General features: G+C 40.2%; 1 protein-coding gene across 11 annotated transcripts; it reads left to right on the top strand.

The window, feature by feature from the left end:
• Positions 1–15759: 15759 nt before the first annotated feature.
• PER2 (period circadian regulator 2) lies at positions 15760–55039 on the top strand. 11 transcript variants are annotated; one of them, XM_044432847.1, is made up of 25 exons: positions 15763–15778; positions 18595–18878; positions 24175–24259; positions 27159–27326; positions 30472–30897; positions 32432–32586; positions 35638–35759; positions 36267–36468; positions 37954–38005; positions 38436–38569; positions 39307–39385; positions 40209–40315; positions 41726–41879; positions 43304–43409; positions 43974–44108; positions 44288–44396; positions 45064–45232; positions 45337–45461; positions 46455–46655; positions 46870–47118; positions 48045–48907; positions 50634–50820; positions 50919–51108; positions 52006–52156; positions 52454–55039. In XM_044432847.1, the coding sequence occupies exons 5-25, from the start codon at positions 30689–30691 to the stop codon at positions 52598–52600; spliced, it is 3846 nt and encodes a 1281-aa protein (XP_044288782.1). In that variant the 5' UTR covers positions 15763–15778; positions 18595–18878; positions 24175–24259; positions 27159–27326; positions 30472–30688; the 3' UTR covers positions 52601–55039. The 11 variants fall into 11 exon arrangements, with proteins under 11 accessions (XP_044288784.1, XP_044288782.1, XP_044288779.1 ...); XM_044432844.1 differs by lacking the exon at positions 15763–15778 and adding an exon at positions 15871–16048; XM_044432842.1 differs by lacking the exon at positions 15763–15778 and adding an exon at positions 15871–16056.
• The last annotated feature ends 17050 nt before the right edge of the window (positions 55040–72089 follow it).

Genomic DNA, 72089 nt, shown 5'->3' with positions numbered 1-72089 from the left:
TAGTTAGGTTCCTTTTCCTCCTTCAGGTCTATGGTTTTGCAAGAGGAGGGCATTATGTTCATTCTGACCCAGTTTGGCACAGAACTCTTCACTCTGGTTGAATTGCTTTTTTGATTCTTTTTTGAGCAAAATATATTCTCCCTTTCTTTTAAGGTGAGCTGGTGTCACAGTTTAAATAATACATCAGCTATCATATTGTGGGTTGAATCTAGATTTAGTCATAGTTAGAATAAACCAGGCTTCTCCAGCCTGATACAATCCTGATGGTTTGCACCACAGCTCCCAGCATTCCTGACCACTAGCCATGCTGGTTTGAGCTGATGGGAAATGAAGCATAGAACATCTCAGAAGGGTACCAAGTTGCAGACAGTCGTATACTGTAAGTATGATGAAGTTTGGATACAACCCAATGTGCAGAATTCCAAAAGAAACCCTGAACTATCCAACAGTGATGCTGTCAGTGTTCGATGCAGTGTGATTTGCTTAGGGCAATGCCAGAACCTGGCAGCAGCTTCTCTTTTCTCCAGCTGACTATTCCTGAAACCGTTTCTGCCATGAATTTCACTCCCACAATTCATTACAGCACATCAGTGCAGCTGATCTCAGGGGCTTTATTTTTCCCTTTGTGAACCGGAAGACCACTACATTAAACACCTATGTGCATGAACAAAAGGAACTCAAGTTGCTCACAGCTGGCAGCAGTTTCCCATTGAGATTACATTTACAAGGCTACATCTGTGAATGAAAAGAGAGAACTGTGGCAGTCCAATTACATGGGGTTTTGTGAGTGTCAACACCTGGTTATGAGGTTGTGAGTCACTTATGCAGTAACCTCATTCTGTCATGAATTTTAACATGCACCATTTCTTCAGGTGATATTGAGCGAAAACCCAGTAGGACTTGCTGGGCAGAGGACCCATTATTAATAGCTATACTTGCATTAATATGTGCTGGTATAGTTTAGGAGAAGTTGTAGTCTCACAGGTGGACTAGGGATCAAACTGTACATTATGTTTAACATTTGGCACACAGCTATGTTCATGAAACTGCAAGGACACAACTGGGACCCTTGGATGGGGGTAGGATCTTTTAATTCTTTACACCCCCACTGTAGTTGTGATCTGACCCCCCCACACACACACACACCTACAATTTACATAAAGCCTCCATTGAAACAAATATCAGCTTTTAGCTCTATACAAATAATAGGTAAAGGAACAGGCTAAAATCCCCCTATCCACCACCTGAAGATCTTGGTTGGATCTTCTGCACTTAGTGTTGAGCAGAAAATATACTTTGATCTTAGGACTGAGAAGATCCAGGTTCAAATTCCCACTCAGCCATGGAACTCACTGGATGACCTAGGACCAGTCACGATCTCCAGCCTAACCAAACTCATGGGATTCTTGTAAAGATAAAGTGGATGAGGGGAGCCATGTGGACTGTCTTGACTCCATGGAGGAAAGGCAGAATATAAAGGACACTTCCTGTCTGATGTTTCCCCTGCATATTTTCTTGTATGATCAATCCTTGATACAAGGTGTGCAATGGAAGAATGAATTTACAGCATTGCTTGTCACAGACTGCTGGGTTTCTTTAGCTGATAATTTTGTTAATACTGATTGGAAAAGAAACTATACTTTCTTCCTCTTAATCTTGGATTGTCTTGTTGGCCTAATGGAATGGCATAGCTCTCTGTTGAAATGAACCTGGTATTAACATTTCAAAACAAAAAGTAAGAAAACTAGTGTTCCAAGCAATTATGACAGATATTCTTACTAAGTGTGAATGGTCTGCTTAGAACAGGGATACATATCATCATCCAGTTCTTCAGGCTTCCTCATCTGCCTCTCAGGACTTTCCAAGATGGTTACTCCCCTCCCCACAGCCCCATCTGTATTTCCGCTGACCATCAATCAATGGGGAGTTTCTGGCTTTTGAGTGGACTTTCTCCTTCCCCATTTAAAAGGTTGAAATGCCATTTCTAAGTTTTAGTTATTAGCTATTAGTTATTAATACGAACTCTCAGCTAAAATGATGTTCCGAATTTTGGCACCAGCTTTTTGATCTTTGGCACTGTCCACCATTAAAATATGGCTCCTGAGAAAAGGAATGTGGCTCTTGGGTTGAAAGGGATTTAACAGCCTTGGAAGATGTAGCTTCTACTGGACTCTTCTTGCACTGGAAATCTTGAATACTACAGTCAATTGCATGCCAATAATCCACCCTAAAACTCTTCTTATGTCAGTACAATGGAAGAGGCAAAGCTTCTATTGCAAATCTTAGCTTTTGTTCTGCTAGTCAAATGTTACTCAAAGGGTTTCTGTAGAAGTTAGTGAGTTGGCAAACTTCAAGAGTGGCAGAGGTAAACAGATAATGCTGAAAGTACTCTATTTTTCTAATTCTCACTGAACAAAATGTGGGCAGCACAGTTAAGAAGCCTGAAACATTTTCAGTAGTGACTACATTTTATTGAAATAAAACATAGCCTTGGTTTAATCAGATTGAAGGTATCCATGTTACACAGGCCACATTTATATAGCATAAAAATTATTTTCTAAAATGGGTATTTTAAAATATGTGGTTATGTCTAATACAGCAGAATGATTACTTTAAACACAACTAATTCCTCAAAAGCATGGTTATTATATTCAAGAGTTGGTGGACTAGGCAGGTTTTTCTGATTCTATAACCAGAGAAAATAACTGAGCATATTAATTTCCAGTCACCAGTTTTAAAATTGAAGACTGTCTCAAGCTCTTTTCACATTAGAAAATGGGAAGGTAGTATATTTAAGACTACAACCCTGAAAGTAAGTGGAATTGAACTCAGTGGAGCTTACCTCTGAGCAGACATGCATAAGATTATACTGTAAAAGCAGAAAAACGTTAATATTTGAACATGATTTATGCAGATCAGTGTGACAGCAAGGCATACATGGGTAAATAAAAAGTTACTTAGGGCACAATTCTCTACATGTTTAGACAGAAAAAGTCCCAGCCATATCACCTGTTGCAGGCTGGTAGTTGTAGGATTTTATTTCTAAGCATGCACAGAATTGCACCCTTAAGCTCAAATTCTGAGCATGTGCATCTGGGGATACACTCATGAAATATGCTAGGATTTACTACCGAGTAAATGTGTGTGGCATCTACTTTGCAAGCCTGTTTTCTAGAACTCTGAACTTAGGCATAAATTTAGGTGGTTTCTATAATCATGTAGGGCTTGATTTTTGTTCTAAGAATTGACACTCCCTTTCATCTTCAAAGATAGGTTCAAAATGACAATGAATATATAAAATTCCACAGGAGTTTTATAAGCACAGAGAAGATTAGAAGGATCAGTCTTGTAGCACATCAGTTGATTATATACATCTTTTTTTCCTTCCAAGGTCCTATAGTAATTTAACAGAGTCCAGATTCCAGGAGTAATCAATAATGAATGTGAAATTTCCATTCTCAAACAAGTTGAAATTATAATTAAAATAAACTGATTTGCAGCCTGCTCCCCATTCTTTCCATTTGCCACAATACTGGTTTCCCTTCTATACACTAAACTGGTACATATTCTCAGAGCATAATGGTCAACCTAAATCACAATAAAGCAAGTACCTCAGTTCTATATATACTCAGAAGCATTCAATGGGATTTATGTCCAAGTAAGTGCATACGAGAATGTAGCTAAAAGTAAATAATTTGAAATTCCACTGAGTTAAAAGGGTGAGATTTAACTATTTTATTTAGCTCCACCACTGCAGTCAATGAAACTTAAGAATACAAATATTTGACCAGATTGTGATTTTTAATATGACCGATTTTAATTATCTGTTTAATGCTGTATATTTGAAACAATACTTGTGTTGCAAGTAACTTTCTCATTTTGTACATTTTATTATGAGGACAAAAAGGTTGTAACTTCTATGCCTCTACAATATACTCTAGCCATCATGTCTTAATATAGCCACTGAGAGAAACTGTCAAAGATGGGCAATTTTGTTCCATAAGATCAGAAAAAAATGCACTTCTAAGTAGTGAAAATCTGCATGCAAAGAATTTTATCTGATGTCTTTTGATGTGCAAACTAGTGGCACTGTTTACAAAATTTGATATCATTATACTTTTGTGAAAAGTGAAATTTTGAAGCTGTGTGCATTTTCCAAGGCTATTGTATACATTTGTAACATGGATGTTTGTGCCAATAAAATTTTCTTTAAGGTGATAAGTGCATTTCTTTAGACCAGAGTTTGATGTCATGTAATGCCAACTAAAGATTTCCAAATCCATATGCAGCCCAAGATAAGCATTTGGCATTAATATATGGAAAGAAATGGAAAGCAATGTTCCAGCTAGTCCAGTCAAGGCCAGAGGCGCATATGATTTCAGAATGAACTCATTCACAGTGCATTGCAGAAGTACTATCCACAGACACTGCTCCGACTTTTTCACATTTTGTCGCATTAATGCCTAGAGTGGAAATGACTTTCATTGGCATTATTACCAATGAAAGATACTGAGCTCTGTGCAGATGCAAAATATTGTTATTTTGACACAAAACTAAAATAAACAAAAACAAACTGGCGCTTCTTGGTTGCAAAAATATTTATCCCCAGGAGTCAATACTTGGAAGCAGCACCTTTGGCAACACTTACAGTGAGTCTTCCTGGGCATGTCTCTATCAATTTTCCACATCTAGATCCTGCAGGATTTGCCCAGTCTTCCTTGCAAAACTGCTCAGTTCTCTCAGGTAGGATGGGGGTCTGTTGGTGAACAGAAACATTTACGTCTTGCCACAGATTCTCAGTTGGATGGAGGTCAGTGCTCTGAATGGACTATGCTAAGACATTCAGATTCCTGTTTCGAAACCGCTCCAGTGTTACTCTGACTGTATGTTTAGAGTCACTGCTCCACTGGACAGTGAACCTTTGTCCCAGTCCCACGCAGACTGAAATCAGTTCTCCTCCAGAATTGCCCTCAGTCAAGTCTGCATTCAACTCTGAGCAGTTTCCCAATCCATGACAAGGAAAGGCATGCCCACAGCATGAGGATGCCACCTCCATGCTTCACTGTAGGGTTAGGGTTGGCGTTTCTCATGGGGCTTTGCATCCAGTCCCTGCATCATCCTTGTTGCCCTCCTCTGTACCTTTTCCCGTTTTCTACATATTTTTAAAACTTAGGTGCCAGGAACTGGAACCAGTACTCCAAGTGAGGTGTGACTAGTGCTGAGTATAGTGGTACTTCAACCTTACCCATTTCATATGGCAAATGCCAGACTTTCTCTTTTCATAGGGGCAGGGTGATCAGAAGGCCTTAAATCTTCCACTGCTGGATTTTCAAATGTTGGCAAGTATATGAAATCCTACCTTGAGTTATGTTTTCTGGTGATGCAAACTAGCACAGCATTACAGATTTGTTCCTTGCTCACTAACCATTGCTTCAGTTTCTATAAGACATTAAGAAACATAGGTCAACCCAAGAACTGTAACTCATCCATCACAAATGACAGGCTCATCCCGCGACCATATCTGACCTAGAACAAAGAGGAAATGTCAGTTTAATCTAATGGGATTTGGAAAAGGAGACTTCCACTTCCATTCTCTTCAGTGTTTAGAATGATCTTATCCTAACAAGTGTGGTATTAACCTAGAAGGGGGAGAAGTGAAGCAGTGTGGGTGGGTCAGAGAGAGGGGGAGAGAGAGAGGGAGAGAGGGAGAGAGGGGGAGAGGGGGAGAGGGGGAGAGGGGGAGAGACTTTTCAGAAGTAAAATCCAATATTTTTCATCCAAGATTTTGAAAACTGCATCTTGGAGCATGCAGAACCTCTTTGGCATGTTTTTCCAATCTTACCATTTTTTTCCTAGTTTGCTTGCATAGTTCTTCAGGAATTTCACTCTGAAAACCATGCATTGATGTTGGCCACCTTAGTAAGCATTCCTTAAAAGACAAACTAGCAATTTTATTGCAAATCTTTCTTTACTTTCCACCAAAATGACATGCCAGGATACTAATAATGACAAAACAGATATTCGAATAAAATAAAAACAAATTAAACACACAACAAAAACACACTAGAGGCAATGAGCAGCACCCAATTCATTTTTTTTGTTTAATGCTTTCACAATAGACCATCTGACATGTCAGATGCCTGTCTGAATAAAACTGTTTCGAGACATGTCTGACTTGTTTGTCTTCTAAGAACTCAGAGTTCACAACAAACAACTGACGGATGACAGATCTGTAGGATGTTTATCACAACAGCGGTCAGTGGGCATGCAAGAGTCACCAGCACGCTTGCTTCTGGCACATATTCCATACAGGCTTGCATGTCGTGAAAGGCCACTGGGATTTCTTATCCTTGTTGGCCTGCCATGTCATCTGGACTCGGTTGTGACATTTAAGCTTGGTACCTTCAGTTTTTAAAACCCACAGAGAGCATCAATGGTCTGTTCTAAGGTTTCCATGCTTCCTCATGGCTTCTCCAATTGCCTAAACCCAGGATCTCCATTGTGGAATGAAAACCCCAGAGCCTTATGGGTAAAAGAGCCATTGAAGTAGTCTCTCAGTCATCCATTCTTAACTGTCCTCACCACTTGCAACATCACTTGCTTTATTCCTACTGGTTCATCACTGTGCCTATCTCCTTGCTCACCTCCAGAAACAAGGAGAAAGCTGATAAACGTGCAGAAGTAGAAAGGAGGAATCATGGCAGAAGTGCTCATTTTATTTTAATTAAAAAACTCTTTGTGGGCTAGAATGGCTAGAAAGCATTGCAGAGATGAAGGTATACTTGGGAAGATTAAGAGGGAGAACCCATTGGGGAAAGGTTGCGGAGCTCTATAAAGGGAAAAGGCATAAGGAAGTTGATTTCACTCATATGGGCTGCTGGGATGTATGGCAAGAACAGGAGTACTGAGCAGGGAGCAGATTCCACATTGCTGTGCGAAGCACAATCATCAGCCTAGTAAGTTCAGACAAAAATCTACATGCCATGGAAACCACATAGGGTTGTTCATCATGATGTATGAATGCAGCCACGGTGAATAAAGTGAAGCTTGTTCCAACTGGGTCATATTCTGCACTGCATCTCTAAAATGTTGACATCATGGTTGTACAAGTTGTATGGGAGCTAGTTGTCAGGCACCTGCAAATTTGAATTCAGCTTTGTGAGAGTTGTATTTTTTTTTTAAGAATGTGAATTATTAGCAGTGCAGTCCTATACATGCCAATCCATGTCAACTGAGCTGAATGGGACACTTTCAGATAAGTATGTATATAGCAGCCTTTGACAGAGTTCAATTGTAGTAAATTTACATAATACATTCAAGGATTGGCCTTAAATACTAAATAGTCAGTGAACCAATGCTGTGCTCTCCTGAGTCTGCAAACAAGCTTCAATAAGCACAGTGTCACTGGTGGTGGTGGGGAATCTTGTGTAAGTTAGCAGAGGTCAGCATTTGCCCCTTTGTCAAAGAAAAGGTTGACACAATTGATGACATTCCACTTTTTAAGGAAGAAGTTGGTTATACGAATCAAATGAAGCATAATTGTATGCACATTTAGGCAACAAAAAATGTCGTACATCTCCCAGCATTGCCCAGTAAGCCTGGCAGAAAGAGACCCACATGCATAGGATTGTGCCTCTAAGTTACTTTACAATGTAAGGTTTTCTTTTTACATTTGCTTTGGAAATGTTTTGGGGCTCTATTGAAGAAAACATTGACCACACCCTTTCTTATTTGCAGGATATACTATACAGAATATGGACATTTTTCAAATTATTATATTGCCCTACAGTGTAATGTCTCTTTAAAAAAAAGTATAAGCACCTTATCCTAGAATACCTTATAGCACAGCCAGTGATCCTGAAAGCAGATGCAGTTGGTGGCAGCCTCTGCTGTCATGCATGGCACTCCAGCCTACCTTCTCCCCTATTCTATAATGCACATGCCAGCACAAGAGTGGAAATGAGTCATCATCCTGCCATTGTTCTTCAGATACAAGTGTGGTCAATATAGATATCAAAGACATGTGAAGTGAAAATATGCCAGCCTTTGATCAAGCATGCATTTATTTCCGAAGATTCACCCTCAAAAAGGGATGCTCGTCATACATTGCCATTTATATTCAACTAAGCAGAGCACAGAGGTAGATACAAAAGCCTGCACAACTGGATTCATCCTGCAGTTATAATTTCATAGAGATGTAGGAGGAATGGTATATACAAACAAAATATGCTTTTTGCAGGCAAAGACCTTACTGAACTTGAATGAAGCCACCAACAGATACTAGGACTCTAAACAACAAAAGGTGGCTAACAAAACACAGCTGGGAGCACGGAAGAATCATTGTGAATTTCTACTAGATAAGGGAAGCATGCTGAGGCCTGATTTCCTCTTTTATTTAAAGGTCATTCATAAGTGGCTTTCACAGAAATGAAAAGAGAACTTCATTGCCTATCAAATTCATCTTGGGGGTTTTTTAAAGAAAAGATCAAGAAAAACGATCATCACTAATTACACACAAGCTGCTTTCCAAAAGGTTGCATTTCCTTCTTATCCCTAAAACTGTCAACTACACGTTGTTGAATGGTTGTTAGTGGTACCCAGAAGCCTTACAGCTACATCACTATTTAGTGGCATAATAATTAATCCTGAAGTTGACACAAGTGTTGAAACCAGACACTATCATTGCCAAGGTTATTCCTCCCGACCATTTCCTCTCTATTTATTTGTTATATTTATATTCCTCCTTTTCCTACAACCCTGGGAGCTACATTAGGCTGAGTGTCAGTGATTGGCCCAAAGTAACCCAGTGAGCTCATGGCCACATAGGAAGGTAAACCCAGATCTTTCAAGTCCAACATTCTAACTGCTGCAACACACCTATTTCTGTCACTTATGCCCTCTATCACCTCTAGAATACTTGGAAGCCTTCTCAACACAGCAGATGAAGGAGGGTATAGATAGTATGACTGCAGTCAAATATGCAGGATAAGCCATACTTGACCATTCTCTGCTTTCAGCTGGGATGTGGTGACTCTATACAATGACTCCTCAGATTTTTATATTTGGAATATCAGCATGCAGTTACTACTGTTTGCATCAGCTTGCAGAGTAGCTTATAAACAGTTTCAATAAGCTGTATAAATAATAAACAGCTTCATAAACAATATGATTGCTTTTCTCTAGCTTACTGTCCAGAAGAGAAAAATCCCAAAATTAACTGAGAGTGACAGTATGTTAAATTTTAGTGCTACAATCTCCTTCCTTGTCATGGGTGCAGAAAAGAATAAACCAATTTTAGGGGGAACTGTGCCCTAAAAAAGCAACACAGTTCTAGGGACAATTTATTTAGATAATGTTGTTGTTTTTATGTGCCACCAAGTCTCTTGACTTATGGTGACCCTATGAATGAAAAGCCTCTATGATAGCCCTGCTCAAATCTTCTAAATTCAAGGCTGTGACCATCTCATATTTGGTCTTCCTTTTCTTCTTCTGCCTTTTACTTTCCATAGCATGATGGACTTCTCATGATGGGGTCTTCTCATGATGTGTCCAAAGTATGCCTCTTCCTCTTTGGAATCCAGTTTGAATGTCTGGCATTTCTCACTCCATACAGGATTTTTTTGTTTGTTTTGTTACAACACCTTGAGCATCACTTGGCTTGCATAGGAAATTAGTGCTATGGTGGTGTAGTTGCCATAATCCTTCACATCTGATTTCCTGATTATTGGAATGTACACTAAATGCCTCCAGTATGTTGGCCTTTTTTGGATTAGGATCAATTCAGTCTCCACAGCTTGAAGTAGTTCTGTTGGTACCCTATCTACTCAAGATCCCTTATTCCTTCCAAGTATTTTCAGAGCAGCTTTCACTTTGCTAATATTGCATGTTCTTTGTTTCTCACCTGTCCTTAGCAATTGTGAGCTTTAATTTCCTTCTAGTCCTTTTTCTTTTGCTACAGGAATTGGGTTTTTTGCTTGTGTTTTGGGATTCTTCTGTAATAATGTCTCTGCTTTCAATCCACAGTTCTTCCAGCTCATGGTAAATTGAGCAATACAAATTCTTCATGAGATCTTTAAATCCCTCAGAAATATTACTGAAGTTATCTTTTGGCGCTATGTGTTCGTTATTAGAGCTACTTCATTTCTTCTGAGTTTGTCTTTGGGTTTGTCTGACTGAAAATGCTCCATTCCAGCCCACTATAGTTCACTTGCACCAAGTGCCATGATGTTTAACCATTTCATTTCTCGTGTTAGTTTCCAGTTTGCCTTACTTCAATACTTATGTCCCAACTGTTTGTGATGTGCAGCATCAGACTTTCCTTTCCCCTCTGTGCATGCCAACTTCTAGCTTTCCTTTTGGCTTTGATCTAGTTGTGCCCTTAGTGACATTATTTGTACTTGTCCTTCGCTCTACTTCTAACCTGGGAGTGACATCTTCTGGCACCATCTCTTGTTCCATTTTGGATTATTTCATCAGAGGGTTTTCAAGGTAAAAAGATTTAGAGGTTGTTTACCATTGCCCTCTTCTACACAGTACAAACCAGAGTTAGTTTGAACACCACTGCTGTTGACTATAAAAGATCTATGATGCTTCCCAGTAGCTGCCCTTCAGATGTTTCTCTGCCAGCCTCTCCTTGAGAGATATCGTTTCTCTTCTGCTGATGCTACCTCCATAGAGTGACTGCATCTTAACCCGGTGTCTCTGCTTTGACCATTCTGTCTTGGGTGACCCTGTTAGAAGGCCAGCCTAGTGGCACTCTGGTCTTCTGGCAGCAATGCACTCAGCTTCTCTGACACTCTCAAGTGCCCTCACCATGCTAAGGTGTGCATCAAAGAGGGGAAGAACATATTCCGAAGTAATACATATCATTATATCGATTCTAGAAAATACATTATTTGCTATTTTATTTGCCTCTTTCAAAAGGATTAGAAATTATGTAATGAGGTCAAGTACTACTTCCCATCTGATTAAGAATGATTAATCCTTCCACTGTTGAAGTCAAAGAAGATTGTGAAGAAAGCAAAGACAGGTAGTTTTGAAAACAAGGAACATCCTCCAACCTAAAGAAACACATCTGGATTGCTTTACAATTTGTGTTTTACTCAGTCCAAATTTAACACCAATTCTTTGTCAGTTCACAATATGGAATAATGATTGGCTCTTTCCCTGCTCCACATGTTCCTATAAAATGGAGGTCTGGCATTGTCAGTGGGTGAAGGGAAAAAACAGACTAGGTTAACAATCTTCCTTTGGCCTTGTCCACACATTTCCACCACAAGTTTCCTTGATAAGTGGCTTTCACGTTACTATAGTTGACTCAGACTCCCAAAAATTAGCTGTTGCCATACAAATAACCTCCTGGCATGACTATCTGGCCCAGAAATAGTCCAGGTTGGGTGATGTAGCAGCATCGTTTCTAGGAGGGTGTGGAAATAGGATTGCTTGCTTTGGCTATGTGATTACATTGACTAATTAAAAGGATATTCTATAAACACTAATTCAGTCATTCCAGCAAAAAAATCTGAAATTAACCAAGGAGCATGTAGAACAGTGGTTTTCAAGCATTCTTCAGGGAAGGCTTGCTGCATGAACATTGCTTAAAATCTTGGTGTGCTGCAGACAATTTTCAAGACTTGCTGGGTTGTAGTCAACCATACTGTAGAAAAAGGAGACATGGGAAGTAGGGCCACTCCATTGCTTCAGGTGAGTCATCAGTAATTTTTGGTTCCTCTCCACTTTTGAACTGTTTCTATTCTAGCTGCTCATGAAAAGAAGACCAGCAGTGCCCAGCTCCATTATGGAAGGTCATCATAAAAATATTTTTAAACCCAAAATTTTCCTTTTTCCTCCCCTTTCCTTTTTGTGTGATGTTTTTTCAGATTAAAAACATGAGGGATTAAAAGATTAAAAGTCTGAGGGATGTCTGTTATCTGTAAGACATTCCAATAAGAGAGGGATATAGATGTTTTAAGTAAATAAAAATTCATGTGATGAACTGTTATGACCTCTTGAACGTCACCATAGTTCCTGGGAATTGTGGTTATCGTAAAACATACTCAGTTGTAAAAGTAGACTGAAGGCAAGAATTTTCTTTGAAAGTCATCTAATATTACTGATCCTATCAGTGAGGAATTCCCAGGGTACCTGGAATACCATTTGAAGCTGAGGCACAATACAGTAGAATAGAAACTATCATTTATAGTTGGTATCACAGTGGATGTTCTATCATCCAGAGAGATTTTCATATCATTACCTTGAAAAAAATGACAGAGAAGGTGAGAGGCAGCTGCCCCATTTTAATGCATTATTTAAACTAATTAGGCTTACCTACATATTCAACAAATCAATGTAATGTCATATGCCATTGATGCCTCTCTACATAGTTAAGCAGAGATAATGCAACACTTTCTGGTACTCGTCTGAGGTCACAACTAGAAGAGACAACGGGAGAGCTGTAATTAGATCTCCCACTGTGGTGTTTTTCTTTAAAAGTGTGAAGTGGTTGTGTGCAGTGGTGGGATTAGTAGATCAGGGCCATAGCATGGGGAGAAAGCACTTTCTCCCACCTTGTTTCCCCACGCAGAATTGCCACCCTCAGAGGGGAAGACTATTTGCCCTGTGGGTGAAAACTAGGGAGTCCACCAACCACAGGACTGAGTTTAGAGCTGATTCAGAACACAGGCCTGTTCAGATGCCTCCCACTTCAGCTTGTATGCAGATCTTATTCAGAAACCAGTCTTTATGCCTTCAACTGACTACCACTGCAACAAAACAAACAGTCACAACTTTTTCCTGGATGAAACTTACAGATGTAGTATCCATTTATGAAGGGATTTTGCCTGCCACATTTCCGCCAAATAAGCACAGAAAGTTATGTGCAAGCACAGTCTTTATAGTTTTGGATTTTTGAAAAAGGATAAGCTTATTCCCCCACATTCTATTTGTGCAATTGCTCTGTAAATAGCACAGAACAGGTGGCCCTATTAAAGAATCCTGCAGCATTTCTTAAGAATGGGAACAATACTTGTTGCATAAGCGGAGTGTGTGCATTTTTGGAGCACACTTAAGTCATTTGCTTCCTCTTATTCCTCCCCATGGGGATGGCAATATGTATGAAATGAAGTGTAGATCATAATGCTGTTTCTTGACCAAGCAATCTGCAAAATTTCAGAAGGAAGTGTCTAGAGTTATGACAAATGAATTTTGTTTGTTTCCTATTCAATTGGCATAAAGGTCACAGGAAGTGTAATAGGACAGGAGTGGAGCATACAGGACTTGACCAGCTAGCATTTTCAAACAAGTACCCAATCCTACACTCTTCTAAGTTCCACAAACTCCATAAAAACTCTTTTTAACATTCCTGTCTTAAGAGTAAGAACTTGCAACAGCTCTGAACACGGGGACAGTTATGCGATCTGTGAGATAGGTTAGGCTGAGTGACTTTGAGCCAGTCAGCCTAACATACCTTACAGAATTATAGTTACAAGAACAGAAGGGAGAGGAGAACCTTGTAGTTCCTTGCAAGAGGAAGGTGGGATATGTCATACTACATAATATTACTTCAAGTGCTCCTCTTCCAGAGGAGTAGGATTGGAAAGCCCTGGTAAAACTATTCTACCAGTCACAGAACTATACTGACACTACCCCTCCCTCATGTTTTCTACATATAGAGAGCTTGGGAAGTATTTCTTATATGAAGAGATACTTTGACTGGGATCACATACATTATAAGCCATGGTGGGTTAATGTGTCATCCAAAGTCAACACTCTTTCTCAGAGGTGGCTTATATACCACCCCAGTTGCCCATGCCTTGTTCTAGGACTCAAATCCCACCCCTGCCATGGATTAATGTGTTGTCGAACCTGGACAACACACTAAGCCATGGTCAAACTGGGAAAAAAACAAAAAAACAAAAACAAGAAACCCTTGATGGAACCAAAAGAAAAAAGAAACCCTAAACAAACAAGAACCATAGCTACTCTTGCTAAGCGGTTCCAGCTGATGACAGCTACAAAAGCACAGCTATCATCAGTTTTCCCTGAATGTATCAGAGTGCCGGAAAGCTAAGCAGTGAAGTGGGTGAAAATTTTGGTCAAATTTTTGGAAAATTTTGGTGGGTGAAATTTTTTTGAACTTTTGATCAAGGTCATCCTGCTCTCCTCAATGCTTCTACAGTGTCACTTAGATAGTCCAGGAGCACTAAGGTGAAAGGAGGGGGAAGGAGAGACCCAGGAAGTTAATGTCTCCTTCAAACCTGTCCTCTCTGTGATTGCTAATAAATCTTCAAGTATGTTCAGATTTGGTCCGCTGCCAAGGAACTTCATTTTCACTTGAACATCTGCTGAATCTGTCTGAATGAGCCCAATTCAAGTAAATCCAAAACACACTCCAGATAAAAATTGCACATTCTTTTTCAAGCTGAATCCTCCTGAATTTTGTGTTTATTATTAGTCTTTGGTGGCAATGGTAATACCCATAAACATTAACAAACTTTAATGTTAATTTGATGCAGGAGAATACTCTACAGAACTAATCCACTATGCATGTTTGCTCAAAATTAGTCGATCCAAGTCAGTATGCCCAGGATTGCATCCTAATTCACTTCTATGCAGGCCTGGCAACAATAGGCCCTCATGTGCAGTTGTTAGACCCCAGAGTGTGCCAGCAGAGCCCATCACTTGCTCCCCTTTAATCCCCCCCCCCCCCCAAAGCACTCTGAGCAGTACTAGGCAACTAAAAGAAACTGGTGCTTCCAAAGACTGCAATTGCCCTACCTCATTCATGTACTTTTACCCGGCTTTCACACTACTTTTTTCATAGCAGGGAAAACATAATGAAGAAATGAAATAGATGCCAAGTGTTTTTCAAATGGGCACTTGAAAAGGTCTTGAAAGTAGGCACCCTCTACCGGGAAGCACCCTACAGGCTGCACCCAGTAGGAGTCCTGCTTTCAGGAGCCCAGTTGCAATGAATGGCACGTTAAATTAACACAGGGTATAACCAACGTTTCCTACAACGCTACAGAACGTTACTGCTGCCTGTTATAGTGAGTTAAAATCATCTCTCTTCCGGGTCCATTTTTACTTCGCACGATGCTCCTCAACAAATCTAAATCTGGGACATTGGGGCAGATAACAGGATGTTGCTCCGGCTACGGTTACTGTCACCAAATAAGCCCACCGAAACTGGGAGCCCATCGGGGGCAGTCTGGCAAGCCCTTCCCAGGGCCAGAGCTGACCTTGCCTGCAAATCAGCCTATCACCCTATTATTTTCAAGTGTGACAACAGAGCTCCGAGACCGTCTTCTTCCCCTCGCGAGGTCGAACGGAGGGAGCCAGCCCTTTCCCCATCAAGCCAGCTAGCCAGCCAGCCGCTCCGGGTCACCTCCCAGCCCCAGGCATGATGACGCCAGCAGACAGGCACGCTGGTCGGCACACTCCTCGAGTACGCGAGGAAGCCGAACTTTCCTCCGTGAAGCGACCGGAGGAGAGGGGGCGGCCGGGGGGGACGGACAGCGGGGGCCTCCAGCTAGCGAGCAGCAGAAACGTGGAGCGGCGGCGCTCACCCCTCGCCGGCCTCCCCCGCAATTTCGCCAGCCTGCTAGCGAGGGAAACATGGAGTTACACGTGAAGCTTATACAACGTGAATGACGTCCGCTGCGGCCAATAGGAGTCTCCTGAGGGACGCCCGCGCCCACTCTCGGTGCGGACGAAGTTCCCCTTGAGCCAATCGCAGTCCGACGGAGCGGGCTCTGCAGGCACGGTCACGTTTTGGACGGTATGAAGCCGAGCTGGCCCGGCTTTGGGGGGAACTTGGCGGGGGCGCTCCCGAGCGGTGCCTGGTGAGGGGGGCGTGAGGAGCGAGGGGGAATATCGGCCGCCACGGCTGGCATTCCGTTTCCTGCCTTTGTATCGAGGGCGCTTTGGAGGCAGGCAGGCAGGCAGCGTCAGGCATTGTATAACATGCGACTTCCGTCGCCCGGGCCAGTCGGTCGCTGCTTGGCTTGCAGTCAGTGTCAGTAGAAGTTGGAGCGGGGCCTTGACCGCAGTAAGTAGGTGAGGAAGGAGTTTCCTCTTCTCTTTTCCTTTTTAATCCAAGGGGGCGAGGTAGGCTGTGGGCTACGGGGAGGAAAAGGATAGTGGAGCACGGACTGCAGGACTGGAGCGCGTCGGAGAGACTCCGGTGACTTTGTGCAGGAAGGGTGGTGAGATGCCTACTCCGAGTGGGTGAGTGGTCGGAGGGTTTAAAAGGCGCATCCTCTGCGTTATCTCTGTATTAACCCTTTTAGTCGCGCTTTGGAAGTACCGTAATCCAGCCACTTGGATAAGGGTCCCCAAATGCATGTGATTGTGGCCTTCGTGCCTTCCAGTGCGAACTGCCCAGAGAGCTTCGGCTCTTGGGCTGCTATGGAATTGTAAGTGATAAGATTCAGATGAACTCCAGTCTCGGATGTCGAGGTGGGGTGAAGTAAAGTGTGCCGTGCAAATGCGTGGTTTTGTGGCCAGTGGTGAAGACGGAGGGGGGCTGCCGGAGTGTGGAAGTCTGGAGGAGTCTGGAGGAGTCTGAACTGCGCGCGCGCCTGTTTCGTGTTCTTGCGTATTTTATATAACATACAGCGGGCGGGGGAGTGTTGGGAATTATAGCCGAACGCATCTGGTGGGCGGCAGGTTGGGGAAAGCCGATATAGAGCCCCCTTCCATTATTCCTGCCTCCGTTCTATTAGATTTTACAGTTTTATTGTTGAAAATAAGTGAAACATAACTGTTCGAAGAAGAGTAAGGTAGAAATCGATATGTAAGTAGACTAAACAAATAATGCATGCTGAGAACAACGGTGTACATAAATAGGGCTGCACTCCTGTAGGTACCTATTTATTCATTACATTAATGTCTTACCTTTTGCTCTAAGGGGACCAAGATGACATGCATGATCCTTTTCTTCCTCCTCCTCATTTTATATTCACAGTGATCCTCTGAGGTGGTTTGGACTGAGAGAGTCAGTGATGGTCCCAAAGTAGTGAGTTACAGGGCCAAGGAGACTTGATATAGGGTCCCAATCCAGAATTCTAACCGTTATATAATACTAGTTGTCTTACCTGGGAGTAAGACTGATTGAACTCAGTGGGGTGTATTCCTTAGTAGACATGTGCAGGTTTGTGCTTTAAGAGACCAATGCAACCAAAGTAAATTAAATCTATTCCAGCATTGGGTCACTGGGCTAATTTCCATGTAGTCTTTAAACAACAGCAGTGGCTGCACTTGACATTAGCGCTATCGATGGTTGTGCTCCAAGCTGTGCCATCAAGAGCACTCTGGTAGGTTGTGCTGGGTTTGCCAGGTGGCTTGCCCTAATCATTTGAGCCTGGCATTAGGTGGTTGGATAGAATAATTGTTTACCCTTAATGCTGTACTTGCATTTTCAGTGAGCTGAGTTCTTAAATCTAGCTTCTGAAAGCTTTCTTTGTTATCTGGTTGTTTGTATTTTGCTAATTTTGTATTGCCCTTCCCTGAAGTGCATTGTTATTCTAATATCCAGAATGATCTGATGATGTAATTGAGATTAGTTGTGTGTTTAGTAGCAAGTGCATAGGCTTATGATTATGCCACTATTATACAAGGGTTTGCTGATGTTTAGTGGTCACCATTGCAGATTACAAAATCTAGCCTAATTTAATATGTGAACTATTTTGTAAATATTCTCAGAGCATCATATAGTAAGGTGTGCTCATATTGCATGTACAGCGTCTATAATTCAATAGGTAATGTTTAGAAGGAATGCCAAATTGTATCTGCTGCCTTTATAAACTCATTATATTTTGTTCTCAAACAAGTTGAATATTATGTGTTTTAAAGATTTTTATGGTCTATTGGAACAATTGTTTTCAAGAAATACTACACCTGGTAATTTTCATTTATTATGGATTGTGATATCTTGGCCATCTGCCACTTGATCCTGTATATGTTTACTCAGAAGTAAAGTGCTGATGCTGTTTTCCCAAGTAAATGTGTGTAGGGTTGCAATCTTAACTGAGAGTGTGCTATTTAGACTGACAAAAGTCCTACAAATCCCAGCATGGAGGAAATGTTAGGACTTGTTTCTGCCCAAACATATGTCACTGATTTACGTCATACAAATTACTTATTTATGATAGTTAATAGGTGGAGTTGGAATTAGTAGTTAAAACTAGTCGGGTCAGTCTTAGAGGTGATGTTCAAACTCATTTTCCTTTAAGCGTTTATGCTTTTTATGTGTCTGTGACACAGACATTTATGTAACTGTGCTTGTGGCCTGGAATTACAAGTAGAACCTTGCTGCTCTTTATGAAAAGCAGGAATGGAATTTGAAAAAAATCTTTAGTAGAAATGGAAAGCATGAAACTAGACAATTCTGATAAGCTATGGAACAAAATATTCAGGTATCCTAGCTGCCATTTTTGGGTCAGTTGAATGGTTTCTGGTAAAGAACATAATGTTTTCAAGAAATTACCAAAACATGACTATATTTGTTGGCAATTCAACTCTTCCATGCTCCTGCTACTCTCTGCATTTTGAATTTTATATCCTAGACTTAACCCTCATACCTATTCTCAAAAGGAAGAAGACAGTGTAAACTACAGTTCAGTGTGAGCTCTTTCCTTGGAAACTGAGATACCAGAATAAAATTTGGCAAAGCACATTCAGGACATCCTTCTGTAACTGAAGGAAGAACATCCTTTTGTGAACCACCCAGAGAGCTTCAGCTACAGACAATATGGAAATGTAATCATTAATCATCATCATCATCATCATCAACATCCATCTGAAAGGACCAAACATAACATACAGTACAATACGCCCCTTGAAGATATAATATGAAAATTCCAATTCACATCATTTCAGTAAGTCTACAATAATAGCAAGGATTCAGACTCTTCATTAGTTGATAAAATTCCACGTAGAGCTTAAATCATAGGTTGTTGGAGGCAGTTAAAATCATAAGCATCTTACCTGATTTGGAATAAGTCTGCATATGCAATGGCAACAAAATACAATGTAGTTTTCTTTGTTTGAAGAAGCCCTGTGTTGAAGTGAGGTAGAAAGAAAAGCAGAAACCCTCTTGGGGTTTGTTTGATTGTAGAGACCTTTTTTGTTATGGCAGGGAGGGCAGGAGTGTGCTTTATTCATTTTCCTGTTTGTCCCACACTTTTTTCGTTCCCCTACCCCACCCTAGGCATTCACATCTATTAACCTTAAATTTGGGCCTCTTATTTGCCTATTTTCATATTTGTTTCTACTCCTCACCCTTTTCTTTCTTTCTTTCTTTCTGTCTGTCTGTCTGTCTGTCTGTCTTTCTTTCTGTCTTCCTTCCTTCCTTCCTTCCTTCCTTCCTTCCTTCCTTCCTTTCTTAGTAGTCAACATCACCATCTTTTTCACTTTCATACAGTAGCCATTCAGATTTTTCATCCTATTTTTGTAGTACTTGCATGCATGGAAGTGTTTACATAGGCTGTGCCAGATCAAACTCCATCAATTCCATCAGAGTGTGTACAAAATGTATACAAAGTTGTACAGATGTTTAGTCTCGATGTATTTTCACTGAGATCATTTGCTTTTTTGTTTGCCCATTCAACATTTCAATAACTTAGTGTCATGGTGAAAAGCTACTGGGATCTGCTACTGGAACCCACCCACTACCAGAGAGGGTTGGGCGGGGTGGCCAGAAGCAAAAGCACAGAACACAGCAGCCACAAACAGCAGTGACACAGTGCTCCCTGGGTTGCTGGGCAACCAGAGGGACAAGCAGCTGACTACTGAAATGAACCAGGCAACCAAAAGGGGTGGGATGGAGGAGAAAGAAGAAATAGGAGAGGGAAGGGACAGTGGGAGGAAAGACAGTGGAGCAGGGAAGAGGAAAGCAGAGCGGCCAAACAGCTGCTGGATGGGGAAGAAAAGCACCACTGCAGCTACAGCAGGACTTAAAAATGTAGGGAGAAGAGCAAAGAGCAGACAAGAAGGCCCGGATCTTTTTCTACTGCCACACAAAGCCCACATGAACACCCCACCATCAAAATTAAAACTAAGGGGAAAACAGCCATGCTCCTATTTACACAACTGGAAATGATGTTATACAATGGGAAGCAAAATTGCATTTTATAAACACCAATTTAAAAACATTGTGGCAAATGTCACAGCCACACTCTCTTAGAAAAGTCACAAGTTTATGAAAGTAGCACATGCATTCTTATGAAATTATGGCATGCTAGAAAAAAATGAATAGATTTTCCCATTGTGAAAAATTAATGAGCATAGCAAAGGGAAGTCACAGGGCAGCTGCAGGAATATGGAGATGTGTGATTTTGCAAGTTCTTTCTATAGCAAGTAGGGTAATACTTAAAGTTAATGTATAATGCACATTAAAGCTTTATATGGACTTTACAGAATCCATACTGTCTTTTCTTCTGTATGCGTAATAAAGTTTATTAAAGTCGACCTATAGATTCCAAGATTCCCCTAGATCCTTCATCAAAATCAGAGTTATGTTGCCTAAGTCTTTGTTGTTAGAAGATAAGTATTTTGATTTATTCAAGAACACTTAGATACAGGGTATCCAGAACTGGTGATTTGTTGATAAACTTCAGAATGTCATCGCTTCTAACCTTGATTTGGCCATGTTTTTTAGATACCATTCTTGGAAAAAAGAACATGTTTAGGTGCAGATATCTTCTGCATCAGAGATGAGCAATCTTTTTGGCCAGAAGAGCCATAGCTGCTTTCAGCTGGTTTCAGCATATGCACTTATTCTTTACACAGTTATACCTCCCCTTCTGGCCCATGGAGATCTGATCACACTGGGTATGTGCATGCATATGTTTGTGTAGGTAGAAGCATCTCCCATTCACAGGCAATCCCCCCCCCACCCCAGTCTACGCTTTCACCTGAGCTGGAAAGAATAGTAATGAGGTCCCTGCAGCTTCAAGAACTACACAAAGAGTGGCCAAGGGCTGGATGAACCCCTGTTCTATACCTTCTACAGTGCAGACAGAAATAAGTAATTCATTTGCTTGTACCATGTTCTTTTAATTTGCAGTGTCCCTCTGCTTTAGCAATTTTTCCTTTGTTTCATACTCCTGAGTCGTTTGTTCATTTTATCTTTAAAGTAATGGATAACATTGCAGTGTTTTACATTCAACCTCAACTTAGCCTTCAGTAGGGCATCTTACATTGCTCGGCGACACTGCAGGGTTGATGTGAACCACACTTTCTCAACTTTTCTTAGCCTTTTCTAACAATATGATTTTCTTTGTCTTAATAGTCCTCATTTTTTACTTTCTTCTTTTACTTAAACTTTCATCAGGAGTTGTTTCAAGTCATTGCTACTTTCTGCCACTAATATGGTATCATGTGCATATCTTAAATTAATGATGGGTCTTTCATCAATTTTCACTCTACTTCTTCAGATCCTAATCCATCTTTCCTTATGATATGTTTTGTGTACAGACCAGATTGTACAGATAGGAGATAAAATACACCCTTGTCTGATGTCTTTGCCTATAGAAAACCATTCTGTTTCTCCATATTCTGGCCTAACAGTATTGTCTTCTCCACATTAAAGGTTATACATAGGACAATTAAATGCTAAGGCACACCCATTTCTTTCACGACCATCCATAGCTTCTCATAATCCTCATCCACAAAGACTTTGCTGTATCCTGTAAAGCATAGACTGGTCTTGTTCTGAAATTCTTTGGTGCACTCCAGTAGCCAACATATAGAAACATAGAAAAAGAGTGAGTCAGAAGGGGCCTCTAGGGCCACCTAGTCTGACACCAGGCTCCAGCCAGTTCCACTCACGACATGCTCACCATGTGCATGTCTAGCCTATCTTTGAACACCCTCACCGATGGGGCCTCAACCACCTCCCGTGGAGGCCCATTCCATACCCTCAGGGTCCTAACTGTCAGGAAGTACTTCCTGGCATCTATAGAAACATATTTGTAATGTGATCTTGAGTGCCTTTTTCTTTTCAGAATCTAACTTTAATATGTATCATTTTTCATTCCATATTGGGTAAAATTCTTTGTTTCAAAACCTTGAACTTGCATGGGAAATTAGTGCACTGGGGCTGTGGTTGCTGCACTCCTTCACATCTCCTTCCTTGGGGACTGGAATGTGTACCGAACATTTCCAGTCTGTGTGTCCTTGTTTTGTTTACCATATTTCTTGACATAGTCTTCAGTCTCTGCAGCCTGGAATACTTCTTCTGGTACCCTATCTACTCAGGGTCCCTTATTCCTTCCAGGTGTGTTCAGAGCAGCTTTCACTTCTCTTTGTAATATTGCAGGCTCTTCATCAGGAAATCAGTGCAGTGGTTGTGTAGTTGCTGTATTCCTTCACATCTGCTTTCCTGATTATTGGAAAGCATACTAAATGCCTCCAGTATGCGGGCCCTGTTCAGATTAGGACCAATTCATTCTCCACAGCTTGAAATAATTCTATTGGTACCCTAAATACTCAAGGTCCCTTATTCTTTCCAAGTATTTTCAGAGCAGCTTTCACTTTGCTTTCTAATGCATGTTCTTCTTCACAGGATTTCTTTTCAAAGAAGTCTGCCATCTTTTCATCTCTTCTGTATATTGTTTTCACCTTCTCTTTATTTTATCCTGGTCAGATAGTATGCCCCCTTTTGGTCTTTCAGCATTCCTAATCTAGGTTTGGATTTCTCTTGGATTTCTTGGAAGGGATCTCTTGTTTTTCCTCTTGTTATTCTCTTCTGTGTCTTTACTCTAGTCAGCCACTAGACTTCCTTTCAGCGTTGATCTAGTTGTGTCATTAGCGATAACATAATTTGTCCTTTGCTGTTCCTCAGTGGTCACTTGAGTGTCTTCTGACCTGGGAGTCTTATCTCCTGGCACAATCTTTTGTTTCACACAAGATTGTTTCATCATAGGATTTTCAAGATCAAAAGATCCAGAAGTGGGTTATCATTGCCTTCCTCTGCACAGTAGTAACCAGAGTTAGCTTGGGCTTCACCGTCATGATCGATTGCCAGTGTTGCCTTGAACTAACACTGCTGCCCAGTAGTTGCCCTTCAAAAGTTTCTCCACCCCCATCACCATGAAAGATATCAGTTCTCTTCTGCTGATGTGACTGTTCCTCCTGAGGAAGGTGAATGCACATTACTCTGGTGTCTTGACTTTGACCATTGCTCCTTATATGACTCTGCTAGGAGATCAGAGTAGTGAGAAAGTCTGGCCTCTTGGCAGCATTGATCTTGGCTTCTCTGAAACTCCCTCACCTGCATCCAAGAGGAGGTCCTATACTATAGCATGAATTTCCGCAAAAATGTGCCAGTGGCATGTTAACTGTGACCCACATATGCATCTACCATTAGCTGTTAGAATTATATAATATGAAGGGACCATATAGGCCATCATGTTCAACCCCCTGCTGGGTGCTTGAATCTAGTTTAAAGCAGCCCTTCCAGGTGTCTAGTTTTGTTGAATATCTTACATGATGTAGAACAGTTAGTTCCATCATCAGACTGTTCTTACCATTTGGAAGTTTTTCTTGATGGTCAGCCAAAACCCACCTGCCTGTAACTTAAGCCTGCTGTTTCATGTCTTGAATGACAGAGAGCAGGTGGCCTCCTCCTGTGTGAAAATCTTTTAGGTGCTTGCAAGTGCTGTTGAATCGCCTGCTTTCTCACTTTCTCTTTACATTGGTCTTCTTACCCAGTCCCTTCAACCTTTTGCTATAGGGCTTGGTGTCTAGCCTCCTACAACTGTTCTTCCATATGTGGAGACCTGATGTATAAATTTAATATTAAATACTAATATTTGAGTTTGTGTTCAAGGAAATGTAACAAATACAGTTATGTTAAAGGTCTTGCCTGTAGGCAGTAAATAGTGTGCTGTGCTTTGGATTGTATTTGGAAGCATGGAGATACATTGGAAAATCACTTTTCCAGGATGGAGGTTAGTTGACCACTTTATAGTTGTATTTACTGTCTGGAAAGTAAATATATTATAGAATGGTCCAGGCTTAGTTTGAGTTGTATTGTGGATCAAAGTAGTTGATCATTGTGGATCCACAAAGTAGAAATACATCGACTCTATCTTTTTATAGAATACAACATGATTCGAGTTTTGAGTTTTAAAAACTGCCAATTTACAATTCTTTTTGTTAATGCTACAGGTACAACTTCTATCCCCTTCTAAAGAGCCATTTGACTGACTTGAATCTCATGAAACAAGTGTGTCACCTAAAGCATGTTGAAGAGGTATGTTCACTGTTTAAAATCTTTCAGGTTTACTTTATTATATGTTATATAGAAAAGAAAGATGAATTGTTTTTGCAAATATGATAACTTGGTCATATAATTGCAGCACACTACAGTAGGTTACAACCAATTGGTGTCACTTGGTTGACAGTTCTCTTTGATCTAGCATAGGCTTCCATCAGTGGAAATGAGAGGGTAGTGATTTTCAGTAATTCCCCAATACCTTGCCCCATACCCTACCTGCTCCAGAGGTTTGGGAGAACTGTACAGAACAGTATGGGAAGCTACAGGAGTAGGGGGAATTGCCAAATATTGCCTCCTTTTCTGTTTGATGATGGAAATCTTTGCTGAAACAAAGAGCATTCCGTCTGTGGAATGAAAGGCCATGTTTACAATCCATTACTCTTACTTATGCTTTCTGTGAGCATATCCCATGGGACAAAATGAGACTTCGCTTCCAAATAAATATGAGTAGAACTGTGTTGAAATGCTACCATCCCAAATACATGTAACAGGAAGCATGTCTCACTGGTTGGGTTTGCATGCCTTGCCAGCCCGACCTGTTAGAAGCCACGGTGAGTAGGTTGTTATGTGAGCAACCCAGGAGCTCTTTGACAGATGATTAGGTGCTCCATGGGTTGTTTACCCTTGTCCTTCTGCAGGAATCCCAAGAGACACCATGGGAGTACTAAGTTGTCTCTGCACTATGATTGCAAGCTGTTTGGGGCTCACTGTGGTTTCTTTCCAGTTCATTCTTTTCTCCTCTGGTGATTGGGAAAGCCTGCTGTCAGGCAGGCTTTTGTGATCCCTGTTTGGACAGCTCCAGCTAGTCCCTTCCAGTTGCCTCAACAGAACTTTGGAGGAGCTGCCCATCATTGCCAAACCGTCTCTTTTTTAAAATTCTCTTCTCCCCTCCCCCAATCCCATTTTTGCAAGTATTTGCAAAAAATATCTTGCACTTGCCCAGCTACAGATGTCTTGCATGAGAATGGGGAGCCTTGGCTGGGCAAGGGGTTGTCTGCAAGCATTGTCCCACAGAGGTGGCAGGTAAGTTCATTTTGAATTCAGTCTGTGAAATGTAACCAAAAGCACATGTGATCTTAGCTTCCAAATGTGGGACAGTGGCTCATCCACCCCATTGTAACAAGATCCTCATAGGCTTTTCTTTGGAGGTCGGGGGGGGGGGGGGAGTCATGTCCTAAGGGTGACTTCATTTTGCACTTGTTTCCTGGACTCTACCACCTTGATGATATGCAGAAGTATAAGCTACCCCACATATCACGCTCGATTGTTTCCTCTTTGAGGTTATGGAGCAAGAGCTGTTCATATTTTCCTTTCATATGCAATAAAATCTTGGGGAAAAGAATTTGCACTTCCAAATATAAATGTTTTTATCTAAAATAAATAGCTTTTATGATACTTTATGTAAGGTGGCTTGTTAACCCAAAGGACCAACATTCTTTTCTTGTGTAAACTATGTACTTAATGTGGTTTTTTTGTTGTTAGTCACGAAGTCGTGTCCGACCCATCGCCACCCCATGGACAACATTCCTCCAGGCCCTCCTGTCCTCCACCATCCCCCGGAGTTCACTCAAGCTCACACCAACTGCTTCAGTGACTCCATCTAGCCACCTCATTCTGTGCCGTCCCCTTCTTCTTTTGCCATCAATTGTTCCCAGCATTAGGCTTTTCTCCAGGGAGTCCTTCTTCTCATTAGGTGGCCAAAGTATTTGAGTTTCATCTTCAGGATCTGGCCTTCTAAAGAGCAGTCAGGGTTGATCTCCTCTAGGACTGACCAGTTTGATCGCCTTGCTGTAATGTGATTAGAAGCTTGCTTTAAAAAATACTTTTCTTGTCAAAAGTAAACTGTTTCAAAATGTGTGCAACTATGTACTGTAGGGTTGGAAAGTTATCTGGGAAACACGTTTGCTACTTTTTGTTACTATACATCACAACTCAGTTCAGTGCATGTACTTTCTAATGTATTAGCTTGGGAATTGCAATCTACAGTTTAGCTATAAGTTATGGTGAAGCATTTTGTTTAATGAAGTGGTTCTACCAACTGAAAAATTGATCAATTTTTTTCAATGTGGGAAATAACTTGTGGTTTTTCTGTAATAAATACTCTGCCAATCCTGAAAAGTCATCTGTCCCTGAACTCTAAATAAAATATTCTTATCTATTAGAATTTGTTTTGTAGAATAACATATCTGAGACTTTATAACTAATTTAAAATATGATGCTTTCTTTTCCCCTTCCCTGTTATTCAAGAGTCATTTAAAAATACTTCAAAGGCTTCTCTGAATGAGGTTTTTATTGTGCTCTCATAGTTCATCACTCATGAAAGTTTGTAAGGGCTTTTGATGGCATCAGTGTCCTTCAGAGTCTTTCTAATATTTTTCAATCTTTTTAGTGTTTTTTTTAAGGAGTGAAGAAAGTCTGGTATTAAAATTTAAACCACAACATTGCAGAACAAAAGCTCTGTGAGGAGTCACAAATTCTCTATAGTGTGCCTGTATCACAGTGCCATCTTGTAGTTGGTTAATAGAATGTATACAAAGGCAGAGAAATGCAAACTACTGGGAAAAATCCATGTAAAGGATGCATTTTTCCTCCCACACTGAAAATGGAAGAAGCCTCCTCAGCAAAGCAAATAAGTTCCTCAAGTAATGAAGTCCCAAGAGGGTTCCTGAAAAATCTCTTTTAAAAGGAAAACGTAATTGGATTGCATGAAGGTCGAAGACATCAAATGTTGGTTCTCTTTTCTAAATGTAAAGCTAAATGGTTTGTGCATTTGAGGGTTGGCCTAACTCTAACAACATTCAGTACGTTTGTGCTCCAGATATATTTTCAGATAATGTCATTGGCCCCCACCCAGCTATTTCTGTTATATTTATAGTCCTAGAGGTGTCTGGATGCTAATGGCTGAGGATTATCATTAGAAGAGAGAGAGGCAAATTTTAAGTGCGTTTGGAATGTACTGGACCTATGTACTTCATGCTTTTTGATGCTAACTGAGCTGAACCATGACGTACATTTATGCCAACCATTCTTTTTAAAATATAAGGTAAGTCATATATATACCTGTTCTACTTTGAGTCAGACTAACATTTAACTAGCTTTTTCAAATGAATTAATCATGTTATGTACATTCTGCCATTGTATTAACAACCAGATCCCATTGTAGCTTATTTGGAAGTGCTGCTATGTTCAATTGGTCCTACTCCTAGGAAGTGTATATAGGATTGCTACACTAGTAATACTGTTCTATACAGTTAGAATAGCAAGTAAAAGTTTTCAAATTTTACATAATATGAAAAAATGTTGTTCAGTGTTTTTCAAGCACTCTAGTTTACTCATCTTGGCTGGGCGCCCTCTAACATTAGCAAAAAAGCGCCTGTGCGTGGAATCACCTACAAATGGCACTGGCATGTATTTTCCCCTTGTGGCTTTTTGACCTAAGATTAGCAGTTGAGTTTTGCTTTGTACTCTTGGCTTATTTCCACTGCATCTCCATTTGAATACTCAGAAATATTTGTACTTTTGTGCCCTGGGGATAATTCACCCCATCTGCTAGCTTCCCAGCTTTTTCAGCTTTCAGTCAAGGTTCAGTTTTAAAGTTTTGGCTATGTGATGAGGCAGACATTGAGAACAAACAGAGGTTATGGATGGTACCCTTTCTCTAAATAACTTTGCTCGTCCTCAGTGAAACCATAGTTATTTAGCCACTCAGATTTGGCAACTTAATGACTTCACTACTCCCAGCAGAGGAAAAAAGCACTGCAGCAGCAGTCCACTGAGCCTGCATGGAAAGGCAAAAATAAGGAGGAAACCTTTGCCCCAGCCTGACCTTTGCTCCTGCAAAATATTTGGTGTTGCACCATTCTGTGTTAATCTGCTCATTGCCTGTTGGCAAGGCAAAATAACTTTAAAACAGAATTACAGACAATATTTGAATGTTCTTGCTAGAACTAAACAGTTTCAGGGATATTTTCATTATGAAAAGAATTTTTATGTTCTTTGTTCAAGAATTACAAAATTAAACCAATTCTGCTTAGCCCAGAAATAATGTATTGCTTGGAATGACCACTTGTCAGTTACATAATTCTTGTTCAATTTAACTTCTGCGTGATGCAGGTATATGATCATATTTACACACTGACACACACACACACACACACCCTTTGATTTTTCTACATTGTTATTTTACAACCTGGAATTGAAATTGATTTAATTGGCATTGTTAACATTTCAGGTATATATCAATTCTGTGAAGATACAAAATACTGCTATTGTGGTGCAGAAGATAAACAAAAACAAACTAGAATTTGTTAGTCTCATAAGTATTCACCCCAGCTTAGTGAAGCATCCAAGGTGTCCCATGAATAGTTTCTCCTATCTCAGCTGCAGATTTCACCAGCTGCTTCAAGACTGACCATTGGCCTCTTGGTTGCTTCTCTGACCAATGCCTTCCTTACTTAGTCACTGAGTTTCTCTAGCCAGAGTCAGGATTGAGCCGTATTCTTTCTATTTTGCAGTAATGAATTTAATGATGCTCCAGGGAATTAGTGCTTCTAATCATTTTATCCCAGAGTTCTTTCAATAACTCCTTGGTCTTCATGATGGTGTCTGTTTAGATATCCTTTGCAACAAATTTTGGAGCTTGCCAGAAACAGGTATATTTAATTTGAGATCATGTGGCACCATTCAGCTACTTTCACTGATCTCTGGTTGCACCATGGCGTATTTAAACATGTCATAGCAAGGAGGCTGAATACTTAGGCTAGCAGGAAGAGCCAGTTTGTGTTTGTTTTAACCTACATTTTACACCACATAAAAATGTTTTGTACCTTCGTAGTGCTGAGTATATTGTATTGCATGTTTATGACTAGAAACTCTTTTTGATTTCTTTGAACATTAGTAATGTTTGATGCTGGACAATCCCTGGATATCAAGATTATCTGGAATTTGCCAGGACCCAGCTACTAAACTGCCTTAGGCAAGTTGAAGGAGCAGAACAGAGAATATATATTTTGGTCTTTCATAGTTTCATTCATCACCATTGACTGAGTGTAATTCTCAGTACAGACCGATTGTATGCTAAAAGGCACATGTTACGTATTTGTTGCTTCACTTTTATTACTCAGAGTGTTTAAGGGTGAGTGTGTGAGAGAGAGGGAGAGAGATTATGCACGCATGCACAGATGACTATTGATAGTTCAGGAACATTATAAATGGCAAGTCTTTTTCCAGGTGAAAACAGATTTATTTATTAAAAGCTTTTGTATGCCATCCTATTATACAAGATCTCAGGACGGCTTACAATATTTAAAAACAATTAAAACAACAATTTCAATAAATAATAGAACAGAACAATAAATCGCAAAACAAACAGAGCAACTGAAGGTTAAAAACTGTTAATTTTTTTAAAAATACTGTTTAAATAAAAAGGTTTTGGCCTGGTGCCAAAAAGAGTATAAACTTGGCACCAGGTGTACCTCTCTAGGAAGTACATTCCAGAGTCTGGACACCACAGCAGAGAAGGCCCTACTCCAAGTTGATGACCTTTTTACCTCTCTTTGAGAGGGTTCCTGGAGCAGGGCTTCTCCCATAGATCTTAAGGGGCGTGAGGGCATATAAGGAAGGAGACATTCCTTCAGGTATCCTAGTCCCAAGCCATTTAGGGCTTTATTCGTCAAAACCAGCACCTTGAATTGGGCCCGGACTTCAACTGGAAACCAGTGGAGCTGGTAGAGAACCGGCATTATGTGAGAGTAACATCAGCAGCCTGGCAGCTCTATTCTCTACCAGATAATCTTGCTGTTGAGAAGAGGAAAGGTGAAGACACAGAAAAAGTAAAATGTATGGAAAATCAGCAATTAGGGTCTGTAAATATTTGGTACATTGGGGTAAATTTTGACCTGGCCTGCACATAATGATGAATTTTGCCCATCCAGTTGAAACATTTTGGAGGTTGGATGGACAAGCTTCAAGAAAGCTTGTATTCTGACCACTCTAGTGTGTTCTCCATGCCCCCTGTAACCCTACTCCAAGGTTGCTTTTTTAATGTTGAAGAGAAGCTAGTTCCTGAATCTGTTTGCTTAATACATCTGCATTTACTTAGAAAAATGTGGTAACTGCTTTTGAAATGCCATTTTTAGGAGACTTCATAATAAAAAACAGTTTCATTCAATCTGCTTCTTCTCCTTTAGGTTTATGAACTCAGCTTTGACATTTGAACATTGTGAATGCAAATAATACACAAATATGGGTATATACTGTGCAGCTGACTACTTAACAAAAAGCATTCTGCTATTTCACTGAAGAACTGGGCTTTGCACTCTATAAAGCAATTTGAACTCTGTGAAAATATTGCAAAGTATTCATTGACTTTAAAGTTACTTCGCAGAATAAGTGATTACAAGGGAAATGGCAAATGATAAAATGATTGTAGAAAACATGGACATTCAGATGAAAACCATGGATGCTCTTCAAGAAGATATTGAGATGAATGGAGGATCAAGTGCAAATGATAACCATGAAAATTACTTCAATGGGCATGATTCACACAGCAATGAGGGTGAAGAAAATGGGAAAGAAACAGCTATGATCATGGAATCGTTAGACTGCTACAAAAGGTACTGCATGACGCTGAAACAAATAGTTGTTCTGAAGCGCTGAGATTCAGAGATTGCAACTATTGCACTGAGAGTCTGTAGTTTGCACCTTTTAATAAATCTATTTACATTGGGGCCATTTGTATTACACAGCATCCCTTATTTAACCAAAGATGCAGCCAAGGTGTGCTAGTAGCTGCCATTTTCAGTATGCAGCTCCAACTCAGGATTGTTGTATTGTGCAAACCCAGTGGGCATGGGTAATGGGAGGGTTGTTTAACCTTCCCATAACACACATTCACTGGTTTTTCATGACACAATAACCTCCAAGCAAGGATTGCATATTCAACCCGGCACCTATGACTTGTTGTGAGTTAAATAACCCATGATAAACTATGACTTATCGTGTGAACTTGGTCATTGGACAACTGCATTTTAAAGTTTTCTTTTGAGTCTAGCAAGGGTTTGATTGTTTTTAATTTTAAAATTTTGATAAAAGGAAAAAAGTCACTACATAGATTTGAATATATCAATTTCAGTGTCTAAACATGCATTGAAAAATTGCATGTGAATTAAATTAACATCCTCTTTAAACTGTGTTAAATATCCATTGCATAGACTTCCCCAACCTTATCTTTTCCCAAAGAATTTTCATTTGCTGCTATCAATGAATTTCTTGTACAAAAATTCTTATAATTAATATTAAGTGCATTTAAGTGGGGAAGAACATTCTGTTGAGCTTAGTTAAATTCCACAATCCCTTGTCATTCCATGAAATCGCAAAGGAAAAAAAAACTGCACAAGCAAAATAAGCATGTTCTTCACCCCTGGATACACAAAGGTTTTGCTGATCTTACAAAACTTAGCACCTTTTAAATGATACAATGTATAAATAATAGAATTGTTAAAATTCAAATATCATGCTACAGCTTTTTCTTTATTAATTCTGTCAGAATTCTTGGAAGACCTGTCAACATAACCATCATTCAAGTCAACGCTCCAGCAACAGATGCTGAAAACATTAAAAATAACCTCTTCTGGACCTTCACTTGGTCCCACCCCCTTCCTTCACTGTACATGCTCAGAGCCTGTAAAGAGTAGGGACTCCCCCCCACACCCAGCACAGAGAACAGCAATAATGTTTAGAGGGGAGGGCTTGCCCTTGTGTTCCCTCTGAAGTGGTTCCCCAAAAAGGAGCAAGCCCCTGCTGTGTCTCCATGCCAGGTGGTACCTGTTTTTCGATTCATAAGTAGGCAGACAGGCAGGCCTCTGGAGAGTTTTTCTTCTCTTCGCAGGTCTGGGGCCTTTGGAACTCCTCTCAGCAGAAGAGAGGACTTAGAATAACATAACCCATTTACAGATGACTGAAGAATTAGCATATTGCACAATTTTTAGATCCCCATGCTACAAACATGAAGTCTGCATAAAGGAGAAATGGAAAATCTCAATTGTCTTGAGAATAGTATACCTTCAACATTTCACTGCTTAATAAACATTAAAACTTGCTCTTTGCTAAGTAAAAAATGGCATGTGTATTATTTTGTTCATTGTCTAGCACTGAACTGTCTTCTAAATCTAAAATCCAAAAGGAACTGATAAAAACATTGCAAGAACTGAAAGGGCATCTTCCTCCTGATAGAAGGCTCAAAGGCAAATCTAGTATTTTAGCAACTCTGAAATATGCACTGAGGAGCATTAAACAAGTTAAAGGTAACCATATCAAACATTTCTGTTGACAATAGGGAAATTAAAATTACATTGCCAAGCTATAGTAGGAAGTTATTTTATAAAACAGAAGGTTCTTTATGTTTCTTAATATCCTAGTATGAATGACCTAGCCTTTTCTTTGTATTTACATTTTCAGCTAAAAGAGAAGGAAAGGGTCTTTTTTTAGCATTCATCCACTATGAACATATATTGCATATTGATAGATAGCATTGCATAGTACAATTTATATTAATTGTTCCATTTTAATGTTATTTCATTCCTCTCCCTCTCTCATGCACCCCTCTGTTGTATGGGAGCTATAGGTATGTGTTTTCCTCTAGCTGCTAGGTAGGCCGAGTTAACTGAGACTATATGGGAGGAGGACAACATCTCTCTGCTCAACTTTTTTTAACCCTACTGCAAAATTTGATGGACATATTAAATGACACATTATTTTACATCCAAGAAGAAAAGCAAGGAAAGAGAGTCAGTAGAGCAGCTCTTGAAAGCACCTTCCTTCATCTTTGATGAAGTTTATTCTTGAAGTTGAGACTTTTCGCACCATCATGCATTTACTTTACACTTGCTTGAATTGAACTGCATTTGCCATTTTAATGCTTATTTTCTCAGTTTGAAGAAATCCCTCTAGAGCACCTCAGAATCCCTTCTGTTTTTTGTTTTTAGGTTCTAAAGTTTTATTGTTTTCTACTCACTAAACAAATAATTATTCCGAAGACTTCAAACATACTGTGCACAAAGTCGTATTTCTCTACAAATGCTATGTATTTTAGCCCATATTAGAGTTCTGATTCTGTAGCCATTGATAGAAAAAGCCCCATGTTTGGTAGTAAACTGTATCTTCTTTTTCTTAAGCGATCAAGTCAGTCTATCCATTTCTGCACAGTCCAATATCTTGTTCAAGATCAAATCTTCAGCCAGTAGCTCTTCATTTCTCCAACATTGTGCATATGCGATCCTTGCTGCTGTTATTACATATAAAGTCAAATATATACTTTGCTTATCAAGATCAGCGGGGAGAATACCTAACAAAAATATTCCTGGTTTAAACTTTACATATCTTTGTATCATTTCCCCAAGCCATCTATGTATTTAACCCAATATTTTTTTGCTTTATCACAAGTCCACCACATGTGATGAAAGGTACCAGGTTTCTGTTTACACTTCCAACACTTATTTGACATGTTTGGAAACATTTTAGCTAATCTGTTGAACGATAGATACCATCTATAAAATATTTTATACAAGTTTTCTTTATAGGAAGTTGCCAAAGTTATCTTAACTTTCTTTCCCACAACTTTTGCCACCTCTGCAATTCAATGTTATACCCAAAGCTTTGTGTCCATATTATCATTGTTTCTTTAACTTGTTCATCTTCCATTTTCATGTCTAAGAGAAAATTATACAATCTTTCATTCATTTTTATCTGATTTTAAAATTAATTGATCAAAAGTATTTTGTTCCTTATACAACCCATACATTTTAAAATCTTTAACATGTCTCAATTTTATCTGTGTTTAATGCCACCAAGAAAGATCAATGAAGTTCTTGATTTGATTTCAATTTTTCTTCATTGTCCAAGATGTCATTATAAGTCACAATCTTATTGAAATTTAATGCATTTGGGTATACAAAAGCTTCCATAGGAGAAAACCATCTCGGTATCTTATTATAAATTTTAGTGATTTTGAAAATACCCATGAGTTTTACACTTCTCATACCACATAAAAGCATGCCAACCCATTTGTAAGTTGTGACCTTCAGGATATAAAATCCTTTTGTTCCTTAATGTTTTCCATTCTTTTAGCCACACTAGCACACATGCTTGATAATACAACCACCAATCTGAGAGGCCAAAACCCCCATTCCTTTTGGCCTCCTGGAGCATTTTTATTTTCATTCTTGGTTTCTTCTTTTGCCATATAAATCTCGAAATTTGTGTATTTAAATCATCAAAAACACTTTTTCTCAATTTTTATGGGAATTGTTTGAAATAAAAACAAAATCTTAGGTAGTATATTCATTTTAACTATAGCTATTCTTTCCAACAATGGTACTTCTAAATTAGAACATTTTTCCAAGTCTGCCCTGGAAATGTAATTGTCTTGTTTCATTGTAGCGCATCTAGCTGTTAAGTGGATTCCCAGATATTTAACATTTTTCGCTATTTGAAGATCTGCTGTTCCATCAAGGTTGAATCTTTGATTCAACATACATCTTTTTACTAATAATTTAGTCTTTTCTCTAATTATTTTCATCCCCGTAACTTCTCCACAGTCTTCTATTTTTTTCAACAATTTAGGTGCTGTTACCACGAGAATCCCTCTGGTTTTAACCACCCTAAATAGTTTGATGTCAACTTCGTTGTTTACTCCTGCCTCCAGATCATTTATGAATACGTTTAAAAAATGGTCTTAATACAGAACCTATGGAACCTCACTGTTCATGAAGAGAAATTACCATTTATTTCTGCCCTCTTCTTTCTGTTCCATAACCATTACTGATCCATAAGAGGACCTCTCCTCTTATTCTGTGACCGCTAAGTTTGCTCAGGAGTCTTTGGTGAAGGGCTTTGTCAAAAGCCCTTTGGAACTCTGAGTAAACAATGTCTGTTAGATTTCCCCTGTGCACACAACATACACTCGGAGAACTCTAAAAGGTTACCGAGACAGGACTTCGAATCACAAAGGAGCTGCATATATTTCTTCTCCAGGAGTGGCAATGGGAGATGGATCTTCTCATGTATCATTTTCCAGCATTCATGGAAGAGCAGACTAAAGACAAACTCTCTGCCCTGCAGTCAGTTCAGGGTTCTCCATAAGTGTTAATTAGTAGGACTAGATTTTTTGAAGCAGAGGAAAATATTATTAAGGTCATGAAAACTGTTGAATAGACTGTCTCTTTTCTGCTGCTAGTTAGAAGAAAAGAAATATTAATTTGCTGTTCTAAATGGAAGACATTTTATCATTACTCAGTGTGACTGGAGTGAATTTAACAGTGTTGCTTGAAAGGTAAACCTTGTTTGTTCTCATGTAGCTAACGAAGAATATTACCAGTTGATGATGATTAATGAAAGCCATCCTTGCAGTCTTGATGTATTCTCCTATACTGTGGAAGATGTTGAAAATATTACTACAGAGTACATTATGAAGAATGCAGTAAGTATTTTTGTGCAATTTATTTTTCAAGCTGAACTGGGATGTTTTTATTTTGTTTTCAATTGTAATGTTCCATAGTCTATATCATTTCTGAAATCTAGTAATAGAATACTCTATGTTAAAGGAGAGTCACCATGGTGTAGTGGCGTGAGTGTTGGATTTAAGCTGCAGAGATGCAGGTTCAAATCCCCACTCAGTCATTGACCTAATGGATGACTCTAACTCAACTCTTCCTTGGTTTAATATGTCCCTCAAAATTTTGTGTAAGGTTCCATTGGGTACAGGAAGCTATTATATTCAGTCTTGAGCTTCTTGGAGGAAAGGCAGGATACAATTTTAAGAAATTAGAAACATGAATTGTAAATCCTACTGAACTGCTACCTTTCAAATATTTTAGATATATCTGTTATATTGTGAACAGAAAATGCTGTTGAATTAATTTTAATGCCTTACAAGACTTAACATTTCTCCAGACTAAAATAACTACCTGAATACGTATCATTTCAGGATATGTTTGCAGTAGCCGTTTCTTTGGTTACTGGGAAAATTCTGTATATTTCTGATCAGGCTGCTTCTATTCTCCATTGTAAGAAAGACCGCTTTAAAAATGCCAAATTTGTGGAGTTTCTGGCACCTCAAGATGTTAGTGTGTTTTATAGTTCTACCACTCCATATAGATTGCCATCCTGGAGTATTTGCAATGGAGTAGGTAAGTAAGTTGATTAAAATTTTCAACATCTGCAAAAATATATTTTAACCCAAAACCCTCTCCTTGGAGCCAGTCATTTATCCAGTGCAGTTCTGAATTCTGGCAAAATGCTGGCACCGCAAATTGGTGCTTCCTGGGTGCAGGAAATTAGTGTTCAACCTGTCCTGGATGAAACAGGTGTACATCATGGAGGCATTTCTTGATTCAGTCTTGTTCCTAGACATGCAAATTGCCTGAATGGTTTGGAGTACCTTTTACCAGCTTTGGTTTGGTTCACTTCATTGTTTCTAGGACAAATACAAGACTGGTGACTGATGCTGATTCAAGTTGGATTACTATATTACAACAACACCAACAACAAATCTTTGTTATGGTCAGAGACCAGACCAAAATAAAACATTAAAAAACCAATTTAATACATTGTATGTGGGTCTACCCTTGAAATGTTTGGAAGCTTTAACTTGTACAAAATACAGTGACTAGAATTCTGCCTATTTCATTAAGATAGTATCATATTACAATGATTTGTAAGGAATTACACAAGCTTCCTATTCACTAGTGAGCCCAAATTAAGATGCTGGTTGTCACCGTTAGGTTTCAAGCTTTTTAGGGTTTTACATACTTGAAGGACTGCCTCTTCCCATACATATTATCCATGCAGTGACATCGTCAAGGAAGGCTCTTCACTGAATGCCATCAATGGGAGAAATACACTGGACTTACAAAGGAGCGATCATGCTCTGTAGTGTAAAATAATGTAGCAAGTATTCAAGATAAAAGATGTTATTGAGGATACTGGAGTTCAGCTATTGAGTATACCTGTCTGGGAAGCAGAGACATTAGATGACTGAGCCATTCTATTCATCAGGGCTTTTGGTTCTCAGTTCAATGCTCTCCTTGTGAGTTAGTCAGTGGGGTGATGACATGACAGTCAGGCACTGATATGCATGTTTTCCTTAGTTTCAGGGAATTTTAAATTCAGTCAAAGAGAAAGTAAGGATATTATATAGCTCCTGTGCCTCTGAGGAGGTTCTACAGCCTCAACATTATTCCTGGCAGCTTTTATTCATTTAGTTATTACATTAATACATTTTCAGGCTCAGTCTTCCAGCAAAAGAAAATTACTGAGCCAATTACTGTCAGGGTAATGCCAATTAGTTCTATAATGCACAGTACGCATATCAGAGAGCTAATATGTCTGAAGCTTCTCCATAATAGAAGGACCAACTTCAACCTTGCTAGATCCAAGGTACTCCATTTCCCTGGATGGGCCCATCAGTTAAGCCACCCTGGCCAATGATCTGCCACGGTGAAAAGGCAGCTATCCCCAGCCATGCATACTCTTTCATTCTAGCCAACAGAAGCTTCTGTGTTCTTCCTACATTTCAGCTTTTACTTACATTTTAAGCTGTGTAATTATACTGTGCTGTTGTTCAGAGTATGAAGTTTGAATTTTGTTACTGAAGTCCTTTCATATTTTTATAGAGTCTGCTACCCAGGAGTGTATAGAAGAAAAATCTTTTTTCTGCCGCATTAGGTAAGGTAAAATTTTAATATTCAATCATTGATATGTATTTAGAAGGCTATGATGTATGCTTTACTTGAAGCTATTCATGTTCTTTGGTTAGTGCCTCAACAAACTTCAGAAATAACATCAAAAATTAAAAGATGAATAGAACTACAATTTAAGAAGTGACCACAGAAAGCTGTTTCTGGGCTGTAATCATGGCTAGGATCCAAAGAGGGCCTTGTGCAGGATCACAGGGAAGTGGGGAGGTTCCATGTGCCTCCAGAGGAAGGGCTTAGTCTTGTCTTTTGGCCCTTGACTTTTGCTTTTCAGAGGGCATGAGTAGTAAGAAGGATGGCTGTAGAGCCCCCCCCCTAGTTTGCTGAGATGAAATAATTTGCTATATTGGGTGCTCATCATAAAATATCAGAACTAATCTGTCCTAACTTTTAATTTTTAGTACAGGGAAAGAACATATAAATGAGATCTGCTACCAACCATTCCGTATGACTCCGTACCTTATTAAAGCACAAGATGCAGAAGAACAGCTTTGTTGTGTGTTGCTTGCAGAAAAGGTGCATTCTGGTTATGAAGGTAATAATACCTGAACAGATAATGACGTATGATTATTTTCTTTTGAAAGAGAAGATAGCTTAGTGTTACGCAGAAACCACTAATTGTGCGATGAAGCAACCTGAGAGGCTTCTGTGTGAAAGGTTATTGTACTTTGTAGGTCAGCCTATGTATCTGAGGATAATTATTCTTCCAGCCCTTTCATAACCATATTTAAGTGGAAGGGAAGCTGGCAGCTTGATAATATGCATATTTACTGGGAATTATGTCCCATTGGTTTCAATAGTACTTATTCCCTAGTAAATGTGGTTAGGAGTGCAACTTAACCATCTAAACAAATCTGAATGGAAACTCCCCCACTTCTGCTGTACTGTTTGTCACATTCTTTGTTGCCATCTTTTCTGTAGTGATGGCAGGCTGCCATTTTGCTCTAACATTCTGTGTACAATCCACTGAAAGTTAGGTTTAATTCTAATAAAAGGAACAGGAATTAAAGGTTTAACTGCATTTTATGTATGCTTTTCCAATGGATTCAAATAATATTTAATAGTTTCCTTTTTTATGTATTAGCTGCACACATGTGCTACCTTTTTAAATTGCTCCACAGAACTAAAACAAACCTGCAAATGTAGCTTGTGCACTGATATTTGCTACTGGTTATATGTGTGTGAGCAAGCTAATCACATGGAATAATAGCTGTCTGGTTTATGAATGTATGCTGGTTTCATGTACTAAATTTCATACTTACTTTGTTTCAGCACCTAGAATTCCTCCAAATAAAAGAGTCTTTACAACCACGCATACGCCAGGTTGTTTGTTCCAAGATATAGATGAAAGGTAAACTAGAATTACTACATTAAACATTCTAACTTACGAGTACCTTTATATTAAAGTGCAAGTTGACTAAAGTATGAAAGCAGGGGAGATATGTGCATAATGCTTATGAGTCTTCCTGAATGTGTTTGGAAAACTGAGGCTAACTAATAGAAAGAAAAAAGCATTCTTGGGGCTAGTTGTTGTTGTTGTTGTTGTTGTTGTTATTATAGCATTTCTATGCCGCCCCTGTGCCAAAACCTCTAGTTCTGTGTTTCTCTTACATTAAAAATAGGAGACATCAGCGTACAACCTAATTACTTGAAATGTTTTTAAAGACATAATGCAGTGCAATTCTGGCCTTAGAAATGAACTTACAGGCTTTTTTGTCACTGCTTGCCAATAGAGAAGATTTGTAACTCACTTTTTTCTGGGACCCTTGCAGTAAGTGTGAATAGGCAGGTGGACATTTTATAGTATGGTTTGGGCTGCAACTGTCATCATGCCCAAGCTAATATGGCTATGGGCTGTTTTAGAAGGTTATATGCTGTATAATAAATTACCTTTTATGTAAGTGTTGCCATTGAAAAAAGAATACTAAAGCTAAATAGGAGAACCTTGTAAGCTGCTTTGGGTTCTTTCAAGAAGAAGCAAGGCAGGGTTTAAATGCTGCAGTAGTAGTAGTAATACTTCATCTTTTGGCTCTACATATTGCTTGAGGAATTAATCCTGATGCAATACCACAATGCCTTATCCTGTGCTCATTCACATGTAACATAAATGAAATCAAATTGATTTGTGTGTACATGTATTCTGCTTCATAATTATTATTTTTTTCTTTTTTAAGAGCGGTACCTCTGCTGGGATACTTGCCGCAGGACTTAATTGGAACACCAGTCTTAGTGCATCTTCATCCAAGTGACAGACCTTTAATGCTAGCAATTCACAAAAAAAGTAGGTTCTTTCAATTTTAGGTAGCCTGTTTTTTTTTTTTTCTGAAAGGGCAGGAGGCAGTTGATAAGGAAAGCCAGCACAGTGAAAGTGAAGGATCTTCATAGCATTTTAAGAAACCTAAGTAATTCATTCATTATGAATATTAGATAATTTCAGATATACTAATTTCCCTTCCCTTCCCTGCCTTGGTCATCTTGAGAAAATTATGCTGAAATTATTAGAGTACCAATCTCCCTACTCTTTGTCCTTGGACCATCCATCTTCATCTCTCAGTGAATGTGCACTGTTGGAGTTCAGCAAACCTCAGATGATAAAGGAATGAAGCAGCTTTGTGTTGAAACAGTCATTGCCTTACTGACCCTTGTCCTTGACCATTTATAGTCTTAACGATCTAAATTTATTATAGTCTTAAAGATCAAAAACTTTTGGGAAGACCCTTTTAGCTCAGTGATTTAGTAGGTGGTTTGCATGCAGAAGGTGCCAGATTCCGCTCCTGGCAGCTCTCGTTGAGAGGAGCAGGTAGCAAGTGACTGGAAACATCTTTGAGACCTTGGAGAGCTGTCACCAGCTACAACAGATAAGACCAAGTTAAGATGGACTCTGTTTCAGTACAAGAAACTTTGTATGTTCGCTTGTTCATGGCCCCTTCAAACTCTAGTACAGTAGTCCCCTGAAATTCACGGAGGTTACGTTCCTAAAGCACCCGCAAATTGTGAAAAACTGCCAAGGCGGTGCGGGCGGGAGGCCTGGGCCAGGCTGCGGGGAGGGCACAAGTATGGCAAGGCAGGGGTACGTACAGAAATCATTTTCTGCAAGCGAGTCCACACTCCGAGGAAATGATCTTGCGAGTAAGCCGCCGCACGGTGAGGCACCGGCTTACTCGCAAGGAGATCGGCTTGGACTCACTTGGAGAAAAATCCCTCGAAAGACTGAAGCCGCGAACACGAACCGCGACTTCGCGGGAGTATACTGTATTCTATAATTTTGTGAACTAATTTTCCTAGATACTGGCCATCATTTGTTACTTCAACCCTGTATGCTGATGTTAAAGCTAACAAGAATAACCTTCTCCAATCAAAGGAACCCCTTAAATATCTGTGTTCTCCCCTCCCCACCCCTGCAATCTGAGTGGGCAATACTCTAACAGAATTGGCGGGGGAGGTGTAAAATGGCATCTATAATGGCAGAAGAGTAGCCAAAATTAGCTTGAAAACTAGTAAATTTTAATCCTTTGGATTCTATAGCTGCTATGGATTTCTTTCTTTATTTTCGTTGTATGTATTTATGTGTGTGGGGGAGGGGTTACATTAAGGCTGTGTTGAGAACAAAAATCACCCCCAGACCTCCCACAGTTGTTAATTCTGAAACTATATATTAGTCATATATAAGAGAATGATGTTTTTGTTACAGTACTTCAGTGTGGTGGACAGCCGTTTGATTACTCACCAATCAGGTTCTGCACTAGAAATGGTGAATACATAACTCTGGATACTAGTTGGTCCAGTTTCATCAATCCTTGGAGTCGAAAGATTTCCTTTATAATCGGAAGACACAAAGTTAGAACGTAAGTACATGGTAATTGGTAATAAAAATAAAAACTCTTGCATTATGATTTGCAGGAGGCCTGTTGAAACTGACACATACGGTCAAATGTCATGCTTGAAACAAATTTCTACAACTTTTTGCAGACCATTGCTTTCTCTTCTCCTTTGCTCCCCTACCAACTCTTAAGAGTTAGAATATACCTCTTAAGGCTCAACTGGATAAGAAGCCATTCATACAATTAGTTCTGATCTGGACTGAGCCCTTCATACAGCTCTGTATTAAAAAGCCATGCACCCAAGTAGCAATTTTGAGAATTGCTGCTTTGGAAGTAAACAGAACATAAGAGATATGCTGGATTAGACCAAGGGTCCATTTAGTCCAGCATTATGTTCACACAGTGAGCAGTGAAATGCCCATGGGAAACCCACAAGCAAGACATAAGTGCAACAGCACTCTCCCCTTGCTCCCATGTTCCCCTTGCCCCATAAGACAGACCAGCTGTGCTAGACAGCACCTCACGTGATGTGCTGAGAGCCAGTGTGGTGTAGTGGTTAAGAGTGTGGGACTGGGACTCAGGCGATCTGGGTTCTAGTCCCCACTCGGCCATGGAACCAACTGGGTGACTTTGGTCCAGTCACAGACTCTCAGCCCAGCCTTCCTCACAGGGTTGTTGTTGTGGGGATAAGATGGAGGAGGAAGAGAATGATGTAAGCTGCCTTAAGCCCTTTGTAGGAAAAAGGCAGGATATAAATCGGAAAAAAATAAATAAAAAAAAGTGGAAAACATCCCCATTTGCCACACTCATGGAGATCATCCATCCAGTGTGGAGCATTTTTGTGGGCAAGCCGAGCTACACAGTATGGCCACTGTGTGGAGGTGTTGTAGCAGTGTGGCTGAATGGGGGCTGCAACATATAAATGAGCAGTAAACTTGAGTCAAACTAGCTGCCCTTCATAGACACACGGACTTCCCCATCCCATTCAGGGAACCACATTTGGACCATAAGGATTCTCAGCTTTTTGTCATGTGAAATTGGGTGGTATTTGACTACAACTGGAAGAGCTCTGACATTTTAGTGTCTGCATATTTAGGACTGATAATCATGGGGATTTGTGGAACGTACAGAGAGGTCAAAGTTCAAATACAAGTAAATGGCATATATGTGCATTCCTATTTCTGAACTGATATAGGGAGCTTACCAAAAATAATAATTCAAGTTGTTCCTGTAAGTATGTACTGTATAGCAAGTGGACTTAACAAGAAACTTGTAAGTGCTGCAAATGTATCCAATCTTGTCAAGAGTAACTTCAGAATGAGGAAGTTTGGAGTGAGTAGGCCAAAATCTTTTAACAGTTTAAAAGTTTGTAGATGCTATAAAATGAGGGCTGATATAAGTGGAATAAATGCATTTCACATTCTGAATATTATTAATGACATTTACAGAGGTCCCTTGAATGAAGATGTGTTTGCACCTCATTGCACGGAGGAAAAAATTCTTCACCCAAGCATTCAGGAAATTACAGAGCAAATACATCGGTTATTATTGCAGGTACACTTTCTTTTAATTTAAAAAATAAACCTGAATAATCCTATGGCGTCTCCAACAGAATGTAACAAGATGCAATGTTAAATATCTGTAATTTAAGCATCCACACTGTTGTGCACACTAATTCTTAGAATTCTGGCCTGCCCCACCTTTCCACCATATGTGATGATCAAGGCAGTCAGCAGCAATGACAGTAAAATTGTCTTAAAAGGCCAAAAGCCACTCCAAACAGACATCACTTTTATTTAAAGAGAAGAATATTGGAGATGGAACTAGCCTGGCCTCTCTAGGCAGGAAGTTTTGGGGACTGGGAGTAACTATCAAAAAGCCTCCTTACTCATTACAGCAAGCATGCCTCCAGTTGATTCAGTGCTTGTGCCTGTGCAGAAGTCTCTATTAAGGCAGTTCTGTGGTTACAATACAAAACATACTTCTTGAACAGAAGTGCTTGATTTATTCCTTAGTTGATTCAGACGAATCGTAATATACAAAATCTGAAGGCTGCATAAATTCTGGCTAGCAATGTTCTCTGTTTCTTTATTAACAAATATATCCATTTATGTTCAGCCTGTGCATAACAGTGGCTCTAGCGGCTACGGAAGCTTGGGGAGCAATGGGTCGCATGAACACCTAATGAGTGTGGCTTCATCCAGTGACAGCAACGGGAACAATAATGAGGATACACAGAGGATACCAAAGCCTGTGAGATTTTCACTGTATTAATGGTTACAGTCTAATGGAAATTGGCCCCGGGGATTTCGCTAATAGAAATGTTACATAGAGTGTTAATGTCTCTCACTGGTTCTCCCCGTAAGCATTGAGCAGGTATGGCTTAATGTAAAAAGCTTTTCACTGACTGACTGTTTTTCTCTTTGCTGCAGAATTCTTCTCAAGATATTTGTAAAAATGGTCGTGTGGCCAAAAATAAAGGGGAGCATGCGTTCGTTGACTCCAGGTCAAAGCTTGAAAATCAGAAGAAATCTTACGGAGGTATGCTAATGAAGTCAGTTTTTCAAAAGTTTGAAATAATTCAACAGTAAATTTAAGATTCACTCTTATTGTTTATCTTTAACTGGGAACATCTCACATGCTATATGGTGAAATGCAGGTAGTCCATCCCCACTTGTACAACTTGCCACAGGTTGGGAATTGCCATGTGCTCAGTCTAAAGTTCCATCTGAATTTGAGTTATAGCTTTTTGGCTCTAGTTCGTTCTGTAATAGCAGGGACAGACTGATGGGCTGGATATGGCCCTCCCCACACAGCCCATGGCCTTTCCTCCCACTACACTTCATATAGGCTCAGTTAGACTTTTAAAGCCTGAATCACACAGAGAGGCATTTTGAAGTGGAGAGTTTATTTATGTCTGTGTCTATGAGGATGTATGAATGGGTGTGTGTACATTCTGTATAGCTGTGGTGTGCATTATGTGTAAGAATACATGTGTATGAAAGGGATTAAAGGGTGGTCCCACTCACATTAGTTTTAAGCTTGCTTACCTTTGGGGTGGGGAAGCATCTACTTCTGACACATGGCTAGAAGGTTTTCTAAAGGGAATGTGGTCCTCAAAAAGTTCCCTATCCCACCATCGTGGGATGGTTACTGTGAAGGACCACTATGTAAACAATGTATGAGTTGTTTGTTTTGTATTACACAGAGAAACTCAGTGATTGTCGTGCCCTTGCGAAAGGCGCAGCTCAGTCAGCTGAAAACGATAATGCTGTTGGAATTGCGTGTCAAAGGAACCTGGCTGCAGAAGAACTGGCTTGGGGGGAGCAGCCTGCATATTCATATCAACAGATTAGTTGTTTAGATAGTGTTATCAGGTAGGCAACAGTAAATGTCAATAAAACACTAGTTATCTGTAACTGACTGCTCCTTTTTAAACTACAATTTTATTTTACAATTTTATTTTTGCTCTTGCTTGTAGGTATTTGGAAAGTTGCAGTGCAGCTGATGAAGTGAAGAAAAAGCCTCAGTCTACATCAAGCACTGTTTCACTTAATCCTGAAATACACAGAAAGAAAATGGATAGTACCATTGAAACATCCACAGGTATTCTAGGGCTTTACTGATTAAAAGGTTCACAGTGAAATCCTGTTTATGCTTACTTGGAAATAAGTCTTATGCACTCCATGGAGTCTACTCCTTTTTATATTTAGGACTGCAGAATCAAGTGTCGGTGTGATTCAACCAAGAATTACCTTGTAGAATTGCTTTTCATAAGTCAGAACTAGATACTACAGTACACATTAAGACACAGTCTTGTGTCATCTCTTCATCTTTTCAGTCCTGGAAATATGAAGTTATACCAAATATATGATATTATATGATATCACAGTGAAAGTTTTAACAAGCTAAACAGTAGCTAAATAAAAAACAAGAAACTTTTAGTGCAAAAATTCACTCTGTGCTTTTGCTTCTGTATTGTTCCTGCCTTAGAAACAGATTTGACAAAGCAGTAATTTAAAGACGTGAGCCACACGTGCTTGAAAAGTGTTAATGCAGTACATCTAACAATGAACAAAGTAGATTATAGTTGATTAAATTTTTAAATACAAATGGAAGAATGTTTTCTTGTGCCCACCCAGGAAACATTTTTCTTTGGAAAAACTGGTGGTAAGGAAAGTATCAATCCCCACCATACTGGCAAATTGTTACTGATGACATTTGTAAAATGAGTGACAGCTGTGCTTGTATTGTTGCCCTTTCTATGCTCCATAGCCCCACAAGCCAAAAGATATGGCCAAGTTGGTGTTTAGTTGTTGATGACAATGTTAGAAGCTGTGTAAATCCAAAAATATTTGACAAACCAGTTAAGTGGAAAAGAAAGCTGATACCTTTGAAGATCATTTATAAGATGTTGGAAAAATGCACTTTTTAAAAGACGTCACTCTTTCCTGCCTTGTCATTAGCTGGGGGTGGGGGATTATTTTTCACCTTTCAAAACATGCTGTTCACCCAATGTCATGTTTTATGTGTTTGAGAAGTTTCCATTCATTCTTGTTCTTTTCTCTGTGTGGCATTTTTATTGTATTACTATTTGAGAAGAAAGTGGGCTGTCAAAACCTCACATCGGCCCTACAGTGTTGGAGTCACCTGACAAATCAAACGCTTCTGTTGTTGGTGGCCACCTAACTTCTTTGACTTTGCCTGGAAAGCCAGAAAGTGTTGTATCGTTTACCAGTCAATGCAGCTACAGCAGCACTATAGTTCATGTTGGAGACAAAAAAACGCAACCTGAATTAGGTATGGTACCACTTTATTATGGGGTAGAATTGCAATTACTATTAAAAGTAGGGTTTTAATAAACTTGATTGTAGGAATCATTAATTTCTGTTTCCTGTGGAAGTGCAAGAAAGGTGGTTAGACAGATAATATTAATGTTCTGTTGAAAGAAAAGAGCTCTGATCAGATGAAAATAAGATGAAAAAATTAAAATATATTTTACATTTTATTTTAGAAATAATAGAAGATGGTCCCAGTGGAACAGAACCCATAGAAAATCAACAATCTAGCACTGCACAAAAGAACCAGGAAAAAGAGGCCTTTAAAAAATTGGGACTTACAAAAGAAGTCCTTGCAGTGCATACACAAAAAGAAGAGCAGAGCTTTCTGAACAAATGTAAAGAAATTAAAAGATTCCATATTTTTCAATATCATTGCAATTACTACTTTCAAGACAGACCCAAGGGACAGCGTGGTGAACATGGTACTGTTCTTTTTATGGCCTTATGACATTTACCGTTATATAATCTCTGACCAGAAAAAGTTCATTTTAATGTGGTTACCTAAGTTTAGTTAGAATTGTAAACTATAGCTGACTTGGGATTATATTGCGCACACTACTAGAAGCTGAAGTCCCTCCTCCAGAGCTGTTAAGAAGATGAATGAGAGATTACATTTGTTTCTTTAAGTTGCATAGTTTTTCCCATCTTCGTCAAGATTATTAGAGGCATGATTGGCCATTTCCTGTGCAAAGGAATGAGTATTATTTCTCTTGCCTTTTATTGTTCCTATGCATAGATTTAGAAAAGCTTTTGGCAATGAAAGAAATATAGGCTTGATTTGCATATAACAAGAGGCAGATGAATTTCCCTGATTTAATTATGGTGGTAGCATTATTAGAGCAGCAGGGTACATCAAAATTTCTTGTTATATGTAAACCCAAAAAGGATGAGTTGCTACCCACAACCGTAACATAGCCAATGGCTTCTGACTGGCTTATCCATTGTCCCAGCAGGCACCTTTCACCAGGTCCCCACATGATGAAAAGCACTGGCATACGCCTAGATCAGCAATTTGACCACTGTGGGTAGCATAACCCACCATAAGTTACTCATGGGTTGCAGTGATAATGTGAAAAGGGTCTGAAGTGTGTTGAGAGCAAAGTGGCACTTGATTTGAGCCAGTGTTCACCAACTCCGTCTTGGAACATAAGAAGAAAAAAATCATGTGCACAAAGTAATCTCTCTGCAATCAAGTGGTAGGGAGAAATGTATAAGGAAGAATTTATACCTGTAAAACCTGAAAAGCTATCTAGGAGATATAAAGTTATATTGCTTCTTATTTTAAAAATGGAAAACAAAAAGTAGAGATGTTGAGTATCCCTCTCTTTCTTTCACACACTTGCTTTAGGTATGCATGGACTGCAGCATGGCTCTGGAATAGATCAGTCTTGGAAAAAAAGTGGGAAGAACAGGAAATCTAAGTCAAAACGACATAAGCCTCATGAATCTTCAGATAGTACAACTTCTGGTACCAAACCTCCACACAGGATTCCTCTGCTGGGCTTAAATAATACCGCTTGGTCTCCATCAGATACTTCCCAAGCCAGTTATTCTGCCATGCCTTTTCCTGCAGTTATGCCTGCATATACACTCCCAGTTTTTCCACCCACTGGAAATGTTCACCCAGGTCCTGAAACTTCTCTTTCTGGTTTGAATGAATCACCGGACTTGGGAAATCATTGTCCATTGCCTTTATCGCAATTCCCTGCACCACTAGTGACTCCGGTGGTAGCACTTGTACTCCCCAACTATGTGTATCCTCAGGTGAACAATGGTATCCCTCAAACACTTTATCCTGATCCACCTACCTTTTCTGCTCAGCCTTCTTTCTCTTCACAAGCACCGTTTACAGCACAGACTCCATTCAATGCCTCAAACACATTCCCTCCTCAGACTATTTTTCAGACAGAACCATTCCATTATAATCCATCAGCACATAGTGAAAAGACCCGTGTTATAGAATCCCGAAATGAACCCTCCCGTTCCTGCACTCCTCAGTCTCTGGGTCCACAAGACCAGGCTTCAGCACCATTGTTCCAGTCACGGTGCAGTTCTCCTCTACAGCTGAACCTTCTACAATTAGAAGAAATGCCAAAAGTGACTGAAAGTGGAGCTGCCAGTATGCTGGGGAACTATGGAACTTTAGCCGATGGAGGAACCACAAACAAACCCATGAGTTCAGATGACTGTAACAGAAAAGTATCCTCCCCTGTAAGCATTCTCTGTAATTTCCTGGAAAATGCCTGTGTTGAAAAAGTACTTATATCCATTTATGCTACATGTGGGGAACTCTTTAAAAAGTGTACTATTTCACTTTTCCACTATGGGAAGTTATCAGTCTATAGTGGCAGACACTGAACTGTTTCCTGGTACAGGAAAATATCTATTAAGTATGACTGAAGTCAAAGAAATGCTGTTTTAGTGCAAAGTTGAATAACCTTCCATTTCGGATATCCTTTTGGTGATTATTCGTTAGACTGAGGCATAATGACCCCTTTGATACCTTTCAGGTCAGGAAATGGAATAGCATGGAGCACTTGACAATTTCACTTGTCTCTCAGAGATGAAAATGAACAGTTGAGGATTCAGATTTTAATTCTAGAGCAGGGATGCATAATCTGCAGCCTGTGGACGTTACTAGATTCTCAGTTCAGCGCACCAGCTTCATCCCCTGGCCTCAACCGCTCCAGCGGGGGGTGGGGGGGGGAGTTGTTACCTCTGGTCAGCAGTTGATTGCAATTAAAAAGTTTTCCCTGTATGATAGAAGAGGAAGCTGAGCAATTGAGTCCTGCTTCCCCTGCAGGAGTTTGCTTGTTTCTGAGTAGACATACTTGATACTTGAGAAGGCTGCTGAGTGATTCAGTCTATTACTTCTGAATATATGAGATTAAACTTGCTTTTCTGAGTAGACATGATTCCTGCCCTAAACTGGTATCCATGAAATTGGGTTTGGGGTTTGTTGGATTTTTTTTCTTTTTCTTTTTGTTTGTTTGTTATGTATACACACAGATACTTTTGCCTGTGGTGTTTGAGAGCGTCTCCAAAATTCAATCAGTCCCTCAGAACAAAAAAAGTTCCCCATTCCTGTTCTAGAAACTTCTGTATATCTGTATAAAGGACAGTGTTGATTAAAATTTTCTTTTAATCAATCTCTTCACAGTTCACCATACATTCTTGTGGGCTGTATTCACATTGTGTATGACACTGGTTCTGAATGATGCACATTCAAATAAGTTGCCATTTACCACACTCTTTCCAGTTTGCCCATGTCTCTCAAAAGCTAAAACAGTTGCATCTTAAACACACATGACTTCCACAACTGACATCTGTGTGCTATTTTGTACTCAGGTGTCTATACCTAAGCAGAAAAATGTAACTTGAGAGCCACTGCATTTTTTCTCTTAAATCCTAGATCACCTTCTGGAAGTAAAATCTGATTTTTAATAATAGTCACAGGGGAGCTTTCTGCTTGAAACACTCTGGAGCAGTTTCCATTGTTAACATAAAGTTCAACATAAAGTTATGTCTACCCTTCATTAGTATCATTGCCCTTCAAGTTGGAAGAGACTTTGAAAGCCCTCTAGCCCAACTCCCTGATCAGTGTAGGAAGTCTAGAACTAAAGCATACATAACCAAATTTTGAATGCCTTCAGCAAAGGAGAGTCCACCACACATCTAGGCATTCTGTTTTTAGGCAAAGAAAGACTCTAAAGGTAAATCTACATTATTTGGAGTTATGATCAGAATATGACTTCCATCCCCCTCAATTTCTTTGAGTTCAAATAGCTGTAAAAAAAAGTCCTAACGCCTTAATCTTGTTTCTGTCCTATTCCACCAAGTTGTAACTAAATATTGTGAAACCTGCCCCATGCAACATGTTTTGATAAAAGGACTTTCCTTAATCTTTTAGACTGACAGCTGTTTCTGTTCTGATAAGGTTGAATTTCCGATGGAAGCTCAAAGTAGTGATGCCTTCTCTGTATCCAGCGATATACTTGATATTTTACTTCAGGAAGATGCAAGTTCAGGCACTGGGTCTGCCTTATCAGGAAGTGGTGCATCAGCAGCTGCTGAGTCTTTAGGATCAGGTTCAAATGGATGTGGCACGTCAGGTAGTGGAACAGGTAAAAATAGACAAGTGTGCTGTTGATGATTTATGAGAGTGTCTAAACGGAGAAATCTGGTCTCCAGTGTTAAAGTTGTATGTGTTTCGTTTCTGAAGGAAGTAGTGAGACAAGTCATACCAGCAAGTATTTCGGGAGCATCGATTCCTCAGAAAACAATCATAAAACCAAGAGCTCAGAAATGGAAGAAAGTGAGCAGTTTATTAAATATGTCCTGCAGGATCCCATCTGGCTACTGATGGCAAATACAGATGATGCTGTTATGATGACTTACCAGATACCCTCCCGGTAATTCTACTTTTTAAAACTTGCTTAAAATCTAAACTAGGCACTGTGGGTTGCTGTTTTAAGCTGACATTGTCTATTATTTAATAAGTGTAATAGAAATAAAGGGTCACAGGAATGCTACAGTATCTAAGGTAAGTTGCAAAAGTTCCCCCATAAGACTCACAATTCTTCTGCTTATATGAATGACACTTGTAGAGTTTTCACTGATAATTGGAAACCTGGCATCCACAATCTACTTGATGAGGTCCACAGTAATGCAAAATGTCAAACTAATCCTGTAGAAATTGTTATGGATACAGTAAGTTAAATATTTGGATGATTGAATCATTTGTACTTATTAGTCAAGTTGTTACTCAGCTTATAATAGATATCTTTAAATTTCTGGGGAAAACTACTGATGAGCCAACATGAGGTAGTCTTACTTCTAGTATGTTTTTGGTAATTAAATAACTTGAATCATGCTCTTTTTTCCCTTCTCTATTAACTCATGTTCATGAAAAATAATCCACCCTGGGGCAAGTGTTCTGAATGTTCAGCACACGACAACCCATCATGGTTAGCCTATCCATGAAGGACTGTTGCGCTGTGTAAGCCAAGTCATGGTTATGAGAGCCATCCCCTTGCACTGGCACCAGAAGTTCTGACCCCTTATTTATTTAATTTGGTGCCACCGCTGCACAAAATAGAATTGGTTTCCTATTCAAAATAAGAATCAGTAGAAAGCAACACTAATTTATTTGGCTGTTAAATAGCAGCATGAAAAAAATTTACAGTTGTTATAATAATTTTAGTCCAAAACTAAAAGCTGTATAATATTTTGTTTGTGCCTGTTAATGAATTCTGCATGTTTAGTTGTTTGAAGAACTGAAATGGAATTGTTTATATATTTTACATTAGTGACTTAGAAGCTGTTTTAGAAGAAGACAAATTGAAACTGAAACAAATGCAAAAGTTTCAACCAAAGTTTACTGAAGAGCAAAAAAGAGAGCTACTTGAAGTGCATCCATGGATTCAGAAGGGTGGACTTCCGGAGGCGGTTGCTAATTCAGTACGTTCAAGGATTTTTTTCCTTTCAGTATAAAAAAACTAACTTCTGTTAGAGGATGAGGTTATGCAAATTGCTTATGTCACATTAGAGTTAGACACCACCCACCCATAGAACCAAGTTCCAGATTATTCATTGGGCCTTTCTTCCTGGTCAAGTGTGCATAGCATTGCAGCCTTAGTATGTGCGATACTTGTTTACTGCTTTCATGCATAGAAGAATTTGAAATGTATGCAGTTGTATATTTCTAGCAACGCATTCAAATAACAATAAATTTCTTCGTTTCTTTCTTTCTTGAAGGAGTGTGTTTATTGTGAAGAAAATGCTAATAGCAGATCTTATGCACAAGATGAAGAAATCCATGAAATGGAGCTTAATGAAATGAGTGAAGCTAGTGGGGAAACTAGTTTGGCTGCCTGGAACCCAGTTGTCAGTGAAAATGTCTAATCAATGAATACCTGTTTCAGAAATACCTGGTTGTAATTATTGCCGTGGATCAATAGATCTTTAAGGTTTTTAAGCTTGTTTCTTGTGAAATAATTCCATTTTATAAAAAACAAATGGATTTTTTGTTCTAGAAAAAGGTCATTTGTGATTAATTTCTTTGAATGGGGACATTCCTTTTCCTTCTAGCAACCATTGTATTTTTAGCAGATGTATATTCCTATTTAATATTTCTAAAAACAAATCTTTCACATTCTGAAAAACCTACAATAATTCTTCAAAATTACAGCAAATATTATCAAGACCTGACTGGATACATTAAGGGATGTTGCAAAGTACTGGGCCATCCTAGATTTCTTTTTTCTAATTTCTGTTTTTCAGTAAAATATAATTTACAAATTTATTGTATATTTTCCAGTTTGGAATATCAGGAATGAATTCCAGATTAGTGGACACTAAATCTTTTACACAATATTTTACAAATGTTTTACTTATTTTTTTAAAAAAATTAACCTTCCTGTTATATCTGTAGTCTGATTTACTGGTGTTACTATTTTCACCTTTCTGAAGAATCCAAATACCCGTTCAATATGTTAAAAATCCCTGATAACTTTTTACTTCAGCATCAAAACATAATAATTCTATTCATTATAAATTCTCATAATAAAATACTGATAATTCTATTTGTTATAAATTCTGATAAGTTATCTTTTAAATTTATATCAGAGGCATGTTTGTTAAAATGTTAACGCTGACATGCATTCCCACTAATTAATCTTTCATCAGCCATTAGCAATTGTCTTTTTTCAAATGTTTTTGCTGAGAAGCATACTAAACTTTACAAGTACCAAAAAACAAAATTACTACTCCCTGTCAGTACATGCTTACATGCCACATGGACCTCCAAACATTAGCATTCTGACCAGAATCATTTACTCAGCATGAAGAGGATAATCTTGATAATAAGGTGGTAAAAATGATAAAGTATATTAGGGAAGTCAACTGTAATTTGAAACTTAAATTACATCTACCTTCTCTAGCTGCAGTTCTCTTTCAGACTTTTTGAAGCTTGCCTTTACTTCGGTTTCTGTAACTTTGAAAGATAGTAGAAAGGCTGATGTAGCAGTGTTCTAAAAATATTGTTTGTAGCTGGATATTATAAAAGATTATCTCAGGATATAGTAACAGCTTAGTAACCCTTTTCAAACTATGTATAAATGCATAAATATACTACATTTATACATATAAATACATCTGTGTATATGTATAAATGTGTAAAAATAACATACTAAATGGTGTTCCAGATGTTATCATTTTTGCTATCAGACACAGTAAAAAACCTGATGAGTAATTTACTGAGACAAAGATTTAGTCTGACAGCATCTGGTAATCTATGTTTTAACAAAACAAGGAAGCCTCAAAATTTCCTTGTTTGTTGATATATTCATGTTGGGTTTTTTCCCCAAACTTTCCTGCCGGCATTTTTGAATGTGAATCCAGTGATCAGTTGGCTAAGAACCAGCAGTTTATCTGGATGGATAAATTACAAACTTTAATTGTGAATTGTATAGACTAAGATCCCCCTGTCCCAGAATTTGCTCCTGTAAATTTATTCTAGTGCCTCCTAATTTTTGTATTATAAGAAAGGGGTAAATAATCCAGTGTGCACCTGTTCTACACCCTTCTCTCAGAATATCTCATGTTTTAAAAGAGTGAAATTTATGTGCATGTACAAACCATGATACAGCTTTATTTTAAATCCTCGTTCATTAAAATGTGTATGAATACTGCTGGTACATCAGCATATTGTGCATATCCTGTTGTGCTTAAACAACTGTTTTAAATGTTCCTCAACCAGGGTACCTTTGAGAAATGAGTTTTATCTAATGATATATCGTTAAACTTTGTTCTACAATCACTTATGCACAGCTTTTATGTATTGTATTTGAATCTCATAGTAAATTATCAGTGTTAAAAATGAAGGCCACAATACAGACAGTCATACAATTATGACTTCGGGCTTGTGATTTTTCGGAGCAGTTTCCCCCGCTCCCCCATGGTGCATGGTGATCTATTTTGTGTGTGTGATTCCATTGACAATTTAGAGAGAGGAGAGAGAGGTATTTCAAGCCTTTAATGGATGCATTAATACCAATGACTATACCCTTTTAAACTACATCATTCTTTATAGGGTGGAATTTAAAAGTTCCCATAAACTTTTTGAACAGCAGTTCTCCATTTTTAGACAAAATTATAAAATCAACTTTCTTCAAATTTGTAGTAGACTTGTTTTAGCTTAGAATGAGAGAACGTTGTTATGTGGTTTTCCCCTCTGCAAACAATGTTTTCTGTACACTGTGCAATATTTGGTTTTTTGTCACTTGTGACCACTTTTTATTACATGCTTTCTAGAAAATTCGTAAATAAAGCCAATTTATTTTTCGTTGTTGTGTTTTTATACTTATTATTTCTGATTAACCCCTCCTACAGTAAATAAAAATTAATTATAAGAGCCACTTCCACCTAATAATTGCTAATCTAGGACTGGCCACCTTTGCCCCCAAGGTGTGGCCAAAGCTGGCAGTCAGCAGGGCCTGAGTTGGCCCTCACCCCGTCTATACCAACCTCCATGTACAAGGAAGCAGATGCTTAAAAGTGCTCATTCAGATACCATGGCACCTCTCTCTGCTCCCTGTTGCCCACGTAACTGGCGCTGGTGCACTCCACAGTTGTTGCTAATGCTAACTGAGTAGCACGGAGGAAACCTGCAGACACACACTTGTGGCTCCACGCCAGAGGCAACCGGGCTTAATCCTTTAATTCTGGGATGCTGGTTATTTGTCCTTGTTTCCCAGGTGGTCTCTGAACGACTTCTGACTCTACCAGCCATTTGACATCTTGACATTCTACAGTGTACTCAGCCATATGTCAAACAGACTGCATTTTAATTTGAAGTTCACAGTCATTATAACGAGGAATAGATTACTGCAGGAGAGAGTGTGTCATTGAGGAATGCTTAATGTCTGTCTTTACAGTTTCTTCACCACAGCTCTGATGCACAAGTCCTATTTTGGATATAATTGCAGGAGGAAAGAAAGGGATGTGAGTCATTCACATTGTGATCCCAGATGATTTGCCCAGAAGTAAGCTTCATTGTTCTTTCTTACTCCCAGGGATACATGCATAATCTTGAGGCTTTAGCATCTTATTTAAAGCACTTCTTTGTAATGGGTAACTGCTACCAACCTAACAAGAAGGGCAGGTAACATTTCAAATTGTCCTATTTTCCCTCCATTATTTTCCTTATTCTCCGCCTCCCTAAATCAGAACATTCACAACCTCATAAAGATGTATCAGGATGGGGTGGACAGGTCTATGAGCTGCATGGTTGAGTAAGAATTTGAATCTGGATCTTCCTGGTTCTGGTTTGACGCTTGATCAGCTACTGCCTTCTTCCCCAACCTCAGACCTTCTGTACCCACTTCAAGATCTTCCAGTTCCTCATTCATATATAATGTTTTATTTCATTTAGGTTGCCTCTCACTTCCCCAGCATTCTGTTGCTAAGAGCTTAACCTTGAACAAATCGGAAGTTCACAAAATATCTCATGAAATCAGAGCAACTCAGTCAATTACCAGGCAGGCTTGAACACAGTGATCTCCAGTTCACTCACTCTTCAAGATCTGTTCAGCTGAGAAATGGACTAGTTAGAAAACTACAACAAGTTCTATGTGGTTTGCACCACTTATAGTCATTTGTTCTTTGTCGTGGCCTCTGTGCATCACACATATGGGTGCTGCGTCTGCACAGTGCCTAAGGCCGGAAAGATTGCAAAGCTAACGGTTTTTGGCAGGAAACTCCGCTCCCCTCCCGCTCAATGCTATAAGTAGAGCGGAGTGTCCGCCATTTTCTCAGTCTTTTGCGACCGCCGTTCACTGTGCCTTGAGCCTTTATCTCTCATTCGTATTGTTCTCTGTTGCTATCTTCTTGTTACTAGTTGTCTTATCTAGTCTCCAAGTTTTTTTCCCCCATTCGAGTTCTTTCCTCTACTCTTTGACTTTCTAAAAAAAACAAAACAAAAATATTATCTTACCCTCTTTACTATCTCCTTCTCATTTCTTCTTCCGATGGCCCATGTGTGAACGCACAGATGGCCACTCGAAGAACGACAGTTACAGGTAAGCAACCTGCCTTAACAGTACATACTGTGACATAGTATTTTTAATAAAGACCATGCAAGTATGTTTTGCTTCCAGCAAGGCAAATAGTTGTCTCTATGTGATGTAGTGATCAGAGTGGGAACCTGGGAGATCAAGGTCCTAGTCCTTCATGGGCAACTTTGAGCCAATTGTGCACTCTCAGCCCAATCTACTTCAAAGAGCTGATTTATGAAGATTAAATTGAGCTCTGCAAGACCTTGGATTCCTCACAAGAGGGGAAAAATGCAATGTAATAATGTCGGGTGGGTGAAGGGGTGGAATCTGTACATAGGAAGGACCTGTGCAGGGTGGGATGCATTTCACACCTTCCTTGTGGAATCCCATTAATGTGGATTAAACCATCCAGAGTCAAGAGTAGAGAGCAGGTTTTGTCTTCATTATAACAGTTTTCCAAGTACAGTGGTTTATACCTTTCTCCACAGAAGAATGGCATCCATTAACTAAACTGCTATACTTGAAGAGAGCAATGAAATGCATCTCTCAAGTATAGCAGACTTTGTAAATTGCTGCAAGACTTTGATCTTGATTACTCCAGCCAAAGAAAATTATCTCTTAATCTGTACAAACCAATCCTGCTTTGATTCTTGGTGATACCACAGTGCAATTGAATACTGAGGGCTTTGCAACATTCAGAAAGGAGATCTTAACAGTATTACATTGGGAGAAAACGTAGGTATGGACAGCTCCATTCCTTTTGCCATTCTTTCCCCATGCATAGCTAAGGCTACTGCCATGGTCTGAACAAGGTGAGCCCAGAGCTTTTTCAAAGTTTGTCATGCCATTTCTCCAAATTAAATATAGCCCAAGAAAAAAAATAAGGCATGTCTTTCATGTCTCCTCACATCAGCTACATTGAGAGTGGAGAAGAAAACATTGTTCTTTTTCTCCTTCAGGGCAGAGATGGCAGCTTGTGACCCTCCAGTTGCTTTTAGCTTGCAACTCCCATCCCCCTTCACTATTGTCTATGCTGGCTAAATGGCTGGAGGGCCACAAGTTGTGAAACCCTGCTTTAGGTCTGTTGGACCTGTATTTCCTCAGTTCTGCATACAATTTCTTCCTGATTGCAACCATATTTTTATTATCCACAGTGGGTCAATAACCTGAAGCATCTCATGTGCGTGGATGACTTTGTAACATTTCCTTCCATCGAGCAGGTAAAGTTTATTGGTATTTTGCTTTCAGCTGAACCTGTTATTGTTTGCCTTCAATTCAGTCTCCTCTTGATGTTTTAGAAGGCACTGTTTTATAATTCTATTGTAGCTCAGTGACAGAGCTCATGCTTTATATACAGAAAGCCCTGGCTTAAATTCCTGGCATCTCTACTTAAAGGGATCAGGAAACAGGTAAAGTCTACCTGATACACTAGAGAACCATACCTATGGAAGTCATCAACAGCAGGTTAGATGGTTAGTTTTGACTTAGTATTACAGTGTCGTCCTGCATTCATCCAACAATTTGAATGAGAAAACACAGTATTTCCTCTCCCACCTTTTATCCTCATAATAACCCTGTGAAGTAGGTTAAGATGAGAAAGTAGCTGGCTCGGGGTCACTCAGTTGTACTTCGTGGCCAAGTGGGGATATGATCCAGGGTCTCCTCTCAGGCCTCCCTTTCAACTTTAAATATTTTATCCTTATATATTATTTGAACAGTCATATTTTGATTTATTTTGACAACCTTAAACAAACTTTTTATTTGTTTAAGTGCAAGACGAGTTTTAACAGGAGAAATTACTGCCTTAGGCTTAGATCTTGATGAAAGACCTAAGACCATGCCTGGGCCTTTACACATGACTGGCCTCTAGGTGTCACTCTTCCTACATAATTCAATGTTTCTACATTACGTTGAGGAATTTTGTTGAGCTGTGTTTACTTCTGTATTAAGGTATCTTTCGTACTGTTTTGCAGAAATTGTGATTCACCCCGTGTTAGTCCCCTTTTCTTCCTGCCTAAATCAATAACACCAGATTCTCGGGTACTTTCTACTGTGAATTGAGGCCAAAGAATAGAATTCAATGCTCTCCCCACTTAGATTCAGAAGTGTTCTCACTTCTTGCCAAGGGTATCATATGGCCTACTCCTCCTCCTTCACAGGTGTGGAATGGTTTCTAGTCAAGCTATTGTATGGTGCTGAGACGGGATAGATCCTGGACCTCTAAAACTTTAAGTCCTTTACCACCCCTAAGAAGTTTCATGTGAGTACTTTTTCATCCATCATCCCACCCCTGCACCAAGGGGACTGGTTTGCATCTATAGATTTGAAAGATGCTTACTTTCCTCTCAGAGCAGAGGAACTGTATCAACGCTGCCTTCATTTTTAAAGTGGCAGTGATATCTTTGTTTTCCCTTTCAGTTTGGACACTTCTCTGAGAGTTTTTACAGAGTATAATGCAATAGTCTCTGTCCACCTTCATTTATAAGGAGTTCAGGTCTACCCCTACTTGGATGACTGGCTAATCATTGCTCCTTTTATGTGAAATCTATGTTCCATCTCAGTTACCTGATTCCTTTTGGATGCTTTGGATCTGCATATAAATGTAGCAAAATCTCTCCTCTCTCCTCCAAAGCCTATTCTGTAAATTGCTGCATGAGTTGTTTCTGTTTCAGCAAGAGCTTACCTGCCATGATCAAGAACCCTCACTCTTAAAAATCAAAGCTTTCCAGGCCCAACATTTTCCAGAGCTTACGGCAGCTACATTTGTGGTTGTTCTGCTGGCAACACTCTATATGAGACCACCTCAAGGTTAGTTTTCTGCTCATTTCTTCCAGTGAACAATCCACTCTGCACTTAGATTCTGATCCCAGCCACTGAGCAAGTGAGTCTTTGATAGTGGATATCACCCTCCAGTCTTCACAAATGGATGCAGAGTGCTACATTCCTTTAGCTCCTCCTAGTCCAATGCACACCCTTAGAAGTGATGTTTCTCTAACCAGCTGGGGAGTACATTGAAGACCTCTGACCATTCACAGCATGTGGAACCATTTCAAATCTAAGAGACACATCAACTGTCTCAAAATGCTTGCTGCGTGTCACATATTCTGCATTTTTCAGGCTGTATTCTTTTGTCACTACATCCAGGTTACTACAGGCTACACAACAGTGATATTTTATCTGAACAAACAAGGGAAAACTTGATTGATACCACTGACCCAAGGGATGCCAGTGCTTTCTCCTGAGCAATCCAATCTTTACTTCTCCCAAGACATGCATAGCCTGGAATTTTGAACCATGCTACTTCTGAGGAGGCCTGCTCTGGTGGATTCTTCATGATGGATATACAAGGACATAGATTTTCTGGACACTTTCAGAACTTGCTCCTGTGTTCCAAAGGCTGCTTTTCTGTGGAGCTCTGAGAATATCACATCTTATTTTAATTATCCTCATAATCACTTTTATCTGGCTGTCTGGAGTCTCCCTCCCCACTTGCCATCTTATGGTCACTGTTCTGTTCTGTCTCCACTGACCACTGCCTCCACCCCGATGACCTGGCCTCTGCCCCTCCATTCAGAATGGCCACTAGCTTCCCGTCTTTATTTCCAGTGTTCTCCTGGACCCAGTTCAAGTTATTGGTTTTAACCATTTTACAGTGTGTGGGAGGGAGCCTTTTTGGCACCTGACATACACATACCCCCATAGGTAATAGCCTCCCAAAACTGAGTTTAAAAATAATGTGAAAAATTGTCATCTGGATCACTATGGATCACCAAAAAGGTCTAATCTAACCTGCTTGCAAAAACAAACAAACAAAGCTTTTTCATGAGTTGAACAAAAAGAAAAACTTTTTTTGAAGTGTGTCGGAGGCAGAATCAAATGATAGGATCACATGTGACCAGTCCAGCATTTACTTTTGCCCAGCTTTGCATCCTTATATCTCAAGTACTTTCTTATCCCACATGAGCGCACTCATTAGTTGCCTAATGAGCATCCACAGAATCTAAGATTGGCTTGCTGCTGCCTCCAGGACCAGAGGCAGCATGTCTCCCACAAGAATTGCTAGGAAATAGTTGCAGGTGACTATGGACTTACCAGGATGGCCATTGTGTGAAACATCATGCTAGCATAAATATCCCTTTGGTTTGGTCCAGCAGGGATCTTTTTATGTTCTTAGTGCAGCACAGAAAAAGAAGCTTCCACCAAATGGGCCATGACATGGAGAGGGGATGAGGGGAAATGGGCTGCAGTACTAGAAGAAACACAGAACAGAAACTAGAGAAGGGATGGACAGAAGGTTGTTCTCCAGCTGCTTAGACTTCAACTCCCAGAAGCCCATCTCAGCATAGCTAATGACCAGGAATACTGAGGAACTGATGGTCAAAACAAGTGGAGATATACTTTCTTCGCACTGCTAAGAGACTGAAATCTTTCTGTGCTCATGCTTACGTAGCCAAAACAGCATCATCCAAGGATAAGAGCAAGGCATGATCAGATTCTGAGTTACCCAAGATTACCCCCCCCACAAAAAAAAAAGTTTAGGTAAAACACTGTAAATAGGGGGAACTCCAAAAACAGCCCTTATTAACAGACTAGGGTGGTGGGGCACTAATAAGTAGAAGAAATGGAGTGGAGCAGCAAGGAAGGCAGGAAGAGATGCCTAGATAATAAAAAGACAGGAAACGGGTGATTTCCTGGCATACGTTATTTAGGGTGCAACCCTCTGGTGACTAGAAGCCCTTCGGAAGGGTCAGAGTTCCAGCGCCAGCCTTGGAAACATGCTTTGAGCTCAGGGCTGGGAGACCAATCTCAGAGTGCCCTCCCTTTGCCCTCACAATCAGTGCAGTGCTCGCTGCAGCGCTGGGGTCGAAAAACCAACTTCAGAACCAGTATTTGGTGGGTATTCCAGGGACTAGGGAGGAAAGGGGTGAGGCTCTTTTGGGATGCAACATATCCTGTTGGCACCTCAGCCTATCCTCCTTGCAAACCAGGGCAAAGCCTGCTGAAATCGGCTGTAAAAGCCTTCTGTGGGCAAGAAAAGCATGGCCACAGCCTTTGCCTCGGTGCTCCTTCTGCCTTCAATAAGATGCCCATCATTTTCCTAGTTCAGAGGATTCCATGCAACCCCACTGGATGGCACTGCCCTGTCCTTTTAAACCACCCATTAACTATGAAAGATTTTTAAATGGTACCACCATGGATGGAAGTGGCTGGAATTGAGCACGAATGGAGGCAGGAAACGCAAACTAATTCAGTAAGGACTGAACATGCTTAGAGGGCATGGAATGCCAGCTGACAGTTTCAGCAGGAAGATAAACTGTGGGAGGGTAATGCAATGAGTGACTGGTTTTCTGAACAGAGAAACATTCCAGACTGAAAGATTGTGTTGAATGGCTCTTCTTGTTCTACGTTATTATGACATTAAATGTGGCTATCTCGACATTTCACGAGAAAACAAGAGGGCTGTCACGTTGCCAAGTTTGAACATTTGCAAGCAGGACCTGCAACAAAAGGTTCTCATGTAAATAACTATTTATTTATTTAAATAAACAAAATATATTCTCTCCTCAAAGCAGCAATGCTGTTGTCCTGGTTTCCAGCCAACCATACCCCCCACATCCCAAATATGCCATTCTGAATTACCCTGAATTTCTCCACAACTGATACTCAGAATTCTGTGAGCATGATCAATTCTTCCTGAACTGTTTGGGGATTGGCCTTCTTAAGTATGGCTCCACTCCTTTAGATACTAAGTATGTCTGCAAATTTTGTGGCTTTACTTTAGCGTGCTGATACCTTCCCTTCTTTCTCAGAGGTGCTGCTTCTTCTAAAATTCTACTAGCACATGCCACACAAGTTCGTTATCAGAAGGACTGGTGAGAAACAATAAACTAGACTGTGGCAAAGGGCAGACTTTATCGGGATAGCATGGTTGGCAAAACGGGATGTGCCGTTTCATGTGGTGCAAACAGGAACAAGCCTAAGGGAAAAGCCTTTGAGTTCCCTCCTAAAATCCTAGAATATCTTTTCTTGCAACTTCAGATCATACTTTCTTGCCTGCCTGTATTTAGCAGCACTGGTTGTGGTAGATGTTGGGGAAGAACATTGTTGGCTATAACTGATATGTGAATAGAGAGCAGATGGCTTCATTTGGCAAGATCCAGATTTTCCATTCTGGAATTGACTGTAGGAAACTGGACCACAAAATTAATTGTTGCTACTGTTCTACGGATGCTGAGTCTCAGAAGTAGGGGAATAAACTCACATACTTTGGGTTAGTATAGCACACAGTTTATAAGAAAGGGAGAGAAGAGTAACATCTTACGTACAGACGAGTGAGTGGTTTGTGATGTTATGTAACTTCCATTCATTTCTGTGAGGTTTGTGCAGAATACCCCAGTGGATTATGCCTTCTGTCTCTCTTTATTTTTTGCCTAGAAGGCAAATAAAAGGCAGACCAAAGAAATTAGATTTGCATTAACAAACACTTTTGTTTATATGGGACTCTATACACAAAGTGCTTTCTTTAGAGTCAGCCACTGCTAGAAATGGGATCCAAAATCCTATTTACGTTTGTTTTAAACACATTATTCAGTAATGCTACATACTGGTGAAAGGATGTAGCATAAAGGAGATGCCGAGACTTTCCCAAAAGCAGCAGCTGGAGCTGTGTATGTGGCAGTTGCTTTCTGAGACGGTTTTGTTCATTCTCTATTATCTCACTCTGTACTGCTTGCTGGTATTGTGTGCTAAAGACCATATGTCCCATCTGCTCTGCACAGACATTCTGTTGGCAAGGAGAATGGTGGCTCCTTGTGCCTGCATCTGATTCCCAGACAGAAATTCAAACTCTGCTGAAACTCCACCTTCCACTTAGCAGAACAAAACTAAACATGAGACTATCTGATCTTAGTGTTTAAGGCTGCAATTGTGGGGTGGAGTTTACATGAAACCCTTAAGAAGTGTTGTTATTATGAAGTCAAGAACTCACAACCATTTCCTACATATGTTAAAAGCCTTTGGTCATTGTTCTGAGAGAATATGGCATGCAATTTTATTTCCAGATCCAGATGATAGTGTTTATTTATTACATTTATGTCTCACCATTTTACCTTTCAAGGAACTCAAGGAGGCTTATGCAATTCTTCTCCTCTTCTCAGTCTTATCCCCACAACAACCCTGTGAGGTAGGTTGGGCTGAGAGTCTGTGACTGGCCCAAAGTCACTTGTGAGCTCCGTGGCTGAGTAGGGACTAGAATCCAGATCTGCTGAGTCCCAGTCCCACACTCTTAACCACTACACCACATTGGTTCTCAGTAGGCAAATGGGTCCTGGACAAAGTCAGTTTTTAGAATGTATTTTCATGCAGTGGTTTCAGATATATACTCTTTTGGGAGGGCAAGATTCAGATCTGGCAAGGTGGCTACCTCATGAGCTGCCAGACTAGGCCCCAGGACCATATTCCACAAGATAACCAGCTCTGTCACCAAGTCAGCCAGTCCTGCATCTCTGTAAGCTGTGCCTGTAATAAACCATGTTTCCAAAGATAACATCACAATTTGTGAAGTGGTTTTGTCCGAAAGGCTGCAGCTCAGTTGAAATGTTCACATTTTATGTGCAAAAGTTGAATCTTTGTCATTTCCATGGAGGACTAGGAAATTCTCCTCTATAAAACCATGGCAAACCACTTTGTATTTCGTAGACAAAGCTGAACCAGTTGAACTACTGACCAGTTGCTTGGATCCATATAATACCGCTTCCTATACACTTTATGTTCTGATCACAGTTCTGTGCACTCATTGAACAATGAAAATCACGTAGCAACTTATTTGCAGCCCACTTGCACTTATCTAGAGAGAGGAGAGTGGAGAGAAAGTTTTCACAAACCTTTTCTAAGTTTCTGAAGGAGAAAGGCGTGTTTTATCCCATACTCAGGGTGGGAGAACTGCATGGCTCTTTTGGGGCATTTTTTCAAGCACTACATTTCTCCTGAGGTGGGTGATCAGAACTTGCCAAGCTGACAGCACTCATTGTGGAGAAATCTAAACTTCTGTCAAGCACCCACTGGGACACACAGCTGCCTGCATCCCATTTCCAAGGAAGGGTACTAACAAAGAGTCCTGTGGCACAAGCCTATTTACTAAGGCATAAGCTTATGTGGACCACAGTCCATTTCATCAGACCCGCTCTCTTTGAGGTAGTATATGGGCATGTCGTGAGCTGAGCCAGCTGGAGCCGGAGGTCAGGCTAGATGGCCCGGGAGACCCCTTCTAACTCACTCTGTTTCTATGTTTCTATACAAGACGGGTCGTTCTTAGCAGAATAAATGAGAAACGGCTATTCGTTTGGAACTAGGGTGTTTCTCTGCCATTCACTTCAAAGCAAAAGTGACTGGATTTGCATGAGATATCAGCAAATCTTGGCTTCATGGATCCAGTTAGTTGTAGGCTGCTGTGGCTCCTTTAGCCCACAATTAACCTATAGTGCCTGGATTGTCAGAGGCAACTTGCAGTCGGAGGCTGAATATTCAGCATGGTCACAGAATGAGCCCAGCATGCACTGCAGCAAACATGAGCCGATTAACCCTCAATTTGCTACCCTTCTGAGCAAATAGGCCCAAGGGGTAATGTTACTTGCTCAGTCGAAATCATGCATATGGATAATTGCAGGCTATGATCCAAGTTTCCATTTCCAGTGTCATTTTTGTATGTCAAATTGTTCTGCGATATGCAATAATTACTGTATATATTTTAATACACAAAAATGTGCGACATAAAGATGTTAAACAAAGCCTTGTGTAAAAGAGAAAATAGCTTTCTTTGAAACATTGCAAGGTTACTTTGTCTATTAATCTTATTAGTACTGGGTTTCTTGCTGCAAAAAAGTTGCAAAGTTCCATCAAGCTGTCTTTAACATTATTACTTACGAGTAAATGTACTTCAGGTCAGCATCCCTACAGGATTTGCCGCTTTTCTCACCTAATTTAGGCTGCATGGAGCCTGTGAACTTTATGGTGTTAACTTTTGCTCCATTAGGCTGACAACAGCATATTTACAGGTAAGGGTCTTTGTTGGATGCATCCAAGAGTCACATGATCAAAGGATCCAAATGCTCAGGAAGTAATTGAACAATCATGTTTTGTGCAGCCTTTGAAGGATTCTAGACCGAGAGGGGCTCACTAACGAAAGCCAGACATAGTTGTCCTGTAAAATGCAATATAAAACCAGCCATGTGTCTGCATGTTTAGGGCAGTCTGTTATATAGGAAACACTTGATTTAAAATGCCTGCTTTAAAAGATTAACCCTACAGGCTTTACAAAAAGGAATAAAGCATTAACCAATAACTAAAAACCTAATTTTGATTAAGATTGCATTACTCATTGTATGCATTTTAATGAATTCCAGAAAAGATTGTTACTTCCACTACAGAAGAAAGTATTTTGAGGCACAGAGTGGATTTCACTGAAATTTGCTGGTGTGCCAATCACAGTACTCTGTTGTATTTGAACAATAATGGAATAGAAATAGTCTCAAATGTCAGACTGTTTTAGAAATTCATACCTCCAGATACAGCAAGTAGAGATAGAAATAACTTGACAAAGTATTTCTCTCTATATATGTGATATTATATCAGTACTAGTGACATGTCCAACATAGTTTGCCTTTCCATAGGTTCACCATTGTTTCTGTAAATATATTAAAATTGATTGATTGATTGATTGATTTATATCCTGCCTTTTTCCTACAAAGGCTCAAGGCAGCTTACATCTTTCTCCTCCTCCATCTTATTCCCACAACAACCCTGTGAGGTAGGTTGGGCTGAGAGTCAGTGACTGGCCCACAGTCACCCAGTTGGCTCCATGGCTGAGCGGGGACTTGAACCCAGATCGCCTGAGTCCAAGTCCCATGCTCTTAACCACTACACCACACTGGCTCTACAATATATCAAAACAGTTTCTGGAAAAATGGTATGGGCTGGAGCAAATAAAAACCATGCCTCCTGTCTTTTAAAAAGTGGATCTTTCCCTAATATCGTAATAGCTGCTGAATTTCTGCCTATGAAAAGCACAGGGGTAGAGTTAGCAAGTAGTGAGGACATGCAAGTGAAAATAGTGTGAGAGAAAGAATGATGGGATGAGATGCTGCCTGTCTGGAAATGGAAAGCCATTTTTTCTAGCACATTTGGTAGTTAGCAAATTGCTAGGAAGCGATTACAAGACATGAACACACAAACCCTCTGAGTTACTGAGTTAATCTCATGAAGCTGAGTAACTCTGCACCCACTCTCGGTGTTCCCCAACCACAGTGAATTGAGACTCACTTTGCAGCCTGCACGAGGCTGGAGTTCAGAGGCCACTGCTGCAGACAGTCTAAGAAGAGCGATGCCAACAAGCCCTTCCGTAGTGGATTTTATGAGGTATATTCATGTAGCAAAGCACTTGGAAAAAGCAGAGCATTGGTTAACCTGGTTTCCCATACTTTCCCTCATCCTGAAAGGAATAAACAAAATACTCTGGGCCAGTTGCTTAGCTGGAAAGATGTCAAGTCATCTAATCCTGGAAGGTTACCTCATAGCATGAGCTTTTGATTCTTCAATTCATATCTTTGGGCTGAATCAAGATGTAGCCATACTTAGAATAGACCCACTGAAATCAATCAGGCTGATTTCAATGGGTCTACTACTTTTTCTAACTTACTAGTAACTGAAGCTAGAGCTTGGTGTGATGAGGAAAAAGTTGAAGCCCTTGCTGATACTCAGAAGTTAGCCAAAGCATGCTCTCTTACAGCTTGCTAACAACCAGAGCTTTCTTTTTTTGGGGGGGCGGGGGTGTTACAGTGGGTAAGCGGACCCAGCTGACTTGCTTCCCTGTCGTTCAAACACTAGCTGTCACTGTGTAGCATTGATGGAGGCTTGATGGCACAACACACACCTCGACCTGGACACCTCTTATTGTCCAACACATCTAGAGGATACCAGGTTAGGCAAGTCTGACTTAGATAATGTTTGAAGGACTCTTCTTTTATTTTCTACTCCGTTCATACACAGATGCATGTCTTCAAATTCTCTTTCAGAGAAACTCTCAACATAAATATCCTGGTGGTGTGCAGGAATTGAGGCAAAGGGTAAATATCAGGGATAGAACAAACAAACAACCTGACCCCACAAGACCAGCTTGGTTTAGTTTAAAACTCTTACTACTTGCAGAGGCATTTCAACATTTTGTTGTGTGGTGCCCTCTCAATTTGTCTCTGACTGATGGTAACCTTACGAATGGAACCATTCCCAATTTTCCTATCCATGACAGCCCTGCTTAGCTCTAGAATTCACAAGAGCCAAGAAGCCACCAAATGATTGATGGTTAGGGAAAAGCAGGAGGAGCCAAGGAAGGGGCGTGGCCTTCTAAGCAAGGCAAAAGGGAGCTGAATTTGGCTCCTCAGCTCTGTGCCCTGATGAAGAAACCAACATGAAGAAAGCCTAAACTGGTATCTTCATAGAGAGATGAAACTTGGTCCCAAGGGCATGGGTCAAGTGTCTGGGGGTCTCAAAGCCATGGACATTTCATTAACATGAAGCAGGAATGGACTGGGATGGGCTTTTCTCTAGAACATCTCTTCATACTCAGTGAGTGCATGGCCACTACGTGCATCAGAGGTGGCAGGGTTAGCTTGCATGGCCTCAAAGCTTCCACACATGCTTTAAACATGAGTGTTCTCAGCTTACCCTTCAGTGGTAAGGGCAGAATTCAGCATCTTGGACTGCTTGGGAGTGTGTTAATGGTTCAAAATACTATGTAATGGCTGCCTTTTGTTTTAGGGAGAATATGCTGAAGCTCTCCAGACTTTTGTAGTAAGAATTAACATTCAAAGCCCTAAATGGCTTGGGACCAGGTTATCTGCAGAACACCTCATCCCATATGTACTTACCTTGACACTAAGGTCATCTTTGTGGGTCCTTCTCCAGGAGCCCCCTGCAAATGAAGTAATTAGGGTGGCTACCAGGAGAATAGTCTTTCAATTGTGGCACCCATGCTCTGGAATGAGCTCCCCAAAGAGGTGCACCTGGCATCTACTCTGTATTTTCAGGTTCCAGGTGAAAACTTTAATTTTCCCAGTATTTTAATAATTAACTTTTAAACTTTAGCTTTAAAATTTCATTTTATCCTGTACCGCTGCTATACTCTGTGCTGATTTGGTTACAATTGCTGTTGGTTTTATTGTTTGATGTTAGCTATTCTCTCTCTCTTTCTTGTTTCTGTGTTTTTAACTTTTGTTAACTGCCCAGAGAGCCCTGGCTATTGGGTAGTATAACAATGAAATAAATAAGTCACATAACTTGAGCAATGTGTGCAGCCACACTCAGCTTTTCAGTTACTGTAAAAATAGCCTATGTAATTCGGGGTGCTCTTTAGCCCTATGCAGGTATTCCGAGGATAAACTTTACATTTATGAGAGCACAGCTGCACATGGCATCTCCACACTTCATGGCATACAATGTGCAGGGTGCGGAAGGGCAGCCCTGCTCCCACAGCCCCACCCACAAGCTTCCTATGCTGGGCAGGAAGGTCTGAAGTGGATTTTAGGCAAGTTTAAATGAACATGCTTAGGGTTCTCCATGTGATTGGGAACTTAGTGTAGGGTTTCCAGTCCTGGGAAGCCAAACCTGGTTAGAAGCCACTGCCCCTTTCAGGCCTTCCCATTAATGAGAGGAAGATTGGCAGCACAACCCGCAAGGATCAGGGTTTGGGGTGCAGGGTTGCTGGCATGCATGGCTCCCGTTTGAGAAAAAACATCAACATTCCACTTTCAATATCCTTCTAGTATGGGCTTGGGGGTGCTGGATGGACCGGTGCTGCTCAAGCTGTTCATGTCCGTGCGGTGAAGAATTAAAGAACTCCTACATCAGGGGGTCCTCAAACTTTTTCACCACAGGGCCAGTTGAAAGCTGCCAGCGCTGGGTGCGGGCTGAAAAGGTGGTGTCGGCGGTGCGCATGGGCTGGCGTGGGGGCAGGGGTGGCGCATGCGGGCGTGTGCTGAGACGGGGACCGGGCATGCGGCAAGGCGGGCGCACGAGGCAGCAGGTTGCTCGCTTGGAGATCGTTTGGAGGTGGGCAGTGGTGGGCGCGCACGTGGGTGCAGGCGAGCACAGCAGGTCCAAATGGGGATGACGGGCCAGATAAATGGGCACAGTGGGCCGGATCCAGCCCCCGGGCCATAGTTTGGCGACCCATGTCCTACATGCTACACCCACTGATGCGGGAGGAGGGATGGGGGATGTTTTCCTTTCTCATACCTGTAGCAGTAAAGCAGCACTGCCTTGTGTTTTAACACTTGCCAGACACCTGCAGACAACCAGGAATTGCACACAGGCATGTGCATGGGCTAGAGAAGGGGCTTGGTGTGCCATGTGTCCTCTGCATCCAGCACAGAAGCCAGGTGGGCTGCCAGATCCACCTTCTTCATGCCCAACACAGAAATACAATGGACTGCTAGAAGGTGAGGAGCCCCTGCCCCTCTTCTGCAGGAGGTGAAGAGCCTGTGGCCTCCAGCTCCCATCAGTCCTGACTATTGACTATGGCAGCTGAGGCTGATGGAGGTTAAAGTCCAGCATTATCTGGAAGTCCACAGGATCCCCAGCTCCTGGGAGGTTAGTACTTTCATAAATGCTGCAGGCTAGCCTCGTTTGCTAGCTTGTTTACAAAGCTGGTGTTGCATCTTTCTCAGGTGCAGCCAAATGTTTCAGACTGTGCTGGTCTTTGAGATTCGCAGAGCTGTCCCTCAGACTGGAGACTGAGCAAAATGAGCAACAGGGAGACTGCTGCCATGGTACTACTGGAAGACACCATGGGTGTTCCTGGAGGGCTGTAAGGTGAGTTCGGAAGCTCCTTGCAGTAACACAGAGATGTTCTTCCCTCCAACAGAGGGTTTTTCTGCTTGTAGTTTCTCTCCCTGCCTTCTGTCCTCAATTGTCACAAATTCCTCGCTTTGGTTATATTATGGATTTTTGCCTACACCCCTACCTTGTACAGGTTTGAGTTTTTAAAGCCCAAAACACTTGGTCTTTAAAAGCCCAAAAACACTCAGTGGGCTTTATTCAGACTTAGAGTGTAAGAAACTTCTGCATGTTTAGACAGAAAAAAACTCCTACAATTCTCACTATACGCAGATTTCTTTGCTGTCAAAACATGCACAGGACTGCACCTGCACAGCACAATCCAGTGCGCCCCCTCTGTGTCTGATTATGTAAGCCTCTGGATGTAGGTTTTGTGTGTTTCCAGAGCACGGGGCAAGGGGGGACAGTGGCAATCTGTGCTGCTGCAACTCACACCCTGCATTTCACTGGGAGAGCCATTTTGGGCCACCCAGATGAAGCAGTACAGAGGGGAAGGAAAGGCAGCTGAAGCACCATCTGGATACAGTCCATGCCATTCACCTGAGGCTTCTACCCATCCTGCCCCCAGCACGCCCATCTGTCTTCAAGGCCAATTTGCAATCCCAGAGGGGCAATCCGATTCCTTTTGCACCATTGGAGAGGGAAGTGGAGGCTCAGCCTTTGGAACCTGCTGGGATTCCAAATAAACTGGGCCACCCCCACCACCGCCCCTGTCAGAAGGCCTAGACTTCTGCCCTTAGTCATTTAACTCCCACTGATTTCAGTGTGTCTCCCCAAAGTATGAACGAAGTCAGATCTAACCCAATATGTTGCCAGATGTACAGCTTCAGTAGATCCTGTATCCTATGATTGCATAAAAAGGAGAATTTCACCAGATCCTTCAGCATTTTCTCAGATGACTTGTCTTCTAGCTCCTTTGTCTCTTTGACTGAAAAATGGTACTCCAAACCAGGTCTTACCCATCTAAAATAGAGGCTACATTAGGTGCAATACAGAGGAAGCTTTGCCTATCTTAAAGTTTATTAAAGCTAACTGGATGTATGTTTAGTGTTTATAATTCATGTATCACTTATGTCAGTGAGGGTTTAGCATACTGGTCTTGCTCTTTATATTTAGTAGCCCATCCACAGTTATCTTGCTACTGTAGGTAATAGCTAGGCAAGCACTTTACTGAAACATACACTGTCAACAGGATTGTGTGAGCTGATTCACAAACAGTCCTGCCTAGCAGGTGAAGGCAGAGGAGGCAGCAGGGGATGACCATTTGATCTCTATTGATATCCATTTAATCTCCATATTCCCCCAGGTCTTGTCCCTGTGTAGTTGGTTAGCAATTCAGTGGGCCTTATTTAATATGATCTCCTATAAGGCAAATACTGCTACTTCCCATTGGCATTCTGGCTATAAAGTAGCAACAAGCTTTCCTCTTAAGACGATCTTTTTACTAGAGT

Source organism: Varanus komodoensis, unplaced genomic scaffold (assembly GCF_004798865.1).
Source record: "Varanus komodoensis strain SLA01 unplaced genomic scaffold, ASM479886v1 scaffold25, whole genome shotgun sequence".
In the NCBI taxonomy this organism is placed as follows: domain Eukaryota; kingdom Metazoa; phylum Chordata; class Lepidosauria; order Squamata; family Varanidae; genus Varanus; species Varanus komodoensis.
This window is presented reverse-complemented; position numbering and strand designations above follow the sequence as displayed.

Bases quoted from the DNA above. Each gene is read 5' to 3' on its own strand.
- PER2 (XM_044432849.1), top strand. From the start codon at position 30,689: ATGGCAAATGATAAAATGATTGTAGAAAACATGGACATTCAGATGAAA. The intron at 40,316-41,725 runs GTAGGTTCTTTC...TTTTTGTTACAG, and splicing joins GCTAGCAATTCACAAAAAAA to TACTTCAGTGTGGTGGACAG. The intron at 43,410-43,973 runs GTACACTTTCTT...ATTTATGTTCAG, and splicing joins TACATCGGTTATTATTGCAG to CCTGTGCATAACAGTGGCTC.